General features: G+C 39.4%; 2 protein-coding genes across 2 annotated transcripts; both read right to left on the bottom strand.

The window, feature by feature from the left end:
• Window positions 1-6,903: 6,903 nt before the first annotated feature.
• On the bottom strand, window positions 6,904-14,605 carry LOC139733242 (uncharacterized). The gene is made up of 3 exons (XM_071644081.1): window positions 14,513-14,605; window positions 7,877-8,169; window positions 6,904-7,329 (listed from the first exon to the last, which is right to left on the bottom strand). Exons 1-3 carry the CDS (start codon window positions 14,603-14,605, stop codon window positions 7,239-7,241), a joined length of 477 nt encoding a protein of 158 aa, XP_071500182.1. The 3' UTR covers window positions 6,904-7,238.
• Window positions 14,606-31,554: 16,949 nt separating this feature from the next.
• LOC139733228 (paired box protein Pax-1-like) lies at window positions 31,555-66,202 on the bottom strand. The gene is made up of 3 exons (XM_071644067.1): window positions 64,976-66,202; window positions 56,604-57,109; window positions 31,555-31,704 (listed from the first exon to the last, which is right to left on the bottom strand). Exons 1-3 carry the CDS (start codon window positions 64,977-64,979, stop codon window positions 31,555-31,557), a joined length of 660 nt encoding a protein of 219 aa, XP_071500168.1. The 5' UTR covers window positions 64,980-66,202.
• Between the last annotated feature and the right edge of the window lie 5,887 nt (window positions 66,203-72,089).

Below are 72,089 nucleotides of genomic sequence, written 5' to 3'. Positions count from 1 at the left end.
GGCAACGTCATGTCTGACACGAAAGGCCTCGGGGGCTAATCTGTCTGAAGCGCCACGCACCTGTAGAAAAGTCCCCTAATCTCACCGACATTAGCAAAGGAAACATAATCTCTATTATTGTTCATCCCTGCCACGCAGCCCAGCGGACGGGTTCCGTGTCGTTTCGAGACCCTATCACACGACCGAGAGTCTTGGAGGGGGGGGGGGGGGGGGGGGGAAGAGTCTTGGGGGAGGGGTGGGAGGCATAACGGGTATCGATAGAAGTTCTTATAATGTTTCTGCGTCGGTCTATGTTTCTTGGCTTCTTTTATCGTGATATTATATGATAAAACAATACCGGTACCCATGTTACTCATGCATAATTAATAGCCCCTCTTAATCGTCCTCACATTGTTACACAACAAAGATCTGTAAATATAGCTTGTGAATATTTAGCATTTTAAGGAATGTTCTTGTCATGACTATCCATAGTAAAAGAGTTACATGCGATGCGTGTGTGTGTGTGTGTGTGTATGTGTGTAGGTGTGTATGTGTGTGTGTTAGAAAGAAAGAGAGAGAGGGAGCATTCCCAGTGTAACAGAAATAGAAAAAAATGCTGTTAATGGTTACTGGTTCTGTTTCGCTAATGCGTAACTTTCATCAGCTTTCTTTCCATTTATACTTCTCTCCCCTCCCCCCCCCCCCGCGTCACACACACAATCTGTCTCTCTCTTTCTTCTAATGTTTCTATCCGCATATCTTTCTTTCTTGTCTAATTTTCTTCCTCCATTTTTCGTCTTTCTTATCTTAGTTTCATACTTTAGTTGAAATTTTACTCCCGTCGGCATCCCTGCGGCACTGAATATCAGATCAGTGGTGAGTCCTCCTTTTCGTTATACCGATGGGTTCATCTACTCCCTCTCCCTCCATTTCTCACCCCCCACCCCTCTACCAGACCCGCTCCTCATCCTTGCCACTCTTCTCTTCCCCCCGTCTCTAATACCGACTACCCCCGGCGCTGAACCTTGACGCCATGTGCTTTTCAGGCTTACACTCCACGGAGACCCCTCCTAACTAGGGGTTGCGACCCCGGTTTCGCGGAGCTGCGTTGGCGCGGCATGCCAGCTTCCGCATAGAAGATAGGTGTGTCTGTATCCTCCGTTCGTCGACACTGCTCCACATGAACAAGACGAAGAAACGTATGAAGACAATTTGTATGAGCGTCTCGAGGCTGGATGATCTTATACACCGAAGAAAATTGTTGTGTACTTCTTCATCTTCGTCTTCTTCTTATTCTTCTCGTCGTCCTTCTTCATAACTTCTTCTTTTCAACCTGTTTCAACTTTCCAACTTTGCAACCCCCTTCACTCCTCCTTGGCAAATTCTCTCCTCTTTCTTTCTCCGTACATTTTTTTTTTCCATCGGGCGATAAGTAGATTTCATGGCCTTCAGCACTGTGGAGCCGATGACAGATTCACCCTCCCCGAGTCATGCCAAATGCCGCGATTCAGGGTCGAGGTTAATGAACGCCTGGTCGTTGTCCCGACTTGAACCCTGCCGCTGGTTGAGAAAAATTGACCTATTTCCACAGCGACCAAGTATTGAACACAGAAAAACAACAAGAAAACATGACGTTACGTTCTACCCGCATAACCATGAAAAAGCTGATTCAAGGTTTATCCGTTAACTAACTGCGGTTTACACACTTCACAAGTCGTAGATGCAAAAAGGGGAAACTTGCGGTATTCAGGTATTTACCTGTTGATTATTTCAATTTGAAGAGGTTTAATCTATACGTCATGAAAAATAAGCTGACAGGCATAACTGAGTGCAAAAAACATAATCGTTAGAAAATGACCGAATCTTGACCGAATTGATCCAAGGTCTATCAAAGTAATCACGTTGAGGGTAAATACAGATTTCAGTGCATTTTATTCTACTCTCCGATGTTTGTTACAGAATAAACTTATGTTATGTTTGTGCGTTGAAGTACTGAGCTTACAAAATCTTTAAGTTATGTCTTAGTAGATGTAATGATAAATTTGAGCTCTGAACGACCAATTTAACGCCCCTGTACGATATCTACTCACATTCCATTGATTCAATTCATAGTTATCACTCTCCAGGGGATTTTTCACCTTGGTAAGCAGAAACTCCTAAACTTCACCAGGAACTTGTCAATTATTTCATTAGACACACATTACATATAAACATTTATATATATATATATATATATATATATATATATATATATATATATAATATATATACACATATATATATTTATTTATTTATTTATATATATACATTTTTATATAGAGCAAGAGATAGTTCCCTTCCCAATATATATATATTGATATATTGATATTTGATACATATATATGTATGTGTGTGTACACACATTATAAAACAGATCTATTTAAATCAACTTAAGATATTTGAGATTGAATATGTTGAAAAACATAAAAAATGATTGTGATATGTTCATGTGACAGTGTCATTGATATCTTTAAAATAGTTCTTGATTTTTTAACAAGTTTAGGATCATCGAAAAGTTTCTATTTTTCTTTTTTAAAATTATTATTACAACTAGAATTTGATCAAAATCAGATGAAAACTAAGGAAGTTATGACATTTTGAAGTGTCGCTAAAAATTTTCAGGGAACAGTTCCCGAACAGTGAATATGAATATGCAAATAGTGAAGTGATGATGTCATTCACTCCCAACTTGTATATACTTTGTATATACAATTGTGAAATTTTAAGTTTTAAATTCAAATACAATTACACCCCAGTCCCAAATCCTGATATCTAACTGATCATTATTCTATAGTTATTCAAAAGAAATAATATAATGTTTTACACTTCGATAACAGAAACACTAAATTGTCGTATTTTTTTTTTTGGACGCGATCAATTGAAAATGTGAGATTATAACATCATCAGCTCATTCATTTGCATATTCATATCAACAAGAACTATTCTGCAGAAATTAGCTAAATGTCATAATTTCATAATTTTCCTTCGTTTTTATCCGAATTTGTTCAAATTTAAATTTTTGTACTCGTGAGATTTTACTATTCCTTATCCATTTAACTTATAACTGAACTGGAATTCCTCTTTAAATAACTTTGAAAATGGCGTTAATCTGCGTTATCATTCAAAGTCTTCAAATATTTGCCTATGTTCCTTTTTTGTTGTTTAAGGGGATCTGTGAGCGTGTGTGTGTGTGTGTGTGTGTGCGTGAAAGCAATTTCCTGCACATTAGGTTTCTCAATATCAACCATGACACAGACAAAATACTGGTTAAAGGTGTACTGACGTAAAAAAACACACAGAAATGTTGGGGTTTATAGTGATGATAGAGTAGTGCGCCATCTTTTGGCAATCTTAGTGCTTTCTGTACATTTTACAGTACATCATAATTTCTTATAATATGCAATTTGAGAGACTATCATTGAATAACTACTAAACATCGACTAACTATAAGCTGAGGACCAATGCCTGGTATAATGATAAAAATGATAATATTCAATTCTTAGAAACGCATGATACCTAATAGTCTCTATTCGTATTTATGTCAACAAAAAATGTAATACGAAAATCTAAATGTTTATAAATTACTAATCCAACGACGAGATTTTAGCCTAAATTTGAAATCATCATATTCTCTTAAATATACATTTACCTAATGAGCGGGAGATGTTCCACAATACTGGTGACATTTTTTTTTTCAAATATGTACGCCACCATAGTCTCTGATATTCTGTAAACATGAAGCTTCGGGGGGGGGGGGGATAAGGGTGTTGAGAGTAAATACTAAAAGCTTTCCCCAAAAAAGAATCTTTGATTGGCAAATTTACTGTACTCAATATCCCTTAATAGATAGAGTTAGAATAAACCATGCAGTAAAAGGTTTCATAGCATGTATTTGTTCAGAGACTCTTTGATAGTGACAACTTGAGCTTTACAAATCTAACATCATAATTCAGCTCGGTCAGAAGAGTGCGACATAAAATTTCTTGAATCTAGCTACCACAATGTAAAATGGTGTAGTTTGGTTATTGTATGACACAATATTTGTGTAGGACCAACTCAAGGTGGTTGTGTGGCACCATAATACACTCTCTGTTCAATTCATAAGTTTACCTTTGTCTGGAAACTTTACTCGTTAAAGAGAGCGAGAGTGACTAAAGTGCATAAGTATATCCAAACTCTGTTCTTGTTATATAGTTGTTTTAAGTATTCATGTGCCATGAACCGGCAGAAACAAACAGACAAATTTAATCTGATATTTTTTTCTTCTACAGAAGATGAAGGAGTTGACGAAGAGAGTTCTGTTTGTAACAAGAGCTCAATATTTTCTTTTCTTTATTGACATGTCTGTCTACTGGTAATCAATGTCGATGTACATGTGTGTTAGTTTGTACCTTACGCTCTATTTGTATATATATATATACATCTCCGCTGCATAAGGAGTCATACACACATACACACATACACACACAGTATATGTATATATTATATTATATATATATATATATATTTATTTATTTATTTATTAAGCTGACGAAGACCTGAGGTCGAAAGCTTCTACTACCAGCCGGCATCGTGCGACATCTACTGTCCTCATTATTGTCTCGATTATATTATTATTCTTCCAAAGATGACAGAAGAGTTCGGTAAAAATATCAGCGTCAACCCATTATATATATATATATATATATATATATATATATATATATATATATATATATGTATTCTTCTGGTCTTATGGCAATGTATATATATATATATATATATATATATATATATATATATGTATTCTTCTGGTCTTATGGCAATAATCATCACGGACATTCAAACACATTTTCCAACGAAATAGTGAATTTTATTACCCATTCTGTACAATGCATTCATTCAGCACTCAAACACATTTTATGAATGTTCCAACAACCATCAGTAACAGCATAATGGCGTTTCACTTCAGCACCGCCATAATGCCATCCTTACTCAAGCCAAGCGATATGGAAACGTATAAACATAATATTTCCTGGAGAAAGCTTTGGCCATAAGGTATGTTATGATGTAGACCGGATATGAATACTGTCTATGGAATTCCATGCTCTAACAGGTGACTTTGCATGGACCTGGTCTCGTGTAACTTGTGGTGCTTATTCTTTTAAATTACAAAAAAAAAAAAAAAAAATCTTGGAATTTCCCACGGAACCAATTCACGGAACATGATATTCCTTGGTTGTTTTTGTTGTTTTTTATCCGTTTTACATTTTTTTTGATCGGAGAAAGAGAGATCTCAATAACAGATTGTCAACGTCAGCAATACATGATGTGTGATGTATGTTATCATATCAACTGACAAAAATTAAAGGAGAATGTTGTACCCATTCAGACGATTTTAACATTATAATAACAAGTCTTCTGAGCGGAGACAGTTACATACGAAGTGAACACTAACAGCTATAGTTCGGCCTCCTATGTCTTTATCACTGTAACTTCACTCACTGTAACATTGCATTTGGTTTCCCAAAAAGCGATCATTATGTGAGTCAGAACTGCATAATTTTGAATGTCAGAGGTCTTTGGAGAAATGCACCACAAAGCTATTCAATAAGAAACATTCAATATCACTGTTAAAACACTGATTTTTCACACATTATAATTATTGATACATTGCACTTCCGTTGAATGTCGTCGTTTCCGATATGTTGACTCACTACAACTTTTCTTTATCAAATAAAAAAAGAGTGTCTCCATAATTCAAGTGGGAGTCATATCGGTTATCTCAAACTTCATTCAGCTTTTTTGACACATCAAGATATACAAACTATACGTATTTACACCAGACTGAAACATAAATTATTATCGACTCTCACAACTATCGTTTTTCATCATCACGTGACCATGTCGTCACAATGACCCGATTGGAGTAGTTCCTTTCAAGGTTAGTGCTGTCCCTGTGACATTGCAGAGATTTGCTAGAAAAGTTGTCGGCATCACATATGACGTCATCATTTCGTTAGAAACACCTCCTGGCAAATGTAGAGAAGAGGACCAGACTTAACTTACCACATGAATTATTATTGTTTTACATATACAAAAAATCTTGTAAATGGCAAGAAGTCATAATCAACATAAAAAACTGGCTCATGGAGGTATGATGCATGAAGTCTCGCTGTAAGATTTCTGAAATGAGAATCATTTAACAGCAATCTTCCTCCCGAATATCTTTACATCTAACACTTCCCATAACATGACTTGTAATTAAACATGCTTAAAAGACTAAGCTTTAGTTTAAAAGAAAAAAAGTATAATGACCGAAAAATGGCTTAACAATTTTCAGTAATATCGTATCTGTATCTTCTTATGATTGCTTCATCAAGGTTTTAACACTCCTGTCAAAGATTGATTTTCTCAAAACGCAGTTAATTGTTTCAGTCTCTCCTTTAAAATACACGTAGAAAAACAAGAATTCAATGTCATCGCACAGATCATAATCAAAGTATGCTAAAAAGAACACAACTATTACTCATACAATTTAATTTTAAACACAGTTGATTCTGCTGTTTCGAATTAGTGAGGTTTTCGTCAGTGTACACGAGATTTTACATCTAAATGATTACGCTGCCAGGATTATGCATGCCGTCTGCCATTGTGTTCACGCGTGATGACGTCATCTGTACGATGTACACGACACAAATTCTATATTGCTACAATATGAAATGATCCACAATGTGCTTGGAAGGTAATGTTCATTGTCTTCTTCAGCACGCCACCCCGAGTGAAAATCATCTGAAACAAGCCAACACTTAAACTGATATTTTCATTCACTTCCACGTCGCAGTTTTCAGCATATTATATACACAGGAATCTACGTATTGAATTTGACAAGAAATATTTCTCTCCTATATCACATGCAGGTTTTGGCTTGTATTTCTCCAGTCACAATTCAAATCGCGCACATTCAGTACCTCCTCCGCTGTACGTACGTGCATCAAGCACAAAGCGTCCATGATAGTTGTCACATGATTTATTTATTGACACGTGGTTCTTTCAGTCTGTAAACACACGTCTCGAGCTGTTCACGAATTCCATATCTTCATTTGACGTATGCATGTATTCCGCTGAATCCACGGGTCGGAGGCGACATATCCATGACACTTGTTCCCAGGCGGCGTGACTGATTTTGTTCTTCGATCAGGCAGTTACGCTTGGCAGCCATGTTGAATCACGTGACAGCATTACTGAAGGAGGTCGCCTTTCCTCATGTCTGTGCGACCCTCAAGAGCTCCATGGCCGAGTTGCATTGCAGCTGTTTGTTCATTTCCGCACCTGTAAAGGAAAATGCAGACGAGCAACTGTGACTTTTATGTCAAATAATGATTTGATCACGGGTTCGATGGATTAAACTTCGTCAAATAATGATTTTGATCACGGGGTTGATGGGTTAAATTCGGCGGATGTCTCGAAAATATATTGCTTGATAACGTGAACTGCATCTTGACTCAACGGTTCAGGATTTATTGATTAAACGTACACCATTGTGATTAACTTTATAGTAATTTGTCCCTCCTTGTGTATGCAATCGAGCTAAAATGAATTAAACTAATTAATTTACGCATTGAATACACTCTGTTAAAAAAATGCATCTGTGAAAATTCCATGAAAGCACACCTGTTTTGTTAAATGGTAATATAAAAAAAAAAACATTGGAAGAAAACAGTACATCGTATGGATGTAGTTGTGTAGAATTTCACAAGAAAAGGATGCCTTGGCTGTTATAACTTAGAGAAAAAAAAAGAAAACAAGAACGTCATAGACAAAGCAAGGTATGCAAAATGAGTAAAGGAGATTTAAACAAGACAAAAGCGAAACCCACTTAACTGTGGCGCCGTTACACGACGATCCAGTGGGCATCATAGCTGTCTTCCCGTAGCCGAACGGCGAGGGACGCAATACGTTCGAGCCGTCCAGCACGCTCACCGCCGCCTCGCCGGCGCAGCTCATTGCACTGTTGGCCGCCGCTGCCGCCGGCCAGAGATGATGGTGGGAGAGACCGCTGGGCATGGCGGTGGTTCCGTATGCCGGCACGTAGCCCGGCGTCGGGTGGGCGGGGTAGGCGGTGAGCGACGGGGTAGTCACGACGAAGTTGCTCATCGAAGCCGATTGCTCCTGCATGCACACGAAGAGAACAGAAAAACTTAGTAATGAGGAGCACTTGACGGGGAATAGGAGTGCAGATCGAGGAACATTAACAACAGCTAGAAGGACAAAGAAAATGAGAGGAACATGAATACTACCGACCAGTTATAAAGGAGATATGGTGTATTCAATACTAGGTGAGAGCGAGGTAAAGAAAGAAAATGTTAAAAATATCAACACACTAATTGATATATTAGTATGATGCCTTTTTAGAAAATAACAATAAGAAAATTCCAATCGTTTGTATTTGTGAATCTGTGAGAAAAAAGACAACATTATGAATAAACAAAATCACCTAAAAAAAGAATAAACCGTCACAAATAAAGACAGGAATAGATACGTAAATGAACAGAATGAAAGGATAACAGAGGTATCAGTACAAACACTGTTACCTGTTCAATGTGCATTCTCAGCTTTATAGGTCTGCAAAAGATTTAACTCAATTCAGTTCAATTCAATTCAATTTTATTCATTTTCCATCCAACAAACAGTGAAGCAAAATACAAAGCATGCATTACACAATCTCGATCAATTCGAAGAAAAAAATACGTAACTCTACGTATAGTGTATATAATGTAATATAATGTATATAATGACAGTGTCTGAGCAAGTGTCACGCACATATTCCCACTCGATGTTTTCTTTTTTTATGATGTCTGTTATATGAAATATAGACATTAAATCCTCAGTTTTGCTTACAGCCTGAAGTGAGATTACATAAACCGTATAATATTACTATTCTTAAAGTGACTGATTGTATTTGCAGGCCTATGTCTATTTGTATCTATTTGTACTTGAAGTGTATATTTTCTGTGTTATACCGTTCACCTGTACCTCGTTGAGAAAGCACTTTGTTATGCTTTACTGATCAGTGATCCAGGTGATCTACCATTGTGTAAACCTTTTTAGCGAAAGCGGACAGAACTCTCCCTTCCTTTGTCCTTTCTTCTATCCTATCTCTATGCAAGTCATCCCTCCTTCCTATTTTCCTATATGTTATGTTTTATGTACGAGGGCTGCATGCAAATCAAGCAATGCTTAAGCTGTAGCCCTTCTGTATTATTCATTGCATCGCTGATATGCTTTGTCGTACATTGTAAAGGCAATGAAGAAACTGTATTGCTGTACATATTGAAAAGGCAATGAAGAAACTTACTTTGTTAACAACTAATGTTTATGTATAATCAAATGTATGACACCAACAACGTATATGATACATGTGTATGTATCTGCATATGCAATGATATAATGCAGGAACCAATAAATCAAATCAAATCAAATCAAATTTGATACTATTTGCAATTGTTTTATATTCATATAGCTGATTCTGGGTGCATACACTGGTCGGGAAGGGAGGCCTCGAACCCCGGTGATTAAGTTTGCCTTTCTTACTCCTGGCAGCCAGCGGTATGCACCTAGAATCACAACATTATAACTATATATCATGTAATATGACTTTCTACTTGTATTTTATGTTGAAATGCAAAATGAATACATAAAGTAGCAATGATGATAATAATAACATTAACAATGATAACAATAATATGGAATAAGTTGCCTCAAGCTATCCGTTTCATTTCGAATGTTGATTGCTTTAAAGTTGCCCTCAAGACTAATTTGTCAATGACTGCTTTCCAGTAGAATTGTACATCATGTAATTTCTTATTTTTCATCATTGTTATTTCATGTACTTTCATGTATACAGATTTCACAATTCACTTTTACTACTGCGCCTTGATCACATTACTCATGTGGAATTGGCGCCGTATTATCATTATTATTATTATTATTATTATTATTATTATTATTATTATTATTTTTATTATTATTATCATTATCATTATTATTATTGCCTGTCGTGAGCCAGGTGGACGTGTCATTGTATTCATCACAAGCTCTTATGATTTTGGACACACATAAAAAATCTCCCTAGGAGCCACTGAGACCAGCAATAGATGATTATTTCAAAATCAAAGGTTTATACCTCCAACTACTTCCAACCAGTTCAGGAGAGTCTTATCTTACAGCAAATCGCGTCATCTAGTCACGGGGAAAAGAGTCCTCGGACGCATCTCTTGCCCAGGGCAGCATCTCGAGAAGAAAACTAAGCTAATATGGGGTGGATCCTATAACTTGTCATCCGTTCAAGAAAATGGATGACGATACATCGATTGACCTTTGACACGTGTGTGCAGCTATGATTTAAACAATACATTAGTCATGTTGTGTGTTTGTGTTGTGTTTGTGTTTGTCTGTATCTTACTGACATGCAATAAGATTTATTTCCAAATGTCTAAACTGTCTTCAGAATTGACAGATTGCATATTCTCACACCCTGTTTAGGCCCCCAAAGCTTTAATAGGTACTGAATGAATAAATAAATAAAACATTGTTGTTGTTTTTTTCAATACCCTTCGGTGTCAATAAGCATTCTTGGTGATGACTTAAACTAAATTACCTATAAGATGATTCTTATTTTTTAATTGAAACTTGGAATTTGAGCTATGGCTCAATTTTTATATATCATTTTTTCCCTTAATGTTGGGAAGAATTTCTGTATGATTACATCTAACAATCTCACAAATGAGATTACCCATTATTCGTGATTTTTGTAAGCAATTACGAAATATAAGAATTTGACTATGATTTCTTTGTTGTTGTTGTATTTTGTCTAAAATGTGTTTTTGAATAAGTGCACCGCAATCTCGCAAGATCTCTCCCACAGAACTATGTGAAACTCAGACTACTTTTCGATTTCAGTACGAAAGTCTCCGACCACTTTAAACACGGCAGCCGATATGATTTGTTTCAAGGACAAGGAGGGGATTGGTTTCAAAGTGAAAAGCTTTTATCACAAATTCCATTTATGATTGTATCATTCTCTCCCTATCTTTACCTATTTTTTCTTTGTCAAAGTCGGCATATTGCTATGATTTGAGTGATGAAGGTCAGACAGAATCACATACCCCCTTTTCTCCCCTCAATTCCCCTCTTTCATTTCCTCGTTGAAATTAGGCAATATCTTTATCACCTTGACATGGTATCTTGGTAGGGGTTGGTGGGGTAATGGGAAAAAGGAGGCCTATCTTTGCCCCCATGCTCCCTAGTGTCCTGGGAGTCGGAACCCCCAGAGTCCCCCATGTGGGGAATCCAAGGCTTATCCCTTCTACCTACGCGAGTACCCCACCCTGAGTGTTGAAAAGTGTGTTCCCTTCTGCTCTGCAGTTGTTGTTGTTGTTGTTGTTGTTCATTTTTCAGCTTTATTTTGGGTGCCAGTTTGTTTGCGTTTTGAACAATTTCTCATCACTCTCACTCCTTGATCATGAAAATGATACAAGGCGATAAGTTTTTGGTTTTTTTATTACTTTATATACATTAATTCTTTCCATAGAAGGCGAATATTTCCATTTTGAATGGATATTCTTAAACTTAACAGAAGATGACTTAACATTAAAATATAATTCTCCAAAATGAATCAAGACTGAGATTGGCTTCTCTTGACTATTCCGTTCTGCACACTTTTAAGGAAAAAAAATCACGCTCTGCATAGACTTCCCTGTATACAAAATGTTCAAGTTGTCGCGCGACGGGTCTCTCGAATTGCCCATAATACCAATATTGACACTTACGCTCAAAGGGCGTTGCCTCGAGGCGGGGGGTTTTCACTCGGAGGTTTAATATAGAGGCGATTCTCTCCTATTTTCCCCCCTACTCTCTTATTCTCCTCCCTATTTCCTCCATTTTTCTATAATGCTTTTGAATCTTGCTCGCTCTTCGAGTTCGTAATTCGTATTGAATTGCTTCGGGATGAGAGTTTCATCCCCGAGCCCGTCAAGAGGTGTAGTTTGCGTTTCATCTTTCCTACGGCACCCATCTGGAGCTCTAAGGGCCTATCCCGGGGGTGTTCTACAAGCAAACTGTTCATTCTTTTTTTTTTAACTCGTCAAGAAGAAATTTCTATATTCCAGCGAAAAGCAAGGTATCCCTTGTCGTTCATCTATTCTTTTAAGTATTTAAATGACGGCGACAACATTAGAAGACAAAAGGAATGGGTTAAAAGCATGGGAGAGTCAATGAAATAGAGAGGGCGGAAATGGAAATGTAGGGAGGCAAAAAATCATTGCATTTTCTTCAAAGAATAGAATTACTTGGATACAGTCAATGAAGCATCAGATTTCCAAAGTGTGAATTACTTATTCAGGTGCAGGCAGATTGGTATGAGTGTGTGTGTGTGTGTGTGTGTGTGTGTGTGTGTGTGTGTGTGTGAGCGTGTGTGTGTGTGTGTGTGTGTGCGCGTGTGTGTGTGTGTGTGTGTGTGTGTATGTGTGTGTGTGAGGGGGCGGGGGTTACCTCGCTAGATGAACAAAAAAAAGGTCCGTCTGTCGTGAACTAGTTCTCTCTGGGCATATAATAGGATTTGGAGTAGTGGCAGCTATATAAGTCATGCTATTCACTATTTCTATCGATGTGCTGAAGTAGTATATCTGAAGATATAGAGGCAATTAGACACCTTCTTGTCCAACCCATTAGCCTGCACTTGAGTGTACCCCCTGCTGAAATATTTCTTCCCGTTTGGTATTAGAATGCGCAGAAAGTTAGTTAACTGTGCATGATGCTATAGATGTTCGATGTCCAGCGTTAATGAAAACAGTCCATAAGGAAACAAAACAAAAACATTAAGAAGACTTGTGTTTTATGATGATTTCGAGACCATCTTTAAATCTCAGATATAAAAAAAAATCATAATATCACAATCTTTCATTTCTTGTTTAAGAAAAAAAAAAACTTCCCAACAACGAACAAACTACGTAGTAGTTATGCATACTAATGGATATTTAGATGGGAGTAACATGGACAGTGATTTTGCATGATCAGAAAATAAAACTATACATTTTGTTTTGTAATATAGGGTTTAGAGTGTTGGGATAATATTACAATAAATCAAAGATGACAAGCACTCACAATATCGTTTTATTTGGATGGCATTGCTTCTTAGAGTGGCCTACGTGTGGGAGGAAGGAGAAGACAAAAAGAAGGAAAAGAAGAAAGAAAGGAAGAAAGAAAAGAAAGAAAGAGAGATGACTTTTGATATACGGCGTCGTTTCCAATATGTAAGTCCCGAGACACCTGAGTTAGCACGCTCTCTCCCCGTTCACCCCCTTGTCACGACCCCATGGGAAACAGCCGTCTGAGGGGGATTGCCTGGGACACTCCCACGCCGTGCGACCCCGATGAGTGAATTGCGACTGCCCGAAGAGGACTCAGTTCAATGCCCCGCCAGGAGTTAAACAAAAATTTTGCAATCTTGAACCCGATGACGTGTTCAATGTCGTGTTCTTCTTTTCCTGGTGTGATGATATAGTTTTCATGCAGTGTCCCACCACAGGAGTCCACCTGTACATGTATTTAGTTTCTTAATTCTCACTGTGTTTCGATGTGCCTTTGTTTACGCGGGTGTGTATAAAGTCAGAAAATAAAGATTACGAATAGCAAAGCTGAATGGGAAGAATGAATTGATATCTACTGAAGAAAAAATAGATGACTACCGACTTTCCATCACACACTCTCCATAACTAATATTACAACGGTGCTGGTTATACAGGCGATGAATCCCAAAACAATGTTTATACACCTATGAAAATAGTAAAGAGATACCCGAGACATACACTGATATGATTCAAATTACATTTTTAATGTTACATTGGTACCTTATTAACTCGTATTAAGCCATTCTTGTTTTAATCATCATTCAACCTTGTATACATTTTTCAATCATTTTCGAATGATCGTTAAGATGATGGCTAAGGGAGCACCATGACACAGTGGATGAGGCACTGGACTCTAAAGAAGGAGGTCACGGGTTCGAATCACGGCAGGTGCGTACATCATTGGATAAGATGTGTCACCCAAAGCGTATCTCTTGAACCACGTGTCAAATTGGTACCGGGCAATACAAGGGTTGATTATGCTGACAAGGTCCTTTGATCTGCAAGACCATCTGCAAGACCATTGCTGACATTGACAATGCTCACCCTCATCAGTGGATTATAATAAAGTATTATTTTTATCAGCATCATCACTAATTTTTGTTGTTATTGTTATTAGAGCTATCAGTTTTATCTTTGTCATTGGTGTTGATACTCTTGGCTTTATTGTTAGTGTTTTCATTGCTTTTATTGTTATTACCATTATCAGCATCATATAATTATATTATTAATCATCAAGACAAAGGCAGGAAAGTTAAAAAAGTTGGATGACAGAGAAATTTGATTGGGAAAAGAAGCAGACAGGAAGTGGAGGTTTAATACCCTACCTTCCCTTCGAGATGGATATCCGTGGAGTTGACGCTACACGTCACGTGATTCTTGATGCCGTTCGCCTGACGTCGGTAGTCCGCCAGCGACATGGAGTGTGCGGTGTGCGCGAGAGCCGTGTTTTCGCCGCCCGCTGCCGCCGTGTACAGCCCCGGGGGGAAAGCTGGCGAGAGGTAAGAGGAAGAGGATCGTTAGAGCTCTGAATTAGCAAAGCGGACACTGACAGCTAATTTCACCTAGAGCCAGAGAGAAAGGGATGATGGGGGGAAAGGGAATGAGGGGGGGGGGGGGGGCTAGAAAGAGGGAATAGAAGAGGAGGGAGGTTACTGCATTTCCCCGGCCCTGGGGCGAGGAACGCGCGTATTAGATACACATACATACAAACACGATTAAATGGCGTTACACACGTGTTAAGAACAACAAGATGCCTTTTAGCAGTCACTTGCAGTCCCAGAAAAGGAGGATGCTCTGTGAGAGAGATGTGACGCGAATCCGAGGGGGTGGTTGTATCTTCCGGAGATAAGAAATGGTTCAGCGCCAAAGAAAACAAACAATGAAATGAAAAGGCTGGCTGAGATTGGAATCTGTGTTGAGCGATACATCTATTATTATGTTGCAGTAATACACAACTTAATCAGTTAATACGCTTACACGTACATCCCTGATTGGGGTACATTCGCGTTGTCCCCCTATAAAGCTGATTGCTGGAAACCGCCACTTTGATGATGAGGTCTATTTTGCGTGTAGCTAAGGAAACTCTTCTAAAATGGTGCGTTATTCATCACTGCCAGGCCAATTATTCGGAGTAAAGATTGTCAGCATGCCCAACACGCCCGTTTCCGGCGACATCGATTGCATCCAGTGAGTCAGTATGAGAGGGGATTCTAATTTCGGCAAAATGGGAGGTCGAAAGTTGACTTGTGCCTTTCAACTCCACAGGTGCCATACTGATGAATTTTCCCGCATTTTTTATCTCCTGCAACAATTATTGTCAAAAAGGGGTAGGATACACGTTCATGTTGCTAGGTAACGTATAGGAATAGAAAGCTTGCTATTAAAAAAAAAAGAACATGGGTTATCCCAGTCCAAAAGGAAAGATGTGACGCGCACGATCTAGCGAGAAATCTATTCTTTTTTCAATGCTGCATCAATACAAACTATCAACATGATTAAAAGTTCATATCCTTTGCAATAAGAACAGACGTCTATGGCTATTGCACAAGAAAGATTGGATACGCATTGTTGCAATTGCAAAAATAATGCCTTTTCATTTTCGTATAGACCCCCCCCCCCCCAAAAAAAAAAAAATGGCGTGTTTATTGAAGGTAGCTCTAATGGAGCCAACGTGATTTCAGTGACTGCCCTATTACATTCAACAGATTTCTTAATAGTAGATCATCACATATTAACAGTTTCTCTCGAAAACATAATAAAGATATAGAATGGAGAGAGAGAGAGAGAGAACGAAATGGTAGAAAAAGAATCATATTACTGTTTTACCCGCATTCCCCATTTTGGAAGATAGTACGTTGGTTCATATGACACGATAATGATCATAACTTCTAATAACCTACAGGATTTTTTTTTTTTTTTTTTTTTTACAGTCACACATATTATTCAAATCTGTCCGACGCGTAAACTTTAATGCTAAGTAAACGGCATTTCCGCTGCAAATGCTGAGCATTTTCGTGCGTGCAAAAAAAAAGCAATCGTCTGTTGTTTGCGTGAATCTCTCACTGCCCTGCCCTATTTGCATTGCTTCCCGCATCGACCCCGAGCGTCTACAGCCTATCTGCGCTGTCCACGTGGAGGAAATAAATTGTCATACACTTGTATATGATTCAAGCTCAATTGGTAGCAGTTTATTTGTAAATTTTTCTTCACCCCTCCCGTACACGGCTGTCAGCGTGATCGGAATCGAAAGAGACCACGGAGGTGGGAGAGAGAGGGGGTAGGGGAGGGGTGCGAGAGAGGGGTGAGATAGGGAGAGGAAGGTTGGTAGACACCGATGAAAACTGTTCATTGACAGATCTGGGGGAGCTCCGCTGAAACGGAGTGATTTGGCAAACAGAGTAACTGGCCGTGGTGAAGCGTAGCCCAACAAGAAGTCTGGCGCTATTGCCATCTTCCTCGATCGGGTTGCATTGCATTTAAGAAAAAAAAAACATTAAAAGCTCTTGGATTCTGGGATGTAGTCATTTAGTTGTTTAAATGTGGGACACACTCCAAACGATGCGCAAAAAGAAGAAAACACCGATCACCTTTTGTACTGTAAAATAGTGGATTTTGTCTGAATTGCAAGTTCTATCCCTTACTGCATGAGAAACAAAGGGACATAATCATGTTTCTATAGGGGGTAATTAGTGTAAATACTGAAAAACGAATCAAGATCAATCAAAACGAAAAAAGATCCAACGAGTCTGTGCCACAGATGCATGGCGCCACAGAACAGAGAAAGTTGTAAGTAGTGAGTGACCTTCGAAACACTTGAAGGATGCAGGGATGCTGACGACCGAATAGTAACAATCCTGTGTGTTTTCTGAGTGTGTATACGAATGTGTGAATACCCGTATGTGTTTCTGTGCATCTCTCTCAGTCTCTCTCTCTCTCCCTCTCCATCTCTCTTCCTCTCAATATCTGCTTCATCTCTCCCTCTCTCACTTATCATGTGTGATTATAAAAGTCTGATGTACTACATAGCTGAATTTCATGATGCCAATTTTAATTCGCATCTAATCGACGTCTTCTTTTTTTTTATCCAAAAATTCTTAGAAGGACATTTGATTGAGATCTACGTCAATGAATGGAAACATTTTGTTTTGAAGTTTACGAACTGCTTATGACTCACTTATGACACATGCTGTGCACCTGTAACTCAGTATTTTCAGTATTTACACTAACTACCCCTTATAGAAACATAATTATATACCTTTGTTTCTCTTTTGTAAAACCCGCTTTGGTTTTCAACTTCCTACTTGAGGCAATCTTGTCAGACTAATATACCTTTTCGGTTTTAAATCACTGTAACTAGTGTCGGCAATGACGGAGGGGGGGGGGGTCCGATGTAAGACAAGATGATTCAACGTGTTATGTGATGAGTCAGGTGCACTGCTATGTTACTGCATACATTAACTACTGTTGGGCATATTGAACCCCCCCCCCCCCCCAGTTATGGCTGAAATAGACATTAACATGAAAACTAACACCCAAACCGAACAGGTTTAATAACCTACTGTATACTGATGACATCATAAAGATTGTTGGTGAATTTTTGTCTCCTTTTGCAAAGTCTGAATGGAAATAGACCAAAGTCTACAATGTAAAGCATGGTAATGGCGACTTCAGACTGGGCTACTGTTAACGTCACGACTGCTACTGTATAAGACTGGTTGCTATGCAGTTGTTATTGGTTTTGTTACCAGTATTGTGGTCAGCTTTGTTGTTGTTTTTGTTGTTGTTCTCCTTGTTGTCTGTTTAAATGTCATTGCCTTCCTCCTCATTTATGACTCGTCACGATCGTCGCGATGTCAATTCATGGTTCGCTCTTTCTCCGTCACCACCTGGTGAATGGTTCCGACATGTCGGAAAAGGATCGCCCTCCCCTTTTCTCACTCTCCATCTCTCTTCCCTCCCTCTTTCCTCTCTTTCTTTCTTTCTTTCCCCTTTCTTTCCTTTTCTCTCTCTCTCTCTCTTTCTGTCTCCCTCTCATCCTCTCTTTTACCATCTTGTGGGAAGTAAAATTAGTCACGGCTATCTTGTGTGCGACCAGACCCCAAGGTTACGCACGTGCCGCGTTAAACTTCCGACGCAGGGCGCGAATCGAAAATGGACACAGCCAATGAGAAACTAAAAACACCCTTAATCATCGAGCATGCGCGGCTCCGTTGGGGGCGCTTTCCATGTGACTTTCCTCCCTTTTTCTTTTTCTTCACACTACAAGTCACTCTGCGCATCCGCGCAGCTTGCATGAGAGGTTATGCTTCATCGTAAGAATGCTAACACGAAACAACAATTAATCCGCCCTCAAAAAGTGCGCTAATTTCCTATTTCAATAACTGACTAAAAAACTTGGGACGCATAAAGCACTGCATAGGTGGTGGCGGCTGGGCTCTTTCTACTACCGTTGATGTTGCATCCGTTTAACTAAATCATGCGTTGTGATTATTTTGTTGGATGGATGAAGGGTGATCAAACGATATACACAAATATTTTTGAGGAGGAAAAGGAATTCAGCCAAATGAATGTTGCCTCTAAATTAACATTGGCATCGTCGTGTTGTGTGTGTGTGTGTCTGTGTGTGTGTGTGTGTGTGTGTTAGTGGTGAGAATGGACTCAGACATTCATATTGCAGAGAAGATCAGAAGAAGACAAGCAATAAGCCCTATTATAATATAAATAGCAATATCTATAACACAATCTGTTGAGTGTCACATTATGTCCAATCTTGCCCACTACCATTTCGTACAGCCTTTGATTTAGTTTTTTATTTCTAAATTGGCTTTTGGGTAAACAAACGGAAAGGCAAAATACAATTATGGCAGGTCTGAAAATGACGCATGCATATTTTGCAAGATAGATCATAAATGATAATGGCTACTTTCGTTCTTGATCTGAAAGTCCTACAATCACTGTATAGCACTTATCTCAGGAGAGTTCAGATACTGTTGATATATTGAGCACTTTTCAGCATGATGGATGTTATACTTTGGCAGGGAAAATATGGAATTTCAAGAATGGTGTGTTACTCATGCACGTGTAGCCATTCGCAAATGTCTTTACAGAAGTCACTAGAAAGGAGGCAAAATCAAATATAGTATTGAAAACCAGGTAATGTACAGCAAATGTGACAGCAGAGGAATGTGTATGACTCTCTCTACTCGGACTTACGAAAACCATGCCTTGTTTGTTGAAATACCTTAAAAAACCCCAATAATAACATGTATTCGTTGTGATTGAGATTGACAAAATATGCTGATGAAAAAGTGCAAGTATATGTCATTCTTTCATTTTGGTTGCCTTATTCTAATTTGAGAATTTAATGGAATCAAGTCTTACACTGACTCACATAACTTTAACAACTCACTTTTATCACCTTGTTTCTTTCAAAGTTTCTTTTCGCCTTTCGTGCAGGGGGGAAGAATTCTCTTAATTACAAATTGGAACCGTTTTTCTCATTGAGAGTTTGTACCTTTCTTTGAGATCCACACCTTACGAAGGGCATCAGTATACATCAATGAAACTATATGAACCCGCAATTCTCTGTACTCTTTTCAAAACTAAAGACGCAGATTATTATTTCATATACACATGAGATAATTTCCTCTACAAATTTCTGGGGAAAAAAAACATTGATTACAAGTTTGATCGGGGTTTCTTGTCTTTATGGTTCATGGTAGCCATAGAGGGCTGCTTGATTGCGACAAGAACCATATGGACCGCTTCGCTTGCCCTGTTGTGTTGAACCGGGCCGGCAATATGCTACGACTTCCCATGGGTGCTTGACGGGTTCTAAACGGGGCAGGGACATCTTACGGCCTGCTCGTGATCATGCATGCAATATTGCTCGCGCGCTCTCCTGCACCCTGGCTCTGATGCCGTCATTTAAATTTATTACACCTCATCATCAAACGTCGGTAAATATTGATCCATAATTAAAGACCAATTTGAGGCTTCTCCCTGTAAAATTTGACTTATATTCTACACCGGTAATTATACTTGCATTAGGACACGTGTCCACGCGCGCGCTCCGCTCCGCGCTCTGAGCGAACGGACACCAGATCCGCTCGACAGGAAGCGCAGCTCATTTTGTTTACCCACCGCTAACTTTCACGCGTTTCCCGACGTCATTTTTATGCAAAGAACTAACATTTGGAAACACAATCGAGCAGTGGGGAAGAGGGAGAAGAACTGTAACTCTAGTACCCTTCATGAAAGGGGGAACGATATTGATACGAGACTGCACAGTGAGAACGAGGGGCCCCCTCTTCAGCTCTCCCCTACCCACTCCAGCGGAGACCCCGGCCGCCGGCGGGACGGCGAGAAATGGAAACAGCAAAAGCTCCTCTCCACAAAGGTTCTTGGGCTTCCATCCATTGTTGCAGCACATGTAAATCGCGAAGTTCGCTCCCTAGGGTAATTGTCTACACGTCATATTGTATCAAATAAACAGCGAGCTTGGAGCTCGGGCTTGTCGCATCAAGGGCCGCCGTAACAGTTGTCCCGGGTCCCTCGCGCGAGCATGAAGACCTCATCGGACCACTCTTACCCCTCTCTCCCCGGTCTCCAACCGACCGAGGGTGCTTCTCCAAGAAGCTGCCTGACTAAAAGCTCATTTTTACTCTTGTTTTAATTCTCTTTTTTCCCTCCTTGAGATTAGGTCGAAAAAAGAGAAAGTGGACCAAAGAAATGCCATGAATATTTTATATTGGTGTCTTTCCCTATCATTACCGCATGAGTAGCATCTCATGCGTTCAATGACTCGTCCTCATTGGGAAAGCCCCATCCAACAACCCCTTCAAATGCCTAATGACAATCTAATGGCTATCTTGACAATGTTCCACGCACCATTTGCACTTTCTCCCACGCCACAAATTTCAAGATGTTTTCCAGCTCTGCTATGTCTGAGCGACTGCTTGCAAAATATCTCTCTGACTCTTTAAAAAAAAAACACTTTCTTCCGTCCCCACGCGAGTCTTCTTCGCCACCCTAGTGTAGATTTACGGTACCATTGAAGAGAATTCAAAGTGTAACGACTTTTCCCCAAGTTCACTTAGAGAGCGGCAAGTTTCTGCGGAGCATATCAAGTAAAGAGTTTGCGTGTACGCCCCAAGAAGCCTCCGAACCCCTACGGAGAGACAACAAGGAGTGGGGGGAGAGGACACTTTTCGATTACCGGGGTGCATTGTGGGATTTAGTGGAGGAGAGAGATGCGGAGAGACAGAGTAAGAGAGACAGAGAGTCGCAAACACAGATGTTTGTAGTGAGCAGCTAACGTTTCCAGCTCATGTGCAACTGTATCGATTATGCAGAGTGTGAACGTCACTGGATCAGCCTCAAAGGGGGAGCTTTCAATCGATGATTTTTATTGCCGCTAATGTGTAATCAAATTACCATCTAAATTCTCCCCCTTTTCTTTCCTTTCAGGGCGAGGATGAAGTCGGAGTAGAACAAGAGCATGCGATGGGGTTCGCGCTCTTCTCGAGAAGGGCTGGGACTCATGGACGGAGTAAGAGTGCGTGCGTGCAAGCAATGGATACGCACGCGTTGCCAGTGTAGCGTAGCGGAACCGTCCCGAGCCAGCCATCCATCAAGACCGCCCTGTCATTCAGCCGTATCATGCATCCGTCGATCCCATCCCGAGCCGTCCACGTTAGATAGGACTCCGGTAGGAGGCGGCGGCGGCGGAACATCGCCCGCTCGATGCAACGCTATCTTGTATCAATTCTCCTGCTCGAGACCAAGACGTGATGTTCGCGCGGTGTGCGATGCACTGATTTATGATTGCAAATAACCATTGGCATCGCTTCGACTCAATTATTGATTTTACGCGCATCCAGTCGGTGTAGAATGACACCCCAAGATCCCATTAACTCACGTTCCTCTTTTATTCGCCTTTTCTCGACCCTGAGAAGAAACTACTTAACTCGCGCGGCAAGAGACATTGGTTAGCATCTCCCCAGCAGTCACATGTAACGATTTCTTGCACACCAGTACGACGCTGAAATCCAAATGCACTTTTCCGTGGGTAACTTTCACTTCTAAAGTTTATCTCGCCGTGTTCGACAAACGTGAAAGCAAAAAGGGTTGAAAAGAAGAAAAAAAAGTCCGCCACATATTTGTCTTGAGACGCCATAGGATGCAAAGCCATGCCCATAAATGCTCACAACACTGCGTTCTAAAGATCCAAATGCTCAACATACACTAAGGTATTATGCCGAATTCGTCGAATTGTTTGAATAACCGTCGATGCGATCTCAAAGTATTGATTGACGTGTGATCGATGCCTCATTGTGCAAACATACATATATGTTGCATTCTATTGACATTTCTACTAATTTCTAAAACAAGTCATTGGATTACACATAGTATATTCGACGATGATTTCACTTAATATATCAGACAGCAGGCGGGTAATAAAAGCCATGAAATTCGTCGATCAATGCAGATAATTGAATAACAATCTAAAGTTTATGTTAAAAAAAAGAATGTGGAATTGGTGGAGTGCACACATACACACACACATTATGTATATATATATATATATATATTTTCCTAACATATGATGATTGGAGGTCTTCAACTTTAATAGCTTCAACGGCTTCAATGATCACACCTAATCTTGATCACTCTATCATTGCATAAATCAAACAAGTGATTAAGAATAGATAAAAAGATTTTTTTTTTCTTTTAGAAAAGCATGTCTCAACATGTTGTTCCTATTTAATAAATAGTTTTCAAACACATTGCGCAACTTCACATCAAGTTCATGCCAACGAATCTCACCGATTTGTCATCTAGTTTGTATTATTGGGACGAAGACAATCACGACAAAGTTTGGAAAATCAATGCATTAAGTGTATTGTATAGTGTAATATAGACAGGCTTTGTCGTGAAGTCCTATATCTCTTTGTGTTGTACTAAATAAAAAATACCCCATCGCACACGCGCAGTAAAAAAAAAAGTGTGCTATAAGCAACAACAACAACAAAGTTTTAATTTTACATTCAACAATATGGATTTGTTGTTCTTGTTCTTGTTGAATGCTGTCGAAGGAAATCAGATACGATGTAACGATATTTCAAGGATTCTATCATGTCTTGATAGAGTGAGGGAAAGTTAGATATTTGACTTTTGTGTCTCTTAACTTCACTCTTTCCTCTCACCAATAAAGTCTCGAAATATATTGAGATGCGAGAAACATTCTCGACAAGGCAATCGTCTAAAGGCCACTCTACGGGCGTAGTTTTTAATTTCGTCCCCATCGCACCGTCACAAATCAGGGTGCTAAAATATCGTGTGTGGCAGACTTGAAATTGAAATTGGGCCTGAGCGAGGTTTGGCAACGAAGGAAGCTACCGTGAGGACGTCACTGGAGTTTGCTTTCCTCTCCCGAGCTCCGGGCTTCATTTCAAGGTCCGCTGCATCTCTGTCTGCCCAGATCCTCGGCAGGAATGTTTCATCTGTGACATGCCCGTGTCTGCTTTACGAGATGGCGCAGAAACCACCAGAAGACCCGGTAGAGAGAGAAAACTCCCGCACCGAAACTTCGCGAAAATCACGTGTCCGATAACTTGATATACCCACTACCTCTTCTTCACCCTCTTTCTCTCTTTTATCATCATGCGCGATGATGGTACAATGCGGAGCTGGGGGAAATAGAGCTCTTGCGCCTTTTTTCCACTGGACTCATAACTCAAAGACTGGTCCGGTGACATCGTCTGACGCGGGGAAGAGGAAACCTGTCACATCTTATGGCGGGAAATTTATCGACGTGAATAGCAATCAAGCAACGGCTGTGACACGAATATTCGGAGCGCGAAAGTGAGCGGAGGAAAAGCAACTCAAGCACTATGATTTGTGGTGCCGCCAAAAGCCTGAATGACGAATTATTCTACAGAAACGGATTTTCATTCACTTATATTTTGTTATCGTCATGTACTTTGTTTTTTGTTTTGTCAGTAAGTCTATTCCCTTAAGTATGTGTAGAGGCTGTTTGCAACGCATACATGACAGAGTTTTCGTCATTTCTCTACATCGATCTCGTCTTTATAAATACTGTGGATTAAACACTTACTTTTTTTTCGCAAAAGCTATGTAGGGGGTTTTGCTACTCTGTTCATTAGCTGCTCTAGTTACTGTAGTTATCCCTTTTTATTTTGCCGTGAAAATATATCTCTTTAAAAATACTTGATTATTAAAATAATCTCTTACTCTTTAATCACGGCATGTTAATTTATCTGTACTTCCCAATTCTAAATGGAATAGAATTCAACTGGTAAGAACACAGGGTCGTGCAATAATGACAAAAACGAAGGCCTTATCCTAAGTTGAAACAGCTTTATAAGGTATGTTATGCTTCAGCCCCTCTTTTTTCATGCACCTTGAATTTGTCGGCCTAGAAGTATAGAGCTTACCAGTAGTCATACTGTAAGTGTGGAGATCTGCGTGTTCATTACGCTTGAGATTATCATTATGCACCATAACTGAGCGCGCCATCTCTCGAGTACGTCTCAGGAACTACATAATTTACACTGAAATAGAATTTTTTCGGCGAAACTTAGAAGGATGCCTTGTAAAGCATGTACATGCCGTCCATCAAATAAGATCTAAACGCTTGTGAGAAGATGAGAGTGTAAGAGGTCGAGAAGTAGGAAAGCGTGTGTGTGTGTGTGTGTGTGTGTGTGTGTGTGTGTGTGTGTGTGTGTGTATGTGTGTGTGTGTGTGTGTGTGTGTGTGTGTGTGTGTGTGTGTGTGTGTGTGTGTGTGTGTGTGCGTGTGGCAAAGAGGGATAGGAAGGGAGAGAGAGAGAGGGTGAGAGATGAAGTGATTTCAAAAAGACATCAGAGTTCGTGATCTATCTTTCTTTCTGCAAGACGTGCTGTAGAATCGACCCGTGCCGTTTGAAAGCGCTGTGAAATTCAAAGCAACACAGACACTGACAGAGATTATCAAGAGGCGAAACTCAGAGATGCTGGGCCGACAGATTTTTTTTCTACTGCTTCTATGCAGTTCTCTCTCCCTGTCCAAGCATATTTTTTTTTTTTTTTGGGGGGGGGGGGGAACAGCTTATTTTTTCAAATTACTGAAACAGGCGGATCGTGCATTGTATAAAGATGAGGTACAAAGAACGAATATCAATGATTAGACATAAAATTTTGATGACAAAGAAATAAGATGTTCCTTATCTGAATTCGTACATTCTATCAGTTGAAAAGAAAGCGCTTGTATTCAACCGATGTCCACACCATTGTAAGCGATATAATCCCATCGTTTATATGTACCATTTATTATTTCGAAATAGATACGTAAAAAAAAAACACAACCCACAGAAAATTCAACACCAGCTACAGCAATTTTGAAAGTGCTTTCATCCATGAACAGCCGTGACAAATACCTATGTGATGAATATAGGGAAAGATTCAAAGATGCTTGTCCTACTGTGGAGCCCTATCACCTTCTCTTTTGCATCTTCGAGACCCCCTGTGCTACAGCGTTCTGAAATCCCTCCCTGTGAAGTATAAATAGGTACACATCTCTCCCTCTCTAATGCCGTCAATCTATCTATCCTTCTATCTCTCCTTCCATCTCTCTCAACCGTTCTCTCGCGCTCGAGTTTTCATCCGGTCGTCTCGACGAGCTCCCGTTCCTCTCCGAGCTGACAATCACGCCGTGGATGAATCCAAGTGAATCGAGAGCAATGAATTCCATGCAAAGCTTCCCGGCTCAAAGCACAACTAACAATGCTACCCCTTCCCCTATCTCCACCCCCCCCCCCCCTCCCATTCCCCATCGAAAGAAGGAAAGAAAAAGAGCGTAGATAAACAGAAAGGGCGCCCCCTATGATTCTCTGACCACTCCCCTCTACGGCTCCGCATCAGCCTTCTCCACACTGTTGCCTTCATGTATTATCCTAGTTTGTCACGCCAGTTTTACGCCTCAACTTTCTTGGTCAAGTTAACCTACGAAACAAATCAAATTAAAAGAAAATTTCTATTTGAAGTTAACTTGTGATACAGCATGACATTTCACTCATTTTACTTTTATCGTAGAAAGCATGTTCAAGACAGAAAATGCTTGTAGAATCTGTCTCATTTCTAAAATGAATAAGTATAAACTGTTTTATTCAACCACTTCAAAACACTTTATTTTTGTTATAATTGTTGGGTCATCAAGTTCATAGAGCAACCTCCTCAAAAACACTCCAACACTGTAATGATTAAATCCTCGATTTGGGAAAAACAAAACAAAACAAAACAAACCCTCTGAAAACATAATTTCACCGAGGACCAGTACTTGTGAAATATCACATCACATTTGAGTATTTATTTACATTTTGATGAAAGAAGTATAACTCACCCCAACTCCAGATTGCCCCACATATCATTCATTTGATTACAAATGACAAGTGCACGAGGAAATCAAATACAATGCATTTAAACACCTTCATTTGAAGTTTACACACCCACTCCAACTCTTACGAAACAAATTTGAAATCGGATGTCTATTAACATCGACTGCTTACAAACATCGCCTGTTAGGCAGCGTGGAATGTTGCTAGGGAACGAAATTTTCTCTCCAATTAACATCGCTTTGAAAAGAAATCGTTAGCCTTACATATCAGAGAAACATGTAAACACTTATTTATTTTCTTTTTTATCGCGGTTTGTTATGCTTTGCCCTATTTTGCTCATCGACACTACATCATTTAAAAAAAAATCCCAATGATAACCTCTCTTCAAAGGAACGTGTTGGCACTATACATAATGATATTATTATCATTTAAGATATTATGTCCTGTTTTAGGTAATATATCGGCAGAGCTTGGCAACGAACGCCCGGTCACTCACTGGTCAAGACATCCACGGAGTCGGGGTAGGAAGGCCGAGTCGAGGAGGGTCGCGGGTCCAGCCAGTCAAAGAAAACACAAAAGCCGCCTTGGACGTTTCGTTCCCCCATGGATTCAACCTCAAACAATTACGTCTTAATCAGGCGTGTCGAAGACTTGTCTCAGTACAGAGGTGTCTAGCCATGTACCATGGCGACTCGACTCGTTTGCCGCTAATTACCACCCCATTTTGCGAGGTCATCAAAAATAATATTCCGCATACATCGATGATACTGACCCCCTCGGATCTGTCTGAGAATTCCATCGCTGGTACACATTGACGTCTAGTCGAAGCTATAATTGGGTTAAACCATAGTAAATGACCCTCGTCTCTTTCTTTTAAAACAATTACCTATGTAATTCATCATGCACTTATTCCTTTAGTAGTCAATCAGTTTTGATTGAAGGTGTAAGTTAACATTGCGGCAATTTCTACTCTTTTTTATTTTATTTTTCACTTTGTGTTGTATCGAGGAATTGTTTCATGAATTTACGTCTTTGTCCTTTCCTATTTTCAAAGCGGCCAATTATATATCTTCGATGATTTGATCCTATACCCTATTGTTCTTTTTTTGAAATCCTCCCAGTAAGCAAAGATTCTCTGACCAATACTAGTTGATCGGTAATTTACCATGTTGAATCAAACATATTAAATGAGATTTACTTGCCAATTGTTATTTCCACTTCAACGATGATTTTTTTTTTTTTACTTTGGCAAACTGCTGAGCCGGTATGATTTGTACTGAAAACCAAATAAAACATATTTTCACTTCATTTTCGAGTCTGCCTCAGATCGTTAACTTCCTTCCTGAGGTCAAAGCCGAACTAGATATCATAAAGATTTCAAATCAAGATTTCAAATCAATGATAATATCATTCTAAGCTGAGCACAAAACCACATGGCACAGGTTATCAAAAACATATCTAAACCCTCTGCTTACCACATTCATTTCTTGTCCATAACAATGTGTGTGTGAGATTTGTGCACATTGGCACGAAAAGGGTTAAACGAACATAAGACGAAATTCACTTAACGAAAGTACAATACATATGTTGCAGCCGTCTTAAGTATCAGCGGGAAGGTGTCTGTTATTTGATAATATCAATATTTGGGAATATCATGTATCGACACAGGATTATCGCAGTGTCGTTTTTCATTCAAAGAGTAGATATTTCTGCGTTTTCATAATGCCCGTGATTCCACATCGTGGTATGTGGTGAGCTTGGATCAATTCGCTAAAAAACTTTTGTTGACTTGCTGGCGCTAATTTCTCTGTACGGGAAACGAGCAGAGGCAGTCCATGGGAGGTGAGGGTGGCCGACGCCATTGACGAGAGTTCACTTCCGCTGGGAATGATGGGATTTTCAATTAGGGTACACAGTTAGCGCCACCAACGAGTCTCCGTCACAGCCGCAGCCCGACCAACCAACTCCGGCCACTACCGATTGCCTCGGGGCACCGTCCATCCCGAGTACTCGACCATGTCTTCAAGCCACCCTTGAAATTAAACTTGACAGTTTCATTGAGCCTTTCAATGAACTGTGCAACATTGGCAAAGGATATCAACCAATTATCCATGGTAGAGGGCCCTAGTTAGTGTTAATAAACTTTAAGATGCTCCGTCGTTTCGAATACACATTACGATTCACGTCAAACCCTCATTGCTCTTGTTTAAAATGATATGCAGAAGAATTACACACAATCAATATGAACAAAATGATATCTGAAGATCTTAATATTCATTTCCTAACCTGGAGAAAAATTTGGTATCTTCTTGTGAAGAAAGGACAATAAATATCTCTAAGTTATGACAAAAGAAAAACAGTGGAAGTTTTAAAGTAAGATTGTAAATCATAGTCGCTCCTTCGCACTTTAAAATGCTGATGGTTTCAGGATCGCATAAAAAATCCAGTCTGCTAACCTAATCATTCTTCAAGCCGATCGGTTGTCCCTTCAAAAACTCTAGGACCTAGTCTCAACTGATGGCGCATATCCTATCAGGTTGAAGGAAGAAAAAAAAAGCGAAGGCGCGATTTCTATGGCGTTTAACAACTTGGTGAAATGTCGTCTGCTACATGCCGTGACTTAAGTCAACAAGAAAGTGGATTACTGGCATAACCTAGATGTTTACACTTGTTTTCTTGTTACTTGCGCAGGGAGGTAGCTAGGGTTAGGGGCGACATGATGTCAATAACCCCTGGACCCGACCAGCTCCCGAGAGATCGCCACCTTCTATTTTCCAACTCAGTGAAATATTGACGCTCGTAAAAAGGGAAAATGCAACGGATCACGTGTCAACAAAAAGTGTCACTCTAATCACTGATCGATGTTAATTGTCTAAAGATTACAGGTCAACGAACCACAATGGAAAAGAGGCTCGTCAATCATGACATAGCGCCCTCATTTGGATGCATCTCATTGTCCGAAATTCTCATGCCAAACTAATTCTGTCGAACATCTACACTGATTCAGCTCCTATCATGGAGGCAAGGAGAGAGTGGTGAGTGTTTGGAGTGTTTGTGCGGAGAGAAAGATGGGGGAGGGGAGGTAGGAAGACCCCGAAACGATTTATGGCTTAAGCAGTAGATCTAACCGAATAAGTTATATCCGAATAGTTGCGATGTCGGTTTATGCGAAGGGACACCGCTCCTCGTCTAGCTGTAACCACCGGTAACGGGAAGATTAACTACCGTGCAAGCCAACGAAAGGTGAACAACCGATCCCCTCTGGTCGAGGCACTGGGGAAGAATCCCACCAGAGGGGTAACAAGTGTACCCCTCGGTTGCACCCTTCTAGTGTTGTAATTCATAGGACAGCAAATTTCTGAGCGCCCATCTGAAAGTAAGGAAAATAAGGGTGCATTTCTGACGTGTTTTTTCCCCTCTCGTGCTCTCTCTCCCTCGTTTTTCTCCGTGTCCTAGTCGTCTCATACCGGAGAAACTGCTCTGCTGGGAGCAGTCAGCCACAGAGCTGCTACACCGATGGTCGTTTCCCCTTTGAGTTTGCAGGGTTATTCGACACCAACACAAACCACTTGACTACCGTGGAGTCAGTGAGGAAAAACATGTAATCGTCGGCAGTAATAACTCAAAATAACATCGATTAACACCAGGTACTTCCTAATCTTGTTTTCTCTCCCAGCATTCAGTCAAGTTTCTCGATCACAGAGTGAATCGGTGGAACGAGTTAACATAGAAGGCACCTTATCACGGCTAAATGACTCAGTTTACATGATTGTGATTCACGTTGCTCAAGATAGTGTCAAGGTCATGCCATTCAGGCTCTTTTTAGCTCACTTTTTGGTCACAGAAGACAGGTCGGCAAGAGTGATTACAATAATGAGGAGAAAGTAGTGAAAACCATGTAAGCCTAAAGGACCGTATTCATTTACAGTGTGAAACCCCCTCAAAATATTTCCTACTATTCGTAAGACAAATCGCTTGTGACCTGATGCCGTGGTTGGGAAATTTTATTTGTTTCTGGGCTTATTTATTTATTTATTTATTTTTGGGGGGCTTGGTTTCGTTTTGTCTTGTTTTGACTTTTAAAGTTTCATTTGCATATTAGCATCGTATGCCTGGATACTGATAAACCCATTCCTGGAAATAGTAAATCAATGATACAGTTCTGGGATTCGTTTCGTGATGAAGATATCGACTAAACTAGCAGATACGAGCAAGACTTCAATGCTTAGATCTCATCGGTTTTGTCTGCATGGTTTCCATCATGGTATATAACTACATTCACTGCAAGTTGTAACTTTTGTGCTAAATAAAGTGCTTCATAAAGCGCTACATAAATCCAACCAAAATGAAAAATATGGATGGATAGAAAGCAAGCACTGTAGTCTCTCGTCAAGTCGGGGTAATGTTTCTGAGATCGAATGACTCATCCGCACTCTGAATACAATGTTTGAAACACATGTAGTGAGAAATCAATCTCTACTGGCCCGGCAAGATCAGTTGGGAGAAATGAAGAGTATGTGAGACACACAACAAAAATATAAAGTAGAGATAGATAGAGAGACGGAGAGCAGGGGTGAGAAATAGAGAGAAAGAGTGAGAGAGTAAGGTATATGTGTGGATGTGCGTGTGCGTATGTGTGCGAGATTCCGACATGTTCTCGAATACCGACGCGTGTTTCTCCCTTGTAAGGTGTTTACACCTGCGAACCCTCCTCCAAGCACGTTGTAGCGCGTGCACACAAGGCGACGCGGAACGAGCGGGCAGACGCGCGGACGAGCTGTTCGCAAGAGGAGCCGTGGCCGTGTCGATGCCGCGCTCTGCTGGCGAAGTAATGACATTGTCACGGCTCGCCCAGGTGCAACCAAGCAGCTGTCACTGTTTACAGACAAAGCAATATCCGAAATAATGACCGATGAAGACAGACATCCAGGCTATGCCGTCTCCAAGTTTCTTCTCTTACGGTGAGGCGCATTAGCAAGCAAAACAATGGAAGCATAGCAAGATGAAACGAAGCTGGACCCTACCGACCAGGTAGCCGAGGGATGTGGAATCCCGGCAGCCGGTCAAGAACCTCTTGGTTACAGCGCGGTCACTGCCTGACTTTGACCTTCTCCCAGACGTCTGTCATTGGGAGGAGAGACAGACAAGAAAGCGGGTCACAGGCAGAGACACTCACCGAGCAACTCCTGGTTGCTCATCTCTCAACAACTCGGAAGGCCTGAGCTTTTCCCGAGGATATAAAACTCTATTATACAGCTTCATAACCCAGCGCGCGTCTTAAAAGCCGATCGCTAACTAAAAGCAGAAAACGACCAGAGAATCGGTAGCATCGCCTGCGGCCGCGCGGATTCCTTCCACCTTCCACTGCTACTTTTACTTTCGTCGATCGTCATAACTAGGGATTAGCATTTTGCGAAGGAGGTGCGAGGAGGGAATGCAGGGGTGCCAACTGATATAGGATCGAGTTGAGTCACATCAGTAGGTTGAGGTTTGATCTCGAGTAACCTCTGTCTAGGAAAGAAGTTGTCTGTTATGGTATGAGGAAACATCTTCATTGTTAAACTCATCCCTCCATTCACTCTCCTTTGTACGTAGTCCATCGTCGCAAAGAAGTTTCCCAAGACAGACTGCGTTATGGTTAATACGATGGCTGACGTGTGATGGTGTCATACTGAGTTGGCTTTCATTTTAATTGCAGATTAACTACTGTTTAGGTTAGTTTTGTCGGGAAAAATGCATCAATTGTTGTTATATACGTCTCCCGTCTAAATATTTCTCATGAATTCTCGGATGAGATCAGGGGACTACATGTCACATTCACTGCGTCATAGTGGTGACGACTCTTGACTTTGAATCTGAGGTCTCGAGTTCGAATCCCGTCAAGTGCCTATGTCCTTGGGCAAGATGAATTTACTCCTCAGGTCCTTTTCGACCCAGGTGTGCAAATGGGTACCTGGCGATGCTAAGGTAATAATGACAGGACCCTCTGGAAGAGCAGTGGCAACACTGAAGAGGCTACCCTGGATAAAGAAGACCATGTTTTGTGTTGTTCTGCCAGGAGATGGGGGTGTTTCCAATATACTAAGTCAGGTGACGATATAGTATCAAGATGACACGGTGATAGCATGAGTCATGTAGAGAAAATGATGTAGAAAAACACAAGAGATGCATGACACAAGATATAAGAGATCGAAATCTACTTTCACAGTGCTTCGTCGACACAATACCATTGCCGAACTTCGACACATGCATAAACACATTGCAATTTCATAATATCGTCACACTTGACGGTTTTTGTATTCAAAACGAAGAGGAAGAGACGAATTTGTAATCACCTAGGATTTACCAAAGAAATAATAGAAGGACGTCTAGAGCAGAAAACTACGTGTTTCGTTGCATTATTATCATTATTATCATGTTTTCTTTTATTTCTAGGAAACTGCAAATTCATCTCTGCGAAAAGTCGTATAACTGGCTCGACTGTATAGTCATGTTTTGCGAGGCAAGTTGTGTTTGCAACCTGTGGAACTTTTTTTCATAGTGTTATCAATATCAAACTGGAAGAAGCTTCCTTTATGTTTAATGTGTGCATCGTTTTCTGTTTATTTAGACACAATAGGAAATAAAAATCCTTTACTACAATTAACAGTTTTTTTTAATCATGACAATCGTTTGTATCAGTAAATATTTGTATTAATCAAAGGACCTTCACCTTCGTGACTTTTCGCTTTTTGACTTTCGCTGCTTATATGATATTATCTGGGCGTCATGTGTGAAACAGGAAAAAACCCTCTATTCTATGAAGTTCTAAGATCCTATCTACTTTATTGTTCCCTTCATGTAAGTAACTCTGACAAAGTTGTACTGTGTATGACTCCTTTTAAGACAAAACTCTGTAGTTATGCTTTAAAGTAGCCACATTTTCAGACATGAAAAGCCCAAAACTAAACAAAAATAAATGTTGAGAATCAAGTCACAGCTGTTTACTTAATGCCACGTTTATTGATTGCACAAAGACAAACAAAAAGTGTCACATACGTATCTTATAAAACCAAAGAAGGAAAACATGTATGGAACCTTAAGACCATTTTCATGTTATTATTAACAGAAGAAAGTGTAATGACAGGTGATGGAAAATATGTCTTTTGATATGGATGTTCTCCAGCATTTAGTGACACATAATATTGGTATCGTCCAGCTACATTTTTAACATCAGTATTGGATAAAGCAAGTAGGCAACCCGTATATCTTTTCGGTCGGAGCTTTGAGGCTACCTATTGATCATGTTGACGTGACAGAGAGTGGCTAATTAGCGACGATTTATCGCGCTTGGGTCAGCGGCGCAAGATGAAGCATATTTTGTGACACGTGTGTAGACATCCCGAAACGAGATAACATGAGGGTAGGTCCTTTTTCGTAAGAGAGAGAGAGAGAGAGAAAGATAGAGAGGAAAAATATGTATATATACGTCTAACCCGAGTGCCGCCGAATAAGATATACAAGAAAATATGTATAGCGTTAATTCATAATGTTTTATCTCTCGTAGGTCTTTGTCTCTGCGTGACCCATCTTTGCGCATTTTTTCCTTCTTTCTTCTCTTTTGTTTTCTCTTTGCGTTTGTCCTTTCACCATGAAAAGGCATAAATCAAAAATTAAATCACGTCACATCCGATACAGATGTGAAGAATGAGCCCTAGCTCTGCTTTGGACGTACGTTTGCGATGGTCGAACATAACGTATTCAACCTGCAAAAATACACCGGAGCGTTTCATTCAATAAATCGGCTGATGTATATGATATGTAACATCACTAATAACAAGAAAAATAGAGCTTTATTCCGATTTATCTGGTTGTCTTAGTTACGGGAGGTTGAGTGACCGGGGTGAATGATTCACAACCGTGAAGTTTTATGGGGATATGAAAACTCATCATTTGGAGTAGAGCTGTAATAACGCAGGCCGTGGGATGTGATTTATCTACCGCTTCATGCCACTTGGTTTATGGACGGGTACGCGTCATCTGCGATATGATATGTGACTGCAAACGACGCATTGGCAATGAAGAAGGGTGGAGAAAAGTGAATATAATTTTAGGGCGATCAGAAATGAAATGTAATAATGTTGTCACACACAGCGGCAATATACATTTTACAGCGACATCGAGGAACATAAAACACAGCAATAATGTCGCATTACTACCAGGTCAACGCTAAATGAATTCGACATTTCGCTTAATTGATTGCATTTTAGTCAGCTGTAATTGTAGCACAAAAAGTTCCACGCATAGGTTCAAAGTAGGAACCGCACAAAATGAGTGTACGCGATACCTCATTCTGACTACGAAGTAAAACAAATGACTTTAGCTTCCTGCTTTACAGTCAGGTAAACACAGAAAGATGTCCCCACAATGGACACGTATATACATGTATGTACATGTATGTGTGTGTGTATGTGTGTGTGTCTATCCAACTATCAAGTTACTGCTGTAAACATTGCCAACATCCTCGCAACCCTGCAAAAATGGGTGACACAATTGTCATTATCACTATCCTCACGGTCATAACCATCAATGTGGTCTAAACTCGAATTTATCTAAATCGCGGTATTGATGAATCAATGAAAGGTGGATAATTTTCATTTATTATTTTTTTTTTCTTTTACATTGAAAACATGATCCCAAACACTACACAAAGGATTTAACGAAACTCGGGCAGTTTTAAATCTGAAATCATGCTCGTCCGATGTAGCTCATGCAAATAACTAATCATCAATGTTCTTTTGAAAGAAAAGCAGGGTCTAGAGGGTTATCCAAAGATTGAGATACATATGCCCTATCCTTTGTCATTAATTGCTTGTTCTATGTCAATGCTGCCTTATACTATAATCATTCCTTATTAACTTCGGCATGTAGGTGAGAAGATGTACAAATCAATTTCAGTCGAAAAGATAACTTGTACTAAAGAGAAAATGTATCCGAACCACGGCCTGTGTAGGTTGTCAAGCACACATTACGATGTTCTCCTCTTCATAATTCTGAAACCTCTTATGTTTGCTCAAAAATATTCATACATGACTGGATAGTGTTAACACAGCTTTGTCCAATCATCATCACCATAACACAGCATCCTATTTTATTACCTTCTATGTACCCTTTCCCATCTATGAAAAAAGAGATTTTGTCCTGTCAGTCTAAAGTCATATTTTTCTTCATAAATGCATTCCTGTTCTGCTATTTCTTCTGCCATGACTATTGCTCTCTTCTTTCCTTCCTTCTCTTGCCGTGTTCTTCACGTATATGTTTATGTATATATTCGGCTATTTTTTCATCCTCCTTTTGTGATTTTCTACAAAGTTGTTACGAGATGTAATACGGCTTTAAAATGAAAACAAAAAAGTGCAATACGATTAGATACTACAAGTTCTCTCACCTACATCGTTGTTTTATACCAAAGAACGATTTTCTTTTACTTGATTTCATTTTTCCTTGCGTGTTTTTAATGTGGCATGATTGTATGAGCTTATTTGGGGCCAATAGTTTTGTATCTGTTACATTTTTTTCGATGAAGCACTTAAGTGATTGCCTGATAATCTGATCAAATATGCTTGAGAAAACAAATCCCCTTTAACCACCACTTGCAACATTGTCTTCCACGAGTAATTGGAAGCATTTGCCCTGCCCAGATTTATTCAGAATGTTTAACTACATTCAATGGCATTATCTTTTCCTCATGGTGTGTTTATCGGTTGATGTCTGCACGTTTGACAGTTCTGGCAAAACAGACGACAAGGGCACCACAAGTTCGGTAAATTTTTTGTCAGTTGCTCCTTTGCGATTTGTGACGGAATCATCAGTGAAAAAAGATGGTATGAAAGCAGAAAAGTGTCAGTAGTTGTTACCCCTAATCTAAATTTGGAGGCTAGATCGTATTTAGACGTTTTCCGCACCATCCCAGCAATAATCCCCCGGATCTACACTCCGCTGGCAGCCTGGGCCATAAAATCGCATGACATCATCACTCGGACGAGGATGGGTGGGAAGAGGAAACCTGGCCGATTGCTGACGATTCCTGCACGAGGTATCGTTGTAATCGAATTGTTGTTCTGTCATCTGACACCAATTTGTCCGTTTCTTAATTACAGGAGCTCCCTTGTCTCCCATTCAGTGGAATAGTCATGTTCCCTTGGTCACTGGATTGTCGAGATTGTGATGTTCACGGGAGTATACCCTCCTTTATATCATTCTTTTTTTCTCCTAACCACAGATCATTCATCGTAAGAGTAATAAAAATTTTCGAGTGCCGATATTTCTCGGTTTTATTGCTTCAATTTCAAACCATGTAAGACGCAGTGGGAAGAGCCAATAGCATTGTCACCATTTTCATGACTGCTTTAGAGAAACAAACAGATGTTCCCACTCGATGCGCCAGGATCATGGGAAGATATGACGTTTGTTTCAAAATCACCAAGGGACAATCAAGTATTGAATCCATTAGAAGGAAATAAAGCCTTTATCAGTTCATCATATGGCCGTTTAGTTAAATGGTGGAAAATGAATATAGATGAACACTTCAATTCAAAGCATGCGCTTCGAAGCATGAATCCTCCATTTTTCGTAGAACAGACCTAATCTATGAAAAGTGAAAAAATACGATGAGACAAATAAATGTCATACGTGTCAAACATTTCAAAATCAGCTTAAAAAAAAAACAATTCGTGAAATGGAAGAAACAAAGAAGAAATAAAGTAGATCATCTCGAGTTTCGCTCGGCACGCTTTAGAACCTCGCTGCAGCTTATCAAACCACCGACACGGGCCCATCAAATCGTGTCGGTGCCCAGATTCGACAGCGCCTTCTTGTTACATATTGGAGGTATAATGATATAAACATTGTCAGCCACTTCTTCCATCTTGCCTGAATTTACGACGACGACATGTCGGCGATAACTTTTTAGGCAGGTTTTTCAACAAATAAAGCTTGACCTGACAAGAAACATGGAAATGGATGAAGAAACTTCCATGAAAGCGAAGAATGTTTCTGCATCCTTGAGTGACTTTGAGTTGCGTTGCTTCAAAGCAAAAATCACGACGAAAGAAGCATGGAGACAGAGTTGAATGATCAGATAAAAAGGCACAAGGCTATATCTAGAACTTGATGAGTTAACACCACCTAAAAAAAGAAAAAGATTATGCAGAACTGAAGGGACCTAAGTCAAATAGCTAATGGTCGTTAACAAATTCAGCATTGCAAAACATTTTAAAAATGTGTTATGTGTGAAATATTATGAATTTGATTTACGTTTTGCACACCTTGAACGAGTTGGGGACGCGTCGTGACTCAGTTAACAAATCATGTCACGGTATGTTAGGATGACAATTTATAGAATGACAATGCTATTTCCACTGTATGAATTGTTATCTAACGACTGAATCATTAACAAATTAATTGTCCATTTTAGAATTGTCATGGACAAGAGTATTTATAAAATAGAATAAAATGAAAATGAATATGTTTTAGAAATTAAAACCTGTCAATATCCTTTGTATTGCAAATTACTGTTACTACTTATTACATCGGTATACAGGATAAGCTGACTGAGATGTGATTTATCATATTATCGCTCTTACATCCAATTTGAAAAATATTCACACAATTGTGTCTTTTTGATTAATAGCTTCCTTCATCGACTTGCAATTTCAATATGACTTCGCATGATCAAAGATTAGACTTTTCAAATGTTACTTACAATGTCATATTCAAAGGACTCATTGACATAAAAAAATATCAAGACACTTAAACGTCTGAATTGTATGTATTACATAAATGTAATTCACAAAATGTATAAAGATAACATTATTTCTTCAGAAAGACTTCATGCTATCGTAAACCGTACTTATTACAAAGTCATGGAGTGAAATGCGTCATAACGTAGTACGTGCATGCAGACGATAAATTGGAGGAAACGAGCATTATGTGTTCTGCATGTATGTAGCACGCACATAGCAAAGAAAAATCATTTTGTCACTTGCATGTCAAACAAATCTTGACAAAAAAGAAGAAGAATTGATTTCAGTTTTCAAAACAGACAAATCTCAGCTCTAACCGGGCTGTATAGCGACGTGATTGTGCGTTAAAGTGTTGCATAAATAATCGTAGACGCACATGCAGATTTTACATAAATCATGATCGGTGCTAGATTGCCGTTCAACACTCGAAACCACGGATAAGAAATAAGAAAGGCAGCGCAGACTGGGCAGACATAGAGTGTCCTCGTTTGACTGCTGTCTGAAGTAAAGGGCAAGTTCAAGATGGTAGCGAAGGTCGAAAGCTATCGATGGGGGTAATTTTCAGCACATAAAGGTTCCAAGATAAACAGTGCGACGGTACGGAATCTAAACCAATGCCCACGAGGTAAACACCGCCTGAGAATAGAGTGATGACTGTTGCTCAAAACTTCCACACACCACGAAGCACAACCCTGGCTGGAATGCCGTGTTATTTCTAATTCAATTTACAACAACATATCAACGCTTGAGCAGAAATGCCGTTAAAAAATTACTTCTTTTTCATGTCGCAGGACCATCTATCATCGTGCAGCGGGGCCGCGGGGAATGCTACGCCTGGCCGGCCGGGCGGCCAACCCCTCGACCGTTACCCTCACCATCCCATAACTTCGACAGCGAGCGAGAGTCGTTGACCTGCACTGTGGCCCAATTTCTCGATTTTTATTACTGTCCTTTTGTCTTCAGAACAGATCCCCCTGTTTGTTTTTGCGTTTTTTACGAGTTCCGATAGTTCTACTTTCTCTTGTGTCTCCAAAAGCAGCCCATTGATGTTCGCTCACAATATTTGCGAACGGAAAGGACGGAAGGAGTTGTATTGATTGTAGTACGGGCTATGTTCCGGACCATTCCGACGGCGCTTCCTCCTCTCCCTTCAACCAACTCGTTATATTACATCTCTGTTGCCATCGCATCTCCCTCTTATCTCAGTCTTTTTCCCCTTGAAAAAAAAAAGATCTTCCTTGTGCATAGCAAGCTCATTTCCATACCACATCAAGTGGACAGAATTATTTGATGTGGTTGAACTTTTCATACGCGTTTTCATTAGCTAGCACATACGCCATTTCTGACATCATTATCATGATAATTCTCATTCCAAGATACACATTTTGCCGGGAAACAGTACTATAAATTATAAGTAACGTCGAAATTTTTTGTTAGCTAATAGCTCGCTCCGTATTGACTTGATTAATTCACATCACAATCTATTAAGGGCAAAAGTGTAAATCCATGTAAACTATATGAGGTTGAGTTTCGTATAGAAAATTAGATTTGGTACACGATAACGCTGTACAGTCGAAAAATCATATTCTGCACAAAGCTTATCGTGTTTACCAAGTCACGAATTAAACTTTCATACGTGACAACTACCGCTGAAGTAATTGTATCAACGGAAATACAGGCATACATATAAAAAAAACTCGGACAGAATATGCCAATATGCAATGACAGGTGTATAAAGGAAAAATAAATTGCGTTGTGGTGAAATTAGACACATATGCTTCAAAACAGCAATAAACTCGACCAGTAAACGCCAGTAACTAGTGTAGATTTAAATAAATGTGATCAGACGGATGCATCGCAAACTTCGTCTCGTCTGCCAGGTGGTTGGAGTTTTAAAAAAAAATCATTCTAATATCAACATCAAAATCAATAAAAAGTAAAATTAAAAGTACGAGATATTCTCGATTACTTGTAAGTTTTTAAGTCTGCTTTTATAACCACAGACAGAATCATCTGTTACACTTCAGGCTGACAGCACAGTGCAATGACATTATTTAGCAAAGTCATTGTCTGAGGTCGCAGTTTTCGTTATGAAAAATTCCATCATGGCGTTATGATGGAAAAAGAAAGAAGAAAAACAGAAAACAATGCGCTCGTACACCTGAGAAATCTTTCATAGTTTCGTAAGTGCCGCACAGCGCTAGATGGTCCAACCCACCGAGTTATTTAGAGACGTGAGTAATGAAACGATGGCCCCGGTCTGTGCCCGGAAACCAAATTCCCATTTGTCACGGCCTCACAATGTGACCCTGGATAACCTTTTTTAACGTATGCATTCGTTGTGTGTAACCCGGTACTAAGTCGTCCTCTTCTTTTCTCATAATTTGAGTCGCTGTTGCTTGATTCTCTGGGGTCATCTTAGTGTTTCTTTTTTAGGTTGTCATCCTCTAGTACCACTGCAGAGTATTTGAATGATATAAATTGATAAGTGTAAAACAACCTAACAATAATTTTAACCATCAATGTTTCAAAAATTGTAAACATTGAAACTACTCCCTCTGAAGACAAAATGCAATCAACACTGAAATACGATGTATTGTTTCCGCGCTTCCGTAAGATGATCACAGCCGCAATTGTATTGTCCGAAAATAGGGCAGTGATTGCATGTCATTGGGATAAGGTCATATAAGTTTTAACATTATTTCAATCGATTCTGCTGTACCGAATGCAATTCCAATATCAGATATATGCCTGATCAATTCACAAACATTCTAACCCCTTATACGAAATTACTAATTTCATTTGTTGTCATAACTGCGAAGAACACACGTTACTAAAGGATCTCTATATGACATGCCAGCTATACGCTAAGATAGGCAGAGTTGATTTATTTGTTGTTGTTGTTGTTGTTGTTTGTATAGTTGAATTATCTGAACTGTGACATAGAGAAGGCATTTGGCTTCTTAATTAAACAAAAATTACAGGATTTGCGAATTTGATATTAATATTCTTTCACGAACTGAAGCTTCTGATTGTTTTTAACTCAGTTTTAAATATATGTTCTGTCATTGAAAACAAAATGTTATTTGATTCGATCTGAAATTATCTTCCGCCAAAATTGATTATAATGGCATGGTTTAGTGATTTATAACAATGAGAGACTCACTGAAATCGAAAGAACAAACACAAAAGCATAAAATACATCAAACATTTAAACAGTTTGTGCAATGGAAAAAAAAAGAGAATGAATGTAATCGAATATATAGATAAACGTAATGGTAATTACGTATAAAATACACAAATTCTAAACCAAATTAATCTAAATTGTAAATTTAAGAACAATGATAACATGATTATGGATAAAATGGCAAGTATGCTTATAATTTTTTGTACAGGACGCATTCATATTCGGCAATGAGGTATTAAAGAATTATATAGGCAAGTTTCCAAATTTCACAGATCCTCTTAAAAAAAAAAAAGGAAACGAAAATGAAGTCAATTGTCATTCATAAATAGAGCCTACTGAAACCACGTAGCCAATTCACCCACCCCCAACCAAAAAGCAAACAAACACACAATAACCACTACTTCCAGAACATTCTACATATCTGCTATCAATAACGTCATTTCATTTTTAGTAAAGCCATATTAAGAATCAAATTTTTAAAAAATCCATTCAAATTTAACAGAAGCTGGAAATATTGCTTGAAAATCTAGGAGCAATGTGGTCAACTTTGACCAATACATAAGTACCATACCATTCTAATAAGGAAAAAATAAAAAATCACATTTAAATGGGGAAAAAAGGCTCTTAACCACCAATTCCAAGAAATCACAGTTCTATGTTTTGATATTGTATCTTTACACTATAACATAATCATTCTTTGCTAGCATATCATGCGGTATAATAAGATTTTGTGTGTCACTTGATTTTTTTATTTTTTTTTTTTGGGGGGGGGGGATCGTATATACAACTGTTTATTTCGATTGTGTATTTATCGAAAGCCCGTAAATCGCTACCTATCACAGCTGAACCTTAATTGGCAACACGTGTTAAAAGATCAAGGTTAACATTTCCGTGTAAAATGGCGTTTGTGTGTGTATGTGTTTTGTCTAATCTACTGCAGATTAAATGGATTTAACAAGTTTCATGTAATCTATTTCCGACAACAATATGTGCATTGAAATTCAGGTTTGCCAATTTGATAATGACTAGATGATTTTAATACTAATAGGACCTGATGAGTTAAGAAGAGAAAAGGGGTTTTCGGCATCTTGTAAGGCTACAGGCTGCGAGAAACAACAGTGTGAACAAAAGCCGAGCCAAGGGCATGTAGATCAATAATAGAATTAAAGAGAGGATGGCTCAGCTCAAAAAGACACGCCCAATGAACACATTTTCATAATTATGTAGTATGTATAATATACATTGATAAATCATTGAACGGTCCGGTGTGAAATTTTGAAAAACTACCCTACGGTGTGTGTAATTATGCATTTGTGTTTGTGTGTGTCTTTGACTGCGTGCGTCTGCCTCCCCTTTTTAATATGGCATTGTTTACATTTCTGCTAGCGTTATTGGCAACGAAGATGTTCGCGAAAGTTGAAGTGGATTTGGGAACGAGCCAGCCTTGTTAGTATATGCGCGTGATTACGTCACGGGTTGATTTCTTGAGAGGAAGGAGAAATAGAGGAGATGAGATGACGTCAGGTGACCCCAAGGCTTAAAGGCTCTATTCTTTTTCTGAAACCGAAGTGAAAATTACAAGAAAGAAAGAAAGAAAGAAATCAATAGATGAATTTGCCGGAAGATTAGCTACCCATATTTTCGTTATGCAATAGCTGAGAAAAACACCCTGGGAGCCTTAAACATCGAATGGGAGTGTTAGATTTTATGCATTTACTTTTCTTCCCCCATGTCCCCCTTTCCAACATTGGAATCTCAACTGCTTTATTATGAAAATGAATATGCTCGTTTTCAAGAGTTATCAATCATAAACTGCTTTACCCTTTATCAGATCTTCATAAAAGATATCTAACTCAGGCAGAGATGAAAAATGAAAGAAGAAGAAAAGAAGAAATATTCATTCTTCAAGCTGATCGAGGATGAGAAATCAGACAAAACGTTTTCATATTGTTCTTTGGTCTTCGTCTTTTCTTCCGTACTCTTCTGATACCGTCGTCCTGTGTTGTATTGACTCACATTGTATGACCAAATGTAGGATGAATTCATACCATATGTTAAAGCAACAACTGTTTTCTCTTTGGAAATAAGATGTTGCCTTAATGTTTCAATATATCACAATGTATGGATTAAGCGCACATCAAAATCATCTTCAGCTGCGTGTTTTTCATAAACACAGAGAATAGGTGAATGGCCTTGAATTAGAAAAAAAGAAGAAGGAAAGTTTGATTCTCAGACATTCTAAAGATCCATCTATCAAAAGTAAATGTCGATATTCTATCTTCATGCCATATATATATTATATATATATATATATATATATATACTATATGTTTGTATATATATATATATATATATATATATATATATATGTATATACGCAAACATTCTCACTTTAGAAAGCTTGAAGAGTAATCAAAAGCATCATTCTCTCTTCTATCAGGATCCAACTGGAAAACTGAAAACAAGATAAGTACTAGTTCGTATAGCTGTGACAATGTATGGATATATTGTTCCAGATTATGTCAAAAAAGTTTTTAAATATGTGACATCTTCTCGTGAATTTATAATCATTACAGACACAGGCATGAAGCGCCAGCTCATAAATAAGGTAGGATCATACATGTAATACATGTACACACACACACATATATATATATATATATATATATATATATATATATATGTATATATATATATATATATATATAAAATATGAACCACATTAAAATTGGCATTATCTTGTAACTTATTAGATCTTTAAATCACTGCGTCTCGCCGTTTACATTGTGAAGCAATACATAGCGCTGTAGTATCTGTTGTCGTTATGAACATTGTTCCGTGAGCGTTTAGCAATGACAATTGTCCTTTCAGCTTCATTTTACTGTTCGTATTATAATTACTCTGTTTAGGTCTTGTGGTTTCCAGTGTTTCTCACTTTTATATCTATTTGTTTTCTAATTCCTCGTTCCTGCGTTCACCTTTTGTCTTTTCTCTTATGTTTCGTGTTTTTTTTTCCTACGACAAATGAAATTTTCCAAGGCCCTCTGTCCCCACCCCCTTATTTTCATACCATATCTTTTGACTTTCCTTGGTTTGTACTTTCATCCTGAATTCATTTTATTCCTATTTTGCAGTCATGGACGCTGTGTGCAAAGGTCTTAGAATGTCTCGACGACGATTGCTTAATATTTGTCTGCCCTTCTGTCAGTCCCAATCTCTCTATCTGTCTATCTATCTATCTATCTCCCCTGTCTCCCTGTCCCATTCCAAACCCCTCCTTTCTCTTTCGTTCTCTCTCTCTGCCTTTCTGCTCGAGGTTTGGAGCTGCATCCCGTCGAGGGAATTTCGTGTCAATATGTTTAGCACTCACGAACAGTCCGGAACTGGCGCGACCGTTTTTGAAGCTCAACAATTCTTGCACGGTTTTCCCTGCGAACCCTCTGCCTCCCAGTCGAGACTTATACCGGGAATTATATAACATGGAAGGGTTGGACGTGACATCTTCAAGTAAAGATCCCTGTAGAGGGAAGAGAGAAAAAAAGTCATGAAAATTACTTTGAAATTAGCACCTTTGGGGGTTTGGCGGAGAGGCGCTTGAATTGCGTGCTTCTCCTGGTAGCCGTCTACGCCGAGACTGTCCCGATGCACCCTCCTCAAGCCTCGTTCAGCAACGATATCCAAGCACTTTACATGCAGTCTTCATCGCGCAGCTAATGGAAACGGCTACTCAAGCACCGCGTATAATGTATTTACCCTCCACTCGAAGGCCTTCCCAGCGCACGCACACTGCCGTACGCTCGGCTGCGCTGCGCTGGCTCGCTACATGCTCTACAACACACCTGCACGACTCCGCGGTGACTTCTGCCCACAAAAAGAAAAAAAAAAGCCCTCTCTCCCGCCTTCCCCTTCTCTCGCTTTTCAAATACACCCAGTTCTTCCCCCTCTCTCATTTTAATGGTTCACGCCATCGTCCGAACTAAACTTCAAATCAAGCACATATCACCCTTTTCGACACCCTAAATTCTATAAAATTCAATTGCGCTGAACTAAATAAGCAAATAAATCGTTGTTGCGGAGTTTTCGTTGAGGGTATAATGGTCATGTTTACAGGCAGAGGTAAAGTGCTCAAAGACACTCAATAGGTTAAAGACTGGGATTCTCCCCTTATTTCTTGCACTGTAAAATGAGAATCTATGTAAATACCTTTTAATTGCTAAACACATTCACCATCATGTGAGTCATATAAAAAAAACAGAGAAAGTTAGTACAGGCCTAAAAGCGATAATTTCTCGACAATTTAAGTGATAATTGTAATATTAGTTATTTTATCATTTTCTTTGTCTTTCTGTTTTATTGTGTCTATTTCCATCATACATCAAAAATAAACAGAGATGAAGTATTTGATTACAATGGACTGATTCGGACATCACCACACGCCAATAGTGTCCATACTAATTGATTATGTCTGTTCTTTATTTGTATACAGTCATGTTAATAAACAGCAATGCTGAGTGTATTTCCACATACCAACGTATCACCCGAGTTTTTGCCCCTCTCCTTCCAATTAATCGTAATTAAATAACCAACCAACAAACAAACAAATCACCCCCTTTTTGTTCGGTATAGCAAGATCACTTAATGTAAAGGACTAAGGAGCAGTATTGCTATTACTCTTGCCATTGTATTTTGATCTTTGAATATGTGCTTAAAGGGGCATTCCGGACGATTTTCATAATTTCACATCATGTAGTACATAAATCAACAGCTCCATGTATAGATTCGAGGAATTTATTGCGGTCCTTGAGCAGAGAAACCAATAAATTGAAAATCTTAAACAAATTACACTGAACACCGTTGATGACACCAGAGCCTCATATATTTCAGAAATGTAGCAGTGTATAATTCCGTTACAATATCGCTTGCTCAACAAGTTCACCTGTGAAAAATCTATGCATGCCTTCTTCTTTTGTTCTGCTTCCTTGAGCCCCAACTCATACATTCTTATGGTGAGGCTGCTATGTCATCATCCTTGTTCATTGCAATTTGTTATAGATTTTGAAAACATTCTCATTCCTCATCCCAATCACTATAAATTCTGAAACTCTGTACTCAGTTTAACTAATTCATAGTTGTTCAAATGTAAAAATCTTAAAATCATCCGGAGGTCCCCTTTAAAAGCCCTTTTCCTCCTCTGTAAGCAACGCTGACAGGACTTCTAAATATTTCATATACCTCTGCAAAGCACTGTAAAAACCCAAAACAACCCGGCCGACAACAATGATCAGCAAATTGCAACCTACCTGTTAGTCAATCGAACTCAAGTACTTGCGATTTTCTTTTGCATCTTTTTTTCAGATAATCTTCAATTACATTTGAGCAACGCTTGTCATTGAAAAAATAATTGTGCTGTAGATGAAAACGGACAACAATACGAGATATCATTGTCTTCTAAACAAGAAAACTGACTTCAATCATATTTTCTTAAATAGTCAGATTGTCTTCGTTCAAAGCATACAAAAAACATACATTTTCATCCTTCCACTTGTAAATATAACTTACCTAAAAGCCTTGATAATAACCTCTTTATCTGCTGAGAAATGTATCACATTAATTTTGACAAAAGCTCTTCAAATATCAGAAAAGATGTGAATAATTATTTGAGAGGCGGCACGGTGTTGAATGTCTCTTTCCATCGGCTATTAGAAATAAGTAGTTATTACGTGACAATTAGAGACATCGAGTGACTATGACGTGATATCGTACGAAACATCTCGATTTATAATACGTGTACAAAACATTTTCTTTACAAAACAGATTCTTCACGCACATGACGTTATACGACCAGATGCATGACCAATATAATATGCTATAATATTTCGAGGTACACTGTACCATTCTATGATATTCTGTTATGCAAAGATAATTTTCTCTCTCGTTCTTTTTAATCAAGTTTATTCTTATGTGTTAAATTGCTTTAATTTTTATTAAGGCTATATAGCATAAAGATATTTTGTGCTCGCTTTTCCAATGAGAAACAAGGTTACAAAAGTTAGATTAAAATAGCATTATAAATGATAGTATAGTAAAGAAGTTAACATAAACTAGACAGAGCACACCCACTGACTACTGGAACATGAGTTCTCCTATACAAATCTTTACGGGAACGTAAGTATGGAAGAAATTCAGACGATTGAAAATGACACCAAGAGGGAAAGTGCTGATGATTGAGATAAAGAGGAAGTATTTTTAAAAATGTAGAAGAGCCAGTAAAGGAAAATATAGAATAAGCGTAGATTAATAAAAAATGATGTATTCATTAAAACAAATCGTCAACATTTTTAATGATTTGCATATAGTATTACAGACACAATTATTACATAACTTTTAGTAAAGGAAGACATCTCTTTTTTTTTTAAGTTTCTTTGAAATAAACAATTTGGCGCACGCCTCAATTTTATTCCGTCACTTTTAGGTTGAAATTTGCATCATGTATGTATATTTTTACAAATAGATCGAGGGTCGTCATTAGTTTGATCTTTCTTCTCTCGTTGTTTGTTTGTTTGTTTGTTTTTATTTTCTTCAACATAATTTGATACATATTCAATAAATCAAATTTCTTTTCAGTAATTTCACAGAAAACATCAATAAACGGATTATAATGTACCGTATGCCGTCGTGGACATTACTAATGAAAGCTGATTAGGTAAAAGTTATTTGACGACAACCTCATTCAAAACCTTACTGACAGAAATAAATGGGATACTATTGACAAGTATCATTAAACACTCCCATCAATTAAGCGCATTATGTTTTCAAACATATAGGCTTAGAGTAAGAAAAGCACACGTAAACACTAATCAAAGCAAACCTGAATTAATGTCATTCGGTAATCCGGTTTCATTTGCTAAATTTACTAAATCAGGAGTATCCAATAATCGGTTTCTATAAGCCCTGTAGTATTGTATTGCTCAGGCCAGATGACATTATTTCCGTGTTTCCTTTCATGGCGAAAGCTGATTTCATAGACTGTAATTCTGGAGGCAACCAGGAAAGTTGGAACGGTTTCAAGATTGCCTTCTTTGGCAATGCATGCTGTTTTGAATCATCACTATCGATGATGCATTTGGCCACGGCGTAATAACATGTGCTCGTCAAAATTTTAAACTTTATTAGACTGCCAAGTCGGACTTAAGTACAGCAAATTTATCTCTTGACTTCACCTTTATTCATAACGTAGAGTGATTACAATTTAGCAAAGATCTACATTTTTCTCGAAATGCCAGACACCCGTCCACCACCTTATATAAGATATTCAATAAGTCAAGATTTCGTGAAATACAAAAATAGATATCGAATGCTCTAGGAATGATGTAGGTGACTTGTACTTGCAAACACCGCGGGTTGGTAAATATCAGCCGAAACACGTCTGAATGCAAAATTCTTTCACCAAAATGAAAGACAGATATCAGCACGTCTATGTTTTAATAATGCAGCAATTCAAATGTATGGAATGACGTCATCATTGCGTCGAGAAATATCTTGCAGTATTTGTATCCGACGGCAATTGACGAATGTCAGTAGAAGGCTGCTTTGTCTTTTTTTTTTAATGTAATAACAATGAATATTACAATGATGGTGTAAATTGTGTAGATATGCATTCCGAAATGTATTGTTATAACCTCTATCTTAATTCAAACTGAGTGACGTAATCGGTTTTTGTAAACTATTCTAAGGTATAGTGCACCAGATTGTGATATGACTTACGGCGTCTTTCAAATTCGATCTTATGTCTTTATCAATTGTATTGTAGAGTAGAGTTTATGGTACCTGGGGTTAAGTCAGTGTAAGTACTTGGTGCATGGTTGTCGAACAATGCAAGTTACAATCATTTCTAGCACCACCTGTTCAATCTCGTGTCACTGCCTCCTGAATTTGCCTTGTCCTGTCCTTTGTTACAGATATACCCATCTAAACCTCAGCACAATGCATCGAAGAGAAAAGAAGAATAGTGATTTCTTCGGACAATACTGACCGAGATTTTTTTCCCTCCTAAAAGTATGGCTTTTCATCAGCCATGGACGATGTTCTTATTTCCTCTCGGAATTAAAGCAAACAATTGAGTTTCCCTATCCTTGTATGCTTTCTGTGTCGTATTACTCTTCAAATGCTCTTATCCTGTACATTCGCTCTGTATTAGCTCAGTTCTTCAGATTTTTAGCCTCTATCCTGCCTCCTCTAGGACAGGTTCGCAAGCACCACGAGTCTCTGCGCTTCGCTATTAGTTTACATGTCGTAATTTGCTTCTGACCTTCCCCGCTGCACGGAGAGGTAACGGGAGGGTTCTTATTACACCCTTCACTCCCCGCTCCGCTGCCGTCCATTGGCGAGCGATCGGGCGCGTGAGCTACCAGCCACAAATTTAGCATTTTCAAAAGAATTTCAAATTGAAATTCTATCAAAAACAAGCAAAGGCTCTTTTTCTTTCTTCGTCCTCTCTTTTTTCTGTCGCTGTCTCCTTTTTCCTCCCTCGCATACCGTCTCTCCGCTTACTTTTTTTTTTCTCTCACGAGGTCTATGTACAGACTATGTTTCAAAGTATACGGCGATAGATTCTTTTCTTCCCTTTCATTCATTTGACACGCCATAGACCACTCGTTCGAAGCGACTGAGACTTTCTAAGTGTCAACTTGTTACGCATGACTTGCAGAACTCTGTGGACGCGGTTAGCGGGCGCGACGCGCTCGTGGAACGCTTCGCCAAGACGAGATAGCCCGGACCCTGTTCCACGCCGAAACACTAGCACCCTTGACCGCTTCCCGAGCCATCTTCAAGCGGACGCGCACCCCCCAACGCGATCCCTTATTTCACGCTTACTAATGACACGAAACACAATAATACCTGCGAGCTTGTGTTTCTCCTTCGGCGCCGAAGACTGATTGCAAATTAGGCATTTGAAGAGAGCAAGAGTCCGAAAAGAAGTTTGCTGAGAGTAACAGTAGATGAGAGACGGGAGAGAGCCGAGAACATAAGGATCGATAGGCATGTTTGCATTCACGAAATAAAAAAAAAGACAAAGCCAAAGAAAGATGGTGAGAAGAGTCGCAAAGGGGAAGAAAACAGAGAGCACTAAACTCACGGGGCATTCCACCACGGAGGAAAAGTTTGTTACAGTTTCGTGTCGTTTGTCCAGCGCTTTTCTGACGAACTTTCAATAACGCTCAGTGGAAACAATGATCTCAACAGTGGCAATCGGAAGATGTGCTCCGTCCCTACGGACACATTATGGCGAGGGCTATTGTCAGGCCATTTCTCATTTCTCGATAGTGACCTCTTTTTCGTAGGAGTTGGATGATTTGGAAAAGTCTCATCGCCTGATGGCCATCGGAAAATGCTGTATTTATGTTTCGTGAGCCTTGGAGGACTGTCCCTTCAAAACATCTCAATTCTGCTCATACTGCTCAATCTAGAATCGGACGTGTGCCAAAGTTCGTCTCGCGATTAGGCTTATCTCGTAGCAATGACGTCATCGTGACGTCAGATCATGAGCAAAAAATCTACTGACCACACCACCGTCAGCAAAGCTTGTTTTTCCATTAGTCCTTGCAAACATGAATTACATTTTCTTCAGCACAATGACTACTTATTCAAGTTTTTAGCCTTGTTTGATAAAGTTTTGATATCCATACTGAAAGTGTAATGGTGCATTGTGACTGTAGTATAATCCATGTGGAAATACTAAGTAGTTGACACTGTACTCAATAAATGTGGATAAAAGAATTGAAGAAACTCTAAAACCTCAGTTTGAACTCTTTGAATTAAAGATCTATATCCATCTCTTCCTCCCCTGATTATCGTGATAAAAATACTTCTTCTGGTCACTTTTTGTTTCCATTTTTAGGTGAATTAATCTCTACTTCGGGAATGTGCTAAATGAGAGAATGCAATTCAATACAGACGCATCGGCGTTTACATATACTTGAGATAAATACGATTTCTGTAACATCATTACCCTGTTATTCTCATTTCAGCTTTTTGACGAAACAGAAACAAATCAAAACGTTATCGGGGACTTTTTTTACGAATTATACATCTCGCTACATCAAAATCTAATGGCTTGATTACGCTAATCCGACGAACATGTCTCCTGTCCTTTGGTTAATCCACACATAATCATTAGTCAACCCTTTTCCTTCAGTCATCTCCTCTTCCATTCGAATCCCTTCCCCTCCCCAGCCCCACCCCTCCCCCTCCTCCTTCTCCCTCACCCTCACCCCCAGTTTATATTGAAAGCTCAATTTCAACCATAAACACATGATCGACCAAAATGTTTAGGAAACCACCCATCAACGAACGGCAAACGATAATAGCTAGTTAATGGTGTGCGCTGCGTATTTTGGCCTGCGGTCCCCTTATAGCTATACCTCCTGCTGATTATGTTGTCCAAATCGCCGTTTATCTTGTCCCTACTTAGGCGGAATCGTATCAAAGAAACCCGACGGGGATCAACAATAAATACTTCGTGGGCCGAAAGGGATGAATTGAGTCGGAGCGAGGAGGGTCGCGACGACATCGGCTATCACATGACACGGACTGCGTCACATCTAATTGGTGACTATTGTCGTTAACTTCTATTTGTCTGTCGGTCTGCTTGAGGGAAATATTGTTTTACGTCTTTCGTCGGCCTTCAGTTCCTTCAACATGCTTCGAGACACCTTGTTTGGGTCTGAACGATGTGAATATGCGCAAAGGGTTGATAACCTGATATCTATTATACTAGAAGGACTCATTTTGTTTTCAGTGTTTGACGGGAACGTATTACCAGTACCAAAGAAATACCAATGTAGTCTCTTCTTCATTGCACAGTGTACCTTCAATGTTAGTTTGTATCTTGTTTATCAAGCACAAGGACATCAACTGAAGTCTTGTCATCCCCCTCACGCTTCAAAGTGCCTACTTGTAGATGCGTCCTGTTTGAAGAGTGGTTGAAATGAATTAGTTTTACGTGTATCACTTAAAGACGTAAATCATTGTTCGTTTCTTTGTTCGGGGTCGTATACTAACGATGCCAGTCTAGGGTGGATCGACTTTTCGAGCGAACGGTTGATGTCTGTCGGCCCCGTGGAAGAAAAACAAATATGAACTACTGTCAAGACATGACTGCATTTTCTAGAAAAGCTTTCCCATTTGTGTCCGTATCAAACTACCCCATCCTGGGCGACATAAGTTGTCAAACTAATGACACTGAGTAGTCTTATTAACACACTGTGAGTTGTGACGGCGAGAAGAAGGCGTGTGTTTGCGTTAAAGAGTCAAGAAGACTTCGGTTTTGAAGCGCATTACGTTACATGTCGCTTGAAGACATTCGTTCGTTTGCGCTGTCGGCAGCTGTATCACTCCGCTTCGGGAAGCCTGTCTAAACCCATCGATTTTGCGTGCTTCGCACCAAGGTACAAGATCGCTACAAGATACCTACTGATGAGCCCACATTCACTCGAAATCTCGAGTAAATTGAGCCAAATTGACAGAAAGGAAGAAAACGAAAGAGCCTCCCCCTTTTCAGTCTTCTCTTTTGAATTCTCCGTTCGTTTATGATATGGTGTGAGTTACGCGGCGCCATGTTTGCTAAGCTTCGAGTGAACGCGCGCGAGCACGGGAGCTATAGGTTTGCCTCGGTCTCTCAAACGCACACGCTCGTCGGATCTAAACTCACACCTTATAATAAAGCGATGCGTCAGTACACAAGTATTATTGGCATTCCTCCATCTTACTCTAGCCGTATCATAGCGCTCTTCTTCCCTCTGTAAATGTAATCCTAGCAATTAGATCCCCCATATTGAGCGTACATGAGTGTGCCGCATGCTCAGGATTACAGTTGGTATGGGAAAAGAAGAAGGGTGAGAGAGGGAGAGGAAAAGAGAGGGAGAAAGCGAGAGACAGATGAATAGAGGGAGAGGAAGAGTGTGAGATAGGCATCCTCTTTCGTTATGCTGTACATGATTACTTCTATGGATTGATTTCCAGAATGCAACTTGCTCTGTTTCAAGAATGTCGGCATAGACGCTCGCTTTGTCTTAAATTGTTTCGTTTCGTTTTGCTTTGTCTTGTTTTGTTGATAAAACCAGCGAGATTTTCCATTCTTTCAAATTTGATTCCAGCTGGGCTTTCTCTTTTTATTCCATAAATGTAAAGCAACAAAAGTTTTCAGTACCCGTGAAAACGAATTGCTTTTGATAGTTGCTTAACTATATAATGTGTATAATGGATATACGATTTTTTTTTTTTTTTTTTTTTTTTTTTTTTTTTTGGGGGGGGGGGTTCATAGCATTCACGTTTCTGTCCGGGAAAAAGCCAGAAATCAGATTAAAAAAGTAACACAGATGATAGTCTGTACCGTGTAATATCATCAAACTGTGCCTGGACATTCTCTAGATGAAAAGTGGTCATTGTAAATAGAATTATATGATCATTTCTTTATTGTCACGCATATACATTACTACAGGTATACGCATACAAGGCGGATGTTGGCAGTTGGAATTCGTGACTGTGTATTTGTCATAGTTTATTTCTCACATTTGAAATTAAATGACACCATAATCTTAAACTTTCATCAAGATTAGTTAAGTTTTTATTGCATGACGTTATATCAACGCTTCTGTCTGTAGATCGAGTAGACTAACTTTGCACCTCATCAATTTGTACATGTATTGCAGTTATCGGAGCAGGCGCTACGTATTTGGTAGAACTCATCTCATCGACAAAGAGCTGTCTTAGCCTCATGTAACCTCACTTTGCCATGGAGAATCAGAAATGAATCGACAAGTTATTGTAATCACTAAAAATAGTTGAACTATCCTGGAACTTCAGATCCAAAAGATGCGCATATACATCTCTATAAGACCTTAAAGAGACTGTAAAGTACTGGTTGAGGTGAGGATTCAGGTTTTATAACATTCCTAAGTGAGATAATGAGAAACTTCTTATGAAATGTTAAAAAGCATGTAATTTTAAAAGGGATTCAACGTTTATTTGTTGAAAATTGGTTTTCAGGTGGCTGAGATATCCAAAAAAGTAATAATAATGAAAGGCAACAGGCCACGCCTTTTATTAGGATCTCTTTGTTTCACCTTGTTTTGGGATATCTCAGCCATTTCAAAACCGATTTTCATCAAATAAACTTATGATTCCTCTTAGAATTGCATGCTCTTTGACATCTCATTGAGTGGCTTCTGAATATCTCGCAAAACGTTAAAAGCTAAATCCTCACCTCAACCAGAACTGTACAGTCTCTTTAATGACATTTTGCAGAGAGGAGCGCAGATGGGCGTTGAACTACAATTGCACATGAAACAATATTCAAAGATTTGGTACGAAACCTGCAACAAAATATGAGTCTAAGCTAGAGATAAAAACCGAAAAGACATTGATTTTAAGCGAGATGAATGGTAGATGTCAATAAAAACGCTGTGCTCTTCAAAAAATACAAATGATTTAAAGTTGCATTCTCTTTCTAAATTATAATAATATTGTAAGCATTTATCAAGCGCCTATTCTTCTTCAATTGGTACATTCTGTGTCATTTTAGCAGATTTCCAACAGAATCAAAGACATCAATGAAAAAAGAAATAGTGGTATAACGGACAGAAATTGCTTCGGGGAGCTCCATCAACTGAAAAATGTGGTTGCATGGAGTAATCAACTATCTATCATGCGATTTGTAGAATTTGATGCAGACGAAAAAGTATTATCGTCAGTTAAGGGACTTGCTTTGATGCCATGCTAAAGATAGAATGAGTTATGAAGGAGTGTGTAAGGAAGATTTGACTAGTAAGTGAGCACCTGTTTATCATTGATTCAGGTCCGAGGAAATTTGCATTTCATTAAAAGTGGACGAATGTTTTATGAATAAGGTAAATATCTATGTTTTGACAGTTAGCCGAGCCAGTTTTTTATCACACTGCTGTCACGCTGTTAAAATCATTTTATCTGAATGGATTGCAATATGCATTCAGTGCAATATTTGACTTTGCCAGGTCGGGCAAGTTACCTTCGAGGAGAAAATACCGCCCTTGGAAGAAACTTGCATGAACTCCGCATAATTTTAAAAGAGAAATATTTTGATACATCGGGATGAAGTCAGTGATTCGGCATGAAATAATTATATTTGGAGGGTGATACAGTATTACTTCGTTCTGCAATAGATTTCTCGAATCGTTCTGTGTCGTCACATCTGCATAGGATTCGACATTATTTCAACATTCAGGGCTATCAAAGTAATCGTGTATTAAACGCAAGTGACCGCATTTCCGACAACTCGTCACGTCGATTAGAAGTTATAAACAAGATGTAATTTACGATCAGCGTTACAGTGCACTTTAACGAGCATATTAAGAAAATGGGTGACTTACACCTGTCCTGTCAAGATCAACCTGTTGAGCTGATTTTCGTGTTTGTCTCCTTTAGTCGCTTTTGTCTTTTTTCTCTTGAGGAACTTCATGGTCGGATTAAGGTTCAGTATTATAATCGAATTTCATCGAAAATTAAATTACATATTTTTTTTTATGTCAAGAAGAAAGATATTTTCATACACGTGTTTGAGCTGATGACCAAATAAAGTTGAATCTAAATTTGAATTTGAATCTGACAGTACGCACTTTTGATAAGCAATCAGTATACGATTGTCTCTCCTAAAAATCTATTAGCATTGTAAGTTTCTATACCAGTCAGTAAATGTTCTTAGATCTTAAAAGCCAAACCTCCATTAAAAGCCAAATGAAGTGACAAATGTCCACAAATAGCGTTTTTGCTGACGGGATTCTGTCTTATTCAAGCGTTGTTGCTGAAAATATCAAAGGGTATAAACGTCGATTCACTTCCCCATAGAATTTGAATTCAATGATGCCCCCATCTAAAACAAACAGAAATACACACTGGCTTGCACGCATACATACAAACACATGTACACATGATATTATATCATATTTTTTTTTAGCTTGATGTCAATCTATATCAAGCGTTCTCATTATATTATATTTACATTTGCATCTTCTCACATCCGTGTGAATAGAAATCGAGCCACGGATACCACGACAAGTGTTGTAGAACGAGCGGTGTGAGTCCTTGGTTGGGTCGTACGGGTGATGTTGCAGGTGGGACAATGTGTTGTTCCCGATCTTATTTCTTAGAATCCGACTGATGGAACTAACGGACGGCACATTGTACTTGTCGCACACGCCCTCGGCGAGCAATTTGTCCCGGATCTCCCAGGCGAAGATTCCCGGATCGCGCTGTTTGTATTCCCGTATCTTCTTGACGACGTTTGGCGTCGTGACTCGGGGCTTCGATCCGCCGATTGCTCCTGGAAGAATGGAACCAGTCTCGTTGTAACGGGCGAGGATCTTGCTCACACATCCATGTGAAACACGGAGCTGTCGACTGATATCGCATGGCCGGATCCCGAGTTGAGCGAGCTCGACTATGCGGAGGCGGATGGCGTTGGGCAGTGGTCGCCCGTTGACGAACACGCCGCCGAGCTGGTTGACCTCGCCGAAGGTTTGCTCTGGAGGAAACATACCATAGAAAGCCATGATTAACGATTAACCGTATAGGGTGAGGGAGAGGCGAGAGCGAGATGGAGTGAAGACTGAGAAGGGGGCGAGGAAGAGGAACGATGAGATGGGAGAAGAAGGGGGAAGAGTTATGATGGGATGCGGCCGACCGAGCGAGCGAGGAGTTCTGAGCGATCGTACGACGGTGACAGGCGAGCGAGTGTGACGGCGTCGGAGGCGCGACTGGCCTTTTGATTGTCGTAGGGAGGGTAGAGTGCGCCATTAGAATCGCGCCGCTCTGTTTGATCAACGTGGAGAACATTTCCGATTCGCCGCGGTGCGAGCACCGTTCCGCATCGGTCAGGGGGCCCAATCAATGACCTCCAGGCCCTTTGGGGTAAAGACTTACACTCACCAAAAGCTCCTCTAATTATCCTACCGGGATTAGGGAGAGGGGGAAAACAAAAGCGATATCAAATGCTGGGCATCTCCTAACGTTCTTTGCGACCTGACTTGTCGTCTTAATATTCTCTACCTGTCAAAGCTAAGAATGAACGAAGAGAATGCATTGACCAGAGTTTACATTTCATCCTTTAAGAGTGCACTTTAAACTCTACAAATTAAGTGCAGAATCATCATCACATTTATACATTATTGGATACACCTGTCCTGCAGACGATTTTAAACTGATATTCTTCCTTAAGGTCTCTAAGAGGTGCTGCATGTTAATCACACGGTTGGTGGCATCCTACTTATCCAATCATTTAAATTCAGACGTAAATCTTACACTCTCAATGCTTAGACATATCACCAATGCAGTCACGTCTCTTGTCTATTTTTTTTTTTCGTGGCGATGACTAAGCAACCTTTTCAACACAGGTCAATAATTTAGGGCTAATTTATCTCCAACTGTTAGTGTTACATGCTTCTTGCACATATGCGCTGCTTAAACTGAGTCATAGAATCCTTGTGTGATTGTCACAGAAAATCAGGATTCTCGATAAGTTTTACCAAAAATGCATAATCGAAAATCATTTAAAGATAAAAATTGGGAATCTATTATGTAAACCGTGCTATCAAGGAGAGATTTTGTTGTTGATATGTTTTTGCAGCATACAATATCTCAATCACTATCAGACATTAATAATATGAATGTTTCTCTACTCACAATAGTAATTTTCAGCTTTATTCTTTGTTTCTGCATGTGTGTGTGTGTGTGTGTGCATTGGGACATTATGAAACTTCGTTATATGTGTTGATTTGTCTGACATAATGCATGTGTGTGAACGTATGTGTATGAACATAATTATGGCCTCCACTGTGTGTGCGTGTGTGTGTGCATGTGTGTGTTTGTGCGTGGGTCTGTACTTATTAGACTGTAAGTCCTACTGTGAGTGTCTGTGTACATCTATGTCACTGCTTGCCCATTATGTGTGTGTGTGTGTGCTTGTGTGTATCTAGGCCCTATAAGCATGTGTGTCCTAGACATATATTGCTGGAGACATTGAGCATGTGGCTGGTCATCAAGAATAAATGCATCGAATCTTGCAATATGTCTTTAATGAACAGTGAGCGGAAACAGAACGCGAGTCTTTACAAGGCTTTGATAAAGAGCAAACAATAAAAAGATGGTCGATAGCGATGAATTAAAACTGATTTGTGTACTCTGTAAATACGCAAAGTCGACCTATTAGTGCCCCCATTTAGCGTGTGTATCATTGCCAACAGATTGTCAATACGGATTTCCCCTTTTTTCGTCGTTACGCGTCACAGACGGGAGTTCTTGTTTGCCGAGAGTTAAATATCGGTGTGTACGAAGTGAAGCAAACGTCAAACGCTATGTTTTATCCATCCATGTTCTTCTTCACATTCGACAAGCCTCCCTTTCTCCTTTTCTCTCGTCCTCGCTCTATTTTCCATCACGTTCTCCTCCCTCTTCTTCTTTGGGCCTTTTTCTATCCCTCCTGTAGCTATCCCTCTCTTTCCCTGTCTTTTTTTTTTTGCCACGCCCATGTAATTAAGATATCAGCCTAAGAACCGAAGCAGTTAAAGGGTACAAAACTGATCGCCGTATTACGCGCGATTGTCCGACGGACTAGCTGCTCTGCGCGTAAGGAGAAAAAAAAAGTGAAAGGAAAGGGCAAGAGGGAGGCAGAGAGAGGGGAAGGGAAGGAGGAAAGGGAGCCAGGGGAATCGGTGGCTATGTTTGTCTGAAAATCCCTCAGGGACTAAGGATGCGGATGAAAGAAAATGTTTGAATTAGGGATTACCGTGTAATCTGACTTACTGATTCAATTAGAACCGTTTAGTACCACAACTTCGAGGCACGCACGGACGGCGCGCGGCGCGTGCAGCTCGTACACCGAACGTCCCGTGTCCAGACAGCCCACGACTGTGCCACTTATCTGAGAATTGGCTGGAGAAGAAATAGACCTTAAAAACCTTTTTCTCCCCCGTCGCCTAGATAATTCATTCATTTTAGAAATGTGCATAATTCACGCGCGATTATTTTCTTTCCCCCGTCTTTACTCTTACCCTGGATGAGAACGAGCGAAAGTGATTGTTTACATGCGTGTTCTTCAAACAGTAAACGCTGCGACCGAATCCTTGTGACGTAGTTGGTCATGTGAATGGGTCGGGTATTCATAAGCCCATACATACTAACGAACGAGCGGGTGTTCGTAGACGAACACGTGTTCGAGCGCCGAGTGACCAGAACAAGTGGTTATTGCTGTTGTTGTTCATGATGATGGCGTTGCTACCATATTCTTCGGGGAAAGAATAAGAAAAAAAAAGAATGAAACAATTAAAAGGTAACGACGAGAAGGGTTCGCTGAACTCGTATGCTGATTATGCTACGTAGGCTACGTTACACCGAGTCCCTCCTTCACCCACTATCAAGGACAAAATAAAGAAGCGCACCTCTGCACGTGCTTAATTGAAGGGATGGTATAGTTTTGGTTGAGATGGGGGATTCAGATTTCAACTTTTTGCAAGATAATGAGAAACCACTTATGAAATATTGAAAAACTTACAATTCTAAGAGGAATTCAAAGTTTATTTGATGAAATTCGGGTTTGAAATGGCTGAGATATCCAAAAAAAAAAAAAAACGAAGCAAAACAACTCGTGGACCTAATAACAGGTGGGTCCCACCTCTTATTTAGACCTCTTTGTTTCTGGATATCTCAGCCATTTCAAAATCACCTCAACCAAAACTATATCATCCCTTTAACTCTATTCCTCCCTTGATACAAAGGTACTGATACACTGTACGCCATAACACGCACACACACACACACACACACACATATACACACATTGTTTATATTTGTTTGCATGTTTGATATACATATATATATACATACATACATACAAACACACACACACAATACAATTTGATATGCGTCCAGTTAAATTTACATTTCAACTCTCCCATTCACAGTAGCAAACAAAAGCACAAAGGCACATTGGCACCACAACAAAATCTATTCACCTACTTCTTTCATTGCTAATATAAACTAATCACCCAAACTTACTAAAACTATACTTATCAATGGACCAAGATATCGAGCATTTAAAAAAAAAGAAGATCTTCACTCTCGATGCCCTAAAATTTGTGCATTCACACGGTAAATCCCTCATTTTTGTATTCATACACCCATAAACAGAAGCCTATATTAGAAGCACTTTACGCCCTCCACGGCCTATTCGTTCAGCAAACCGAAGTATGCAAGTCTTCACGCTTAGAAAATGCATATTTTCATGAACGGTTTTTGTTTGAAGCAAGGATTGCGAACCTAGAAGCATCATGGTCTATGGATAATAAACACTAAGCCAACTCTCTTAATCCAAATGCTGTGTGTAATAAAAGTGTATGATATGCACCTTCAACAGTGTGTATGACTGAGTGCAAAACGTCATAGTTAACTACCAGTCGACCCCGACCGATATTACTGCCATACCCTGACGCGTTTTCCTTTTGTTGGCATCTTTTCATTGATTAAGGCTGCTGGTTTGACTATGATGCTCTCTTCTTAGCAAATCGAGGCACTGACAATCCATCTCAATTCTGGAGGTGACGTCCGATTTAGCTGACGTCCCCGCCCTTTCCCCTCCTCCTAATACAAAAATAAGAAGGGGGAGAAGAACCTGAATTCACCCACGTATAGTTCCTCCTCGTGGAGGCAACCTCATCCCCACAGGGTATCAGTAGTGCATATGTTTGCTCGCTCTGTTGGCAATCAATAGTGAGGGCACCCGTCGTGTTTTCTCTGTCAATGCCCGCGACCGCTGGGTGTTGTGGTTGTGGTTCGGGACTTCTCGGCTTAGCGGTGAGAGGAGGACACGGCGGAGCAGCACTGGGCGTTGTGTTTTTATGGAACATGAAGGGAAACTGTTTTCCCCCATTTTCTTCTCCTCATCTTCTTTGAAATTGTTGTCTGATGTATTTTCGGCGATGTGTGAGACGATGGGGGCATGAGTTATCAACAATTCACTGATAAGGGGCCCGAGGCCCGTATTTCATGCGTTACGGACGTTAACGCCAAGGAAAACTCTCACTGCGCATAAATGCATCACCAATCGCATGCCCTTTAGAATTCACTCTGCATTCTTCCATTTATTATACTGGATGGACTCGTATTGTGAATTTGATAATTGACTTGACTTGACTTGAAATTGATGAGTCTTATGATAGTTAGACTTAGATTATAATGACCATCGTCGATTGTGCTTTCTTTGTCGAATTTCATATTCTTATAAGTGATCGACAGATCGAGGAATACAGTATATACAGAAGTATTCCTCTAAAAACATGTTGGCTGTTCTCATCGCTTAAAATATAACACATTTAGAATGGAATATCTTATACAATGAAGAAATTACAGACAATGAAAATCGCTTACAATTGAAAAAAGAAAGAAAGATACAACAATAACAGCAGCAATACCAGCAACAGTAATAAAAAACAAGAGTAATATGATAAACCTAAAGACATCTGATTCCATTTTGTCGAAATGTGCAATGGAGTTCACCGAAATCACAAGCCTGGCATACCTCGTTTTGTTGTCAACTTTAGAATGAAGCTCCTTGACTTTAGCCAGGGCTTCTTGCAACGTCGGGGCCCAATTCTGGTCTTGTAGCCTGAACAACAACTGTATACCTCCAGTACGGGTTCTGACATCGTCACCAAGCAGTTTACTGCGCTGTCTAGTTGAATTGATTATTCAAATGATCTAGAAACCGTCTATTCCTCTCAAATATGTGATACCCGGTGGCCTGTGAGGGGGAAAAAATCCCATCGTCTATTTCCCGGCTTTGTTCCTCACACCTCGCTGCAACTAATTGTATCATTCTCAGTGTTTTCATAGTTTTCGCCCGTTCACCTTCTCTAAGTCGCGGATCTGTCAGCGGGACCTCATAAACCCTCGGTTACACTCCCCGGCAGCTAACCCGCTCTTTCACCCCTCGACCGCGCCGACTGGAATCGCTGCATCGAGTTGTATTTCACAAAGGGGGCTGGATACGTCCAATTTGGAAATTTTGTATCCTCTTTTGGGATTGGATATGATAACAATGATAAAGGGCGAGAACTGCTACGGCTGGGATAGGCAGCATATGTGCGGACGTAATCCAGTTTGAACAGGCAATCGAGCATCGTGTTTTGATTTCATTTCGTGTAAATAGGTACCTCTTTTTGTGCTGACAGAGAAAGATCCTGCTCTCGTCTAAATTTCACATTCCTTTCTTTATCTATCTTCATTTAGATCAGTATATGTATGCATATGTGCAGGGCTTGACATTAGCGTTTGCCTGATGGCCCAGGACCACTGCAAATAATGTTGGGCCACCAAACTTCCGAAAAAGGTTATCTGTTTTTGGAGCGATCGAGTGACTAAGATTGGAAATGGATTGCAATGTTTCTTTTCACTTCGAGTCGCTTTATTTGTTTTTCGGGACGCCAAAATTTCAAATTTAAAGATTTTAGTGACCCTAACGGACCACCAGAGAAAAGAGCTATCATCGATCCCTGATTAATATAATACATGTATAACATATTATATAAACACACATATATGATACATGTGTTTTGATGTACTAACGCTACGTGAGAAAATGCACACATTATAATAGACGTGATTATGTGTTTGCGCAAACATTTCACTTGATTTTCTTATGAATCCTCCGGAATATTTTATTTTCGGAAAATTCATATATAATGATATTTCCTAAATGTCTTTATCCATTGCTATGGAATAGGCCTATGACCTAAACGAAGAGAGGAGAAGGCGATTTCTTGTATTAGCCACTTCGATTCAAGTAATCGAAAATATTTGGATTGCCTGTTTGTGATTAGCTGCTGAAAGTACACAGAGAAAATTTCCTCGTTATCCAGAATAATGACTTTCCCACTGTGTATGCTTTCGTCCAACCATTGGTTTGTATGGGGTTAAATAGTGCTTGAATCTTGGATATTTATTGAGTGATTATTGTTTCAAGTTTATTGTTCTCTCTTTTCACAGAACATCCCCTTCACGACAAACTGTTAGTCGGCAGGGCGAATACGAGTCGTGATAACCAACACTCATAAAAAATCAGACGCAATATTGTTGTGGGTGAATTCTGCAGTCAGTGATTTTCGGCGATTCATTGTTTTGTCTCCGGGAGGAAACTGTGAAAACATTCGTGCCTGTGCAGTAATTGAATACACTCTCATTCATGTCGTAGCCAAGTTCTGATTTAAAGTGGACACCGTATGTTCATTTCTGGTGCCAAAACAATACCTGACAGCCATCTTTTTTTCTCAATCATTTCAATTTCCAACAAATTCAGAGGAATCACTGCAATCTATTGGTTGCAAAAATAACTTCTTATCAACATTCGTGCCGGCGAAAATCAAACAACGATTCCATCGCAGCCAGACACACGCACAGAAAGGCAACGAAACCAGTGCCAATTTGCAGTAGGTATGTCTACAGCCTACGTGGATTGTTTACCAATTTATAAACGTCATACGAGGAAAATTTTGTGTAGCCTGCACCAGGGACAAAAGAAGAAATAGATTGTTCTGACTGAAGAATTTGATTGAACGTAGTAAAGTAGTTTATTTCACAATGAACAGTTACAGACACGATTTCATGCAATGATCATGCGAATCGATTACTTGTTTTCATCATAAAAGAAACCACATCTTCTTATTGTTTCATACGGTTCGGACAATAGACGATAAACTGACATTTGCATCACCGGCCAACGGTGCTGACGTGAATGACTGAGGTTGGCATGAATGGGGGACAAGGTAAAACTGCATTCGAAATCCCCCGTGATAAATCTTCCTTAAGTCACCGAAAGGCACAGAAAATGAGTTCTCACTGGGTCATATACACATCTGATTAATGACTGGATTTATATTCCTTCCAGGGCAACGATAATAGCTCTTGGCTCATCACCGAATTTTCATGGCAGTGAGAAGCGCCAAAACTATATGGGAATTATTGATCGGTGTCCACGCCACCCCACCAATGGGTCGCGAAAACGAACCGACGTACTGGCGGCAAAACTATGAAAACATGGCGTTTGCTGGAATACAAATTATCACGGTAGAGCAATGCTACCTTAGGGGCAATAACATTGATTTTTGTTAATCGTTCCATTCTCACTGAACTCAAAGTTGTACTTGAGTGTTTGTGTGTGCATGTGTTTGTGTTTGTGTGTGCGTGTGTGTGTGCATTTCGGAGTTGTATGATCCCTGAAAATGATGGTCTGTGATGGGGCGGAACGCACATGTTTGCTTTAGCCGGCGTGATCAAGAGGCCGAGCGGTGCACGGCGCATCCGTGACCGGATAGCGGCGGGGGGAAAGAGAGAACATACTCACCCATTCTAGCTCGCCAGAGAAAAGATGCCGGTCCTTATTAAAACGATGAGCAGACGACTTAGTCCTCTTTTGTCTAAAGATGTTCCCAGATTTAGACGCCTTGCAGGTATGCTGGGTTCGGGTTGCTCTGTGGCATAGTACGCTGGCGTACACTTTGGTGACAGGTCAACCAGATGAGTAAAGGCGATTAAAAAAACCAGGTAAATGGACTGCGTTCTCATGAACTACCCGAGAATTGTTCTCCAAAACCGGAAGTTACGAATGATCGAGCGACTTTTCCACTGGAACCCAGTACTCATGAACGTGAGGAGTTTTCAAGATACGACCCATTCACAAGTTTCGCCGCATAATGCACGACCCTAAAGAGCGTGGAGCGTGTGATGAACGGCTCTCAAAGTTTCGTATTTCTGACAGAAGACATTCAAAGTCTCGCCGCTTCTATCATCTTCGCCCTTTCTCATGTTTTTCCCCACTTTGCACGATGTTGTGTGTCGTTGTCGACCAAGTATAGCGGCGAAGATCGATGGCTGGTCCGCTTGTTCAGTGGTAAGCTATGCGCATCACAGTGCCGTGATGGGTTAGCTTGCAAGGAGAGCTCCGTGTCGGACATGCCCTATCTAGAGACTGCACCGGCGTCTTAAGAATCAAGCGAGCCCTCTGATTGGTTCATGTGCTGTCCAGCCATTCCCACGTTCAACTGCAACCCCCATTCACTCATCTGTCCAACTTTAACCAAACCTTCCTCTTTTTCTTCTCTTGCTCCTTCTGTCTGACCTTCTTCCTTCCATACTCAAAACTTTTTCCCCTTCTCGTTCTCTGGACCTCCATGTCCTCCCTCTTATTCTTTTTATTCCATTTTCTTTCAACTTTCGTAAACATATTCATCCTTTTTTAATACTTCCTTCTCCTCCGACATGTCCTCTACATCTTTTTTTTTTTCTCACTCTGCATCTCTTTAACATATGATACCCTCCTCTGGCATGTCATGGGCTTAAAAATTATGTGATCACCCAGCAATCACCGTAACTACAGGAATCTTATTGTACTCCTTCCCTTGACTTATGTAAAATAACTAAACAACCCTGTCTCATCGGGGAATCACTCCGCATAACCACTGAGAGACGCTTATTTTGAATGTAAGAAGTGACATTAAACTAAATGAACTGGGAGAAATTTAAAAGAACTTGAACAGAGATAACATATTATCAACTGAAAGTTATGATTAATGATCTTATACGTCGCGTACATGAGAAGGAGCTGTCTTGACTGATTCACTTTGATGTATCTTATTTGATAATTTCCTTTTTTTTTGTACACGAAAGTACCGAAAACACAATTTTTCTTGATTTTTTCAGAATGCATGGGCCTCCTTTATAGTCTTCTAGTAAATATCATCCGTTCGATGAAAGTGGAAAAGTGTCAAGATAAACAATCATATGCCTTTCGAAAAATTGCATATGTGGCGGGTATTGATGTAGTAGTCAGTGTTGTAGTCACGTGACCAGGACAATCATTTATGTTTATTGGATGCCCACAGGATGATAAGTTGGCCATAGTCTATGACACTTTGTAATAACTTTTTTAAAACACATTTCCCCAAAATATTCTCCAACTGTCAGTTTTGTTTCGCAGGTATTTTGCAGTATGTATAGGCATAAACTGTTCCTTGCTGTTTATTTTCTCTTTTGCTTAAAAAAAAAATTATATAGAAGAAGTTACGTCGCCTGAGCGCTTGTAGTTTGAAGAATGAGGCACGCGTGAGTCGCCTGAACTTGACCGACGCTGGACTAGTGCTCTCGGAATGACCAATCGGTCACCCACTTGTCGGGGGGAAGTCAAGCTCAAGCCCCGTCAGGTTATGTCCAGGCCACTACCACTAACAGTGTAATAGGCCACAAATCTTTCGCTACGGCGCGTCTAAATAAACAACAAGGCCTTCCGAGACCGTTATACGCCCTCCGTGGTACAGGGGCATCCCATGCATAATGATATAGCAAGTGAGAAATCCCAAAGCTGGATTGATAGGCTTGTTTCTGTACGGGATCTCCACGCCAGCTATACTTCCGGGTCCGGCGTGATACGTCACCATCAATGTGAAGAGACTCTCCAAGTGGATAGTAGAGATACACACATTTGCATATATGACGACGCTCGTCCGTTCTTGAGACTGGCAAAAGTCATTCGAGATGAAATTAAGACAGGAAGTAGCCTCCAAGGAGTTACAAGGCGAGCCGCGCGCGAATCTAAAACGCACAGAGAGACACCGAGGAAGAGAGAGGGAAGAGAGAGAGAGATCGAGGGTAACGGATAATTAATGGATGACTAGAGAACGGGAGAGATGGGACAGAAAAGGAGAGGTTGAAACGGAGACTGATTGAATGTAGGGAGTGAGAACTTCATTAACAAGAAGTAGACGTATTGAGATAAGGGCAAAGAAGATTTTAAAAAAAGGAGTATAGGACAGAGCAATACTCTCATGACAAAATGATAATATGATCATCTGCTTCCCCTTTATTTCTTTCACAATTAAAAAAGAAAAGAAAACACGCACGCACGCACATACACAAACACGAAAGGGTAAATAGCATTAGTGACGAATTTAAGGTACTTTTTATCATTGGGAGATGTGATTAAAAAAAAAAATTCGAGTTGATGTATAATATGTGTAGGTTAGTTGCATCACAAAAAAATCCTACCTTATCAAATGTTGCAATAAAGCCTGAAATATAAAGAGAGATCACTACTTTTCTCAATAAACCATAACTGTAGACGATTTATTCTAGAAACATTTTTCTCATAACTATTGTTCACATTTTGTATATTCAACAATACTTAATATTGATTATACTGATTAACAATACATTGGTTGTGTCTATTTTGAAGCACTAAAGCTGGGTTTTTGTTTAATCTGCAAATGGTAAATAGTACTTTTAAACCATGCCAGGAATTACACTCTGATATATTTTTGTTATCTATTTCCTATCTCTTTCAAGAAGGTTGAGGGGAACATCAAAACCAAACAGCCAAACAATATCATTGCCAAATATTGCCTACCTACGGATGTTTGATATACTAGTTCATATTTTGGGTGTGCCTTTACGACCTATAGGGCGATCAAGCAAGAAAAAAGAAGTTCTATACTTATCAGGTTTCTTTCGTACATGATCCATTACTTCTGAAGAAAACGTTATATGCACGTTATGTACTGGGCATTATCAGTGTACTGTACGGGTGTAGAAACAGAAATGATGCCACCTTTTAAGCTGTACATAGAGCTACAAAATAGTGATGGATCTATTGTTTGCATCGAAGAGAACACTAATTCGACCGTCGCTAATTGATGAAAATCAAAATATATCATCAGATATCGACAACATCATAATAACAGAGGGGAAAGCTATACCTCCTGATGGTCGAATTTTAGTGTTACGCTCTCATCACTCTTTCTTGGTTTTAATTTCACTTCTCGCATCGCGCTATTCTTTCTGCGATCCCTTCCCCTCTATCTATCTATCTATCTATCTATCTATCTATCTATCTATCTATCTATCTATCTATCTATCTATCTATATCTATCTATCCATCTATCTATCTATCTATCTATCTATCTATCTATCTATCTATCTATCTATCTATCTATCTATCTATCTATCTATCTATCTAACTATATCTATCTATCTATCTATCTATCCGTCTATTCATCTATCTACCTATCTATTTATCTATTTCAATGATATTCTTTACCCCAGTGGTAAAGCGTAGGACGTGTGAGTCCCTTCGGCTATAATGAACGAAATAATGGATGCACTGATCGACGTAGTTTGGACATTACGGATTTGCGAACATTAACAAAAAGCGCAGTGACACGCTTCTTACTAAGCGCAGTGATATAAACACACGGGCATTCGTTTCATATACCAGTGAAAAGCACGATATCAGGTTTACTATTGTGACGTGAAGTTATGAAATTGTCATTGGTCATGCGAAGGAATGTGAAAGGGTCACTTCGATCGGTCATATGACAAGAATGCCTATCTGAACAGAATTTGAATGAAAGTTTTTCACACACATATATGCAAACACACTCAAAAATATTCCAGGTACATACATGTATTATAAGGTATTGTGGAAACTGTGTTTTTAATCACATATGGTTGGATGAAGTTATTGTTTGTTGTGTGAACGTTCTTTCAATGTACGTACCCTATTACTTGCAATGTGACAGACACTTAATCTACTGTTATACTGGAACTATTTGCCCTAGACATGAACTATTAGCCTTTGTGCAATATTACTGCACTAGCGGTATTTATGCCCTTATCGTGCATAATATATTCTGGTATGGTGTATCTAGGGTCACGCAGTTCTCAAACAACATAACATTTTGACAACTAATTCGCGAATTTCCAGTCCGGACTGTTGCGATTTCGTTTCGAGTTTAGTAATACTATTGAGTCTAGGGATTATGAAGATCCGTTATATAAGGAAGTGAAGTGTATATGCTTTATCGAAAAATGAAAAACAACCCTGAAATTGAAAATTGAAATTGACATTGAAAGATATTCGTGTTGGTAGTTTTAACTCAATGTCATTTAAGCCTTTGTAGTTTCCTTTTTATATTGTAAGTATACGTGCCTGCATCGCATATAGCTCTTTGCCTTGCCGTATATTCTTCAGAACTGAGTGGTGAAGAGGTTCATTATGAATAAATAGGAGAAAATAGGACATTATAAAGGTACTGTATACCATTGGGAGCAATGATTTAGAGAATGTTCGAGATATCACATCTGATGCATTTATGTGTAGGTCAGTTGTATCACAGAACATCCTACCATATACATGTAGATATTTCTCAATAAAGTCCAAAAAATATAAGGAGATATCCCTTTTTTTCTCAATAAACCATAACTGTAGACGGTTTAGTCTGGAAACCATTTTATTATAACTATTGTTCACATACTTTGTATGTTTACAATACCTAACATTGATTATACTGATTAAACATTTTTACATTAGTTTTTCTATCGCTAAGTCACATTCTAGAACTATTTTGAAGCACAAAAGCTGGGTTTTTGTTACATCTGCAAATGGTAAATAATACCTTTAAAACAGACCGATTTACCTGATTACCATTGAGTCATAGTCTTACGAAGTAGTAGAAGAAGAAAATGATTGTCATTTCGTGTATTATGAGGATAACGAAATTATTGAAATATTTTGTGTCAAACATCATTTCTGCGTTATATACATTTAGATATGTATAAGTTGATAAATTCTGTTTTGCAGGGTTTGAAAATCATTTTACAGACACATAAAGTAATCCAGGGTTCCATTTAGATTCGATTCATAAGAAGTACATAGGCTTATGTAGATCATTATGGCTATGGCGTGTGACCGCAATCTGCATTATTTTCTAGAGTATAATACACATGTGTACAATAATTTAATTGTAGGAAAAAAGCACGTAAATATAAATCCCCCCTCCTCATTTGTCTTTCCTTTTGAAAGCTCTGGAGTTTTCACGTTCAATCCATTCCTACTCCATTTTGATTCATTTCATTCCTTGAAAATATTTCCCTTCGCACCTGTTTCCATTTAGGTATAGCGCCAAGTGAATACTCTAGCAAGCGAACAGTGTGCAGCGTAAAGTAATCCTTGTGTTGGAGGATAATATAGGCGGTCGGACAAGCCTAGGTGGCAGTGAGCTTCACGTACAGGAATCTCACGTGCTCTGGTTTATTCACTCTGACTCCTCAAAGCAAACTCAGATAGCAAAAATGTGATCCTTATCTCAGCCGATATCCGTTTCTAATCCAAACCAGTAGACGTGTCAGAAGCATCTTTCAACACTAGGTGATTAAACATTCACAAATTCTTTTACTCCCCTTCTCCAAAGCCCGGACGGTGTCTTCCCTGACATTACTATATGTTGTGGCTTACTGCGCGATGAAGAAAACTATTAAAAGAAACGTCACCGCTGCCTGTGTTTTATTGGGTATTACTTCCGGGTAAAGGTTCTTTTTCACTTCCACCCAGCGTTCCCAAGGAATTTGCCCCCTATGCTAAGGAGTATCATCGGAGAAAACATGGTGGTCTTGACTCACTCCTTCTCGATCCTAGATTCGCTGCGCACGCGATGCGGTGGAGCTGGCTCTCTCTTCCATATCTCCTCTTTTCCTTCTCCGACGTCAGCAAAAATTAGCCAAATTCAAATAGTTTCTATCGAGACACAAAGAGAAGTCATGATTATAATAGTGTCACCCACCTCTGCGACTGATGCCCCTAGTGAGGGCAGTCCATTCACAAGTATCGCTAGAGTAACAGCAGATCTGATAATGTTCTGGTTTGAATAATACATCGGTTGCTTTTCACTTGATATATGCGCTTACACTTACAGTGATATTCATTATGCAAAGAAACAAAAAAAAAATCCACTAATTTTTGTTCAAATCGCATAATCTCGTTTTGCCATGAACGAGATTTCGATGGGACACGAGAGATTGTGACAATGGGAGAGCGGGGAAAGTGTGCCCTGAATGTTTGTTTTTTGACCGCTGTCCGCAGTTTTTTCTCAGCAGGGAAGAATGGGTGCAAGGTGGTTCTCCCTCGCTTGACCCGCCAGTCTGCAGTTGTATTGATAATATCCGCTTCACATTAGTATTGGAGGAAATGGTTGCATGGTCAGCTTCAGTCAGCTTTCGGTAGGATATTCCTCGGTCTGTGCTACAACATGGGATCAAGGAGAGGGTCAGGGGTTAATGATCGCTTAGAAGAGAAGATGATATTGATTGTGACAACAGGGGGATTATCAAGGGGAGTGATATCTTTCTTTCTTTCTCTCTCTCTGTCTGTCTCATTCTCTCCCTATTTCTCGATTGATATATTGTACTCTTTCGATGTCAAATATGCATGTAAATACACACCCACACAAATATATATATATATATATATATATATATATATATATATATATATATATATATAATATGTAATATAATGTTTATATAATGATGTCATGTATAAGTAATGTTTACATATAATTTCATATAATGTTATATATACATTTAATATATACACACAAATATACATATATATGTATGCAGTATATGTTTAT

The sequence above is a fragment of the Diadema antillarum genome, unplaced genomic scaffold (genome assembly GCF_040938485.1).
Source record: "Diadema antillarum isolate AM-2024a unplaced genomic scaffold, OU_Dant_1.0 seq00000463_RagTag, whole genome shotgun sequence".
NCBI lineage: Eukaryota > Metazoa > Echinodermata > Echinoidea > Diadematoida > Diadematidae > Diadema > Diadema antillarum.
Note: the sequence above shows the minus strand (reverse complement) of the source record. Positions and strands in the feature narration are given on the sequence as shown.

Excerpts from the sequence above, each read along its gene's own strand:
- LOC139733228 (XM_071644067.1), bottom strand. Across the intron at positions 31,705-56,603 it reads CGATTTCTATTCACACGGAT|ACGTCTGGGAGAAGGTCAAA; the intron begins GTGAGAAGATGC and ends TCCCAATGACAG.
- LOC139733242 (XM_071644081.1), bottom strand. The coding sequence starts at position 14,605 with ATGTCGCTGGCGGACTACCGACGTCAGGCGAACGGCATCAAGAATCAC. Across the intron at positions 8,170-14,512 it reads ATATCCATCTCGAAGGGAAG|GAGCAATCGGCTTCGATGAG; the intron begins GTAGGGTATTAA and ends GTGTGCATGCAG. Across the intron at positions 7,330-7,876 it reads TGTAACGGCGCCACAGTTAA|GTGCGGAAATGAACAAACAG; the intron begins GTGGGTTTCGCT and ends TTTCCTTTACAG.